The 72,089-nt window shown below is 35.6% G+C and overlaps 3 protein-coding genes and 1 pseudogene across 5 annotated transcripts in view; 2 read left to right on the top strand and 2 right to left on the bottom strand.

Moving 5' to 3' along the window:
• LOC110779110 (heavy metal-associated isoprenylated plant protein 35) overlaps positions 1 to 1,311 on the bottom strand; it is a 3,268-nt gene extending 1,957 nt beyond the window's left edge. Inside the window, exons 1-2 of the mRNA XM_021983641.2 lie at positions 516 to 1,311; positions 1 to 68 (exon numbers count right to left, since the gene is read on the bottom strand). The exon at positions 1 to 68 is cut by the window's left edge and continues 8 nt beyond it. Coding sequence (XP_021839333.1) covers positions 1 to 68; positions 516 to 731 — 284 coding nt within the window. The 5' untranslated portion in view covers positions 732 to 1,311. The remainder of the gene's footprint in view (positions 69 to 515) is intronic.
• A 589-nt stretch (positions 1,312 to 1,900) lies between these two features.
• Positions 1,901 to 2,013, top strand: LOC130468198 (uncharacterized; annotated as a pseudogene).
• A 39,771-nt stretch (positions 2,014 to 41,784) lies between these two features.
• Positions 41,785 to 52,671, top strand: LOC110792915 (probable ADP-ribosylation factor GTPase-activating protein AGD14). The gene is made up of 14 exons (XM_021997735.2): positions 41,785 to 42,030; positions 42,287 to 42,400; positions 44,166 to 44,227; positions 44,366 to 44,453; positions 44,552 to 44,613; positions 45,624 to 45,720; positions 45,998 to 46,444; positions 46,868 to 47,497; positions 47,582 to 47,683; positions 47,767 to 47,880; positions 47,990 to 48,097; positions 51,334 to 51,520; positions 51,687 to 51,732; positions 51,938 to 52,671. The coding sequence occupies exons 2-14, from the start codon at positions 42,305 to 42,307 to the stop codon at positions 52,041 to 52,043; spliced, it is 2,145 nt and encodes a 714-aa protein (XP_021853427.1). The 5' UTR covers positions 41,785 to 42,030; positions 42,287 to 42,304; the 3' UTR covers positions 52,044 to 52,671.
• Positions 52,672 to 53,410: 739 nt separating this feature from the next.
• On the bottom strand, positions 53,411 to 57,896 carry LOC110792913 (uncharacterized). Of its 3 annotated transcripts, none has more exons than XM_021997730.2 (13): positions 57,659 to 57,896; positions 56,366 to 56,718; positions 56,013 to 56,086; positions 55,731 to 55,890; positions 55,614 to 55,638; positions 55,443 to 55,532; positions 55,112 to 55,283; positions 54,935 to 55,008; positions 54,771 to 54,840; positions 54,606 to 54,677; positions 54,375 to 54,511; positions 54,014 to 54,087; positions 53,411 to 53,890 (listed from the first exon to the last, which is right to left on the bottom strand). In XM_021997730.2, exons 2-13 carry the CDS (start codon positions 56,625 to 56,627, stop codon positions 53,832 to 53,834), a joined length of 1,269 nt encoding a protein of 422 aa, XP_021853422.1. In that variant the 5' UTR covers positions 56,628 to 56,718; positions 57,659 to 57,896; the 3' UTR covers positions 53,411 to 53,831. The 3 variants fall into 3 exon arrangements, with proteins under 3 accessions (XP_021853422.1, XP_021853426.1, XP_021853423.1); XM_021997734.2 differs by lacking the exon at positions 57,659 to 57,896 and adding an exon at positions 57,054 to 57,292; XM_021997731.2 differs by lacking the exon at positions 57,659 to 57,896 and adding an exon at positions 56,900 to 57,047.
• Positions 57,897 to 72,089: the final 14,193 nt, after the last annotated feature.

Raw genomic sequence — 72,089 nt, 5'->3', positions numbered from 1 at the left:
TTTGAGATATGTTTCTCAACTTTCTTTGCACAACCATTGCAATGCATTGACACCTTCAAGACCACTGTCTACACAAAAACAAGCACAAACCGTAACTCAGTAAATAATTTGCCGAATGAGTTATAAGGGCAAGGGTAAACAAATAATGCGTATTATGTACGTAGTATATCACATTAACCTATTTATAATCAACCAATTCAAGTAATAACTTTTTCCTAGGATGGTATATAGATAAGATGATCATCTCATAAGTCATTCGATCATAAAGGACGATGATACAAACGTTTTAAAACTCGACCTTATAGTCGTTATGTAAAACACGGGAAGTGATTCTGGCACACTCACTATGAGAACAAAGAAAATTAATCGTATTCACATAAAAGTGTGACAAATTTTCCCACGAAACAATAATACGTCTCGATGAAATATGGTGAATATGTATAATGTAGAACTAGAGAGAGAGAGAGAGAGAGAGAGAGAGAGAGAGAGAGAGAGAGAGAGAGAGAGAGAGATACCTTAGGTTTCATGAGCAAAGCCAAGCTTTGTGAACCAGAAATGGCATCTTTAAGTGTCAAAACTTGTTTCTTTTGACCTTCAAAGAGAGGTTTCCTTTCTTGCTCAAGCTCTTCATCATCTTCATGAGCATCAACGGAATTCATACAGAAACATGTGTTTGTATCAAATGCAAGACAAAGTGAATCCAACATCCTACTTAACTTCATCTTCCCCATTTTAATTATTTCCAAAATTCTCAAAAAAATAAAAAGGCCCAAAAAAAATGAAGTTTTTAACCAAAAGAATCCTTACAAATGTGTATATATGGTGGAAGGGAACCTATATATGTAATATACAAGCTCTAAGCTAGCTTCCTAATAATAACTAATATAGATTAGCTAAAGCTTAAACAATACTTTAAATGTGGATTGAACTAATTAATTAAGTAGAAGTGATTAAAAGCTTAAGGTCAATACATTGGGGAGCTAAAAAAAATGAACTTTCACAAGACCCAATAAACTAATGAGGAAGTAAGGAAGCTAATTTGGTGAGCTAATAATATTAATACTAAATTATACACTATGATTTAATAATAAATCTTTTTGTTTTATTAAATTATAGTGATATATTTGTCATTTAGGTGAGTTTCTAAAGATGGGAGGAAACTAGAAAAGAAAGGAAGAAGATGATAAGCAGCTTTGAAAAGAAGGCACTATAGTTATAGATGTCAGATCTAGCAGCTGAATTTGGGAGAAATGAGCTTCACACTCTCATGTGACTATTTCCCCCTTTTTTATTTCAAAGATACCATGGATTATCATATGCATTAATAAGAGGCGCACTTTGATAAATTTGTAATTTATACTCGGTTCTGTTATTTATTATGTGGTCCAATAAGTTCAGATAATTTGCAATTAGGTTATATTATACTTCCTCTGTTTTTATTTACACGGTACGATTGAGTTTTGCGCACTATTCATATAAGCTCATTTGATTTCTTTTTGTGGTTTATATTCAATAAAAAAACATAGTCGTCTGGGGGTTTTATTAAATTCGTCTCAATAAATATTTTTTAATATGACACTTTTTTTAATTTTTTCTTATCCATAATTGAAGATATTAATGTTTGAAATCTTACATTGACAAATATGCCTAAATCATCGTGTCATTTAAAAAAGAACGGAGGATGTATATGTAATTTTTAATCAGATTATTTTACTCTCTTGAAATCAAGCCTAATAAGGTCATATGAGGTCAATTATATTTAATCGGGTACAATCAGTTCAAATAAGTGAATGTGTCATATGACGAAGAGAACGCACCCGAGTAATAAGTTTGTCATATTTCAAAAAGATGACACGTATAGAAGTCCGTAAGATATATACAAAGAACATATAGTTAAAGAGTACCCTCTCAAAAAACATCTGATAAAATTGGAACGATACAGAAAAGATTAACACAGCTCCTACGCAAAGATGACACGTATATAACTCTTTAAGAGAGTGGTGCTATCATTTTGGGGGGTAGAACACTTGAATTTAGACAGAGTGGTACAAACATAGTTACATTGAATAAGTCCATACACTATTTCTATAGTGTAAAGCTAGCTAAAAATTGAGTAGAGTAGAGTAACAAGTGTCAGAGACAGAAGAAACAGAGTACATGAGTTTAGGAACATGGGTTAGTTGGAGGAAGACATCTATAATAAAGTTAAAGACAACTATAGACTTGTTAATTCATCTTCTTGTTTATTAATTTTTGGAATCAATTTGAGAGAGAGATAGAGAATGTCTTGTCATGCCAACAATTTTGGCTCAGTTTGGAGTGATCAATCAAGATTGAAGATAAGTACTAACCTGATAAATACTTGTATATTTCTCCAGGGGCCAGAGTACTACTATATTGGTCAAACATGTCATGTACTCCATTGCATCTTATTCATAAGTCTAGTGTAGTAGTGTACTATTTACTATTTATGGTTACTGCAGATTGAAACCAAATCGATACTCCTTTCGTACGGAATTAGTTACAAAATGTTATATTGTCATAACCTCGTATATCAACATGTTACATGTTTATAATAATTAGGGACACTGTGTAGATGTTTGGTGAGAATAACAAGGTTAGATATGTGAAATTTCACATAAGGGTGTGTTCTTTTCATTTTATAACACTTAAATTTAGTGGACTTGATTAAACCTGAATAACTTGATAGAACTTTATTGTAACTTATTAAACTTGATCAAATCTTATTTCAAGATGGGAAACTAATAAGACATAATTAAAACTTAAATAACTAATAACTTAAAAACTTATTTGAATTTACTATTTAAATTTAATTATCATAAAGTGAAGAGAATTTATCCTAAGAGGTAGAATAAATAGTCACTTATCAGAACATGATAATCTACGAGAGTTACAACTTGGTGCTAAATGATATTTTCTACATCTAATTAACGTCCACTAAAATGGGAAGAAATTTCAAAGTTAGTGGATATATTTATGACTTGTATCTGCATGTAGCTAGCCACAATTCTAAAGAGTTATGGGCTGATCACTAATGGTCCACATGATTTAAAAAGTTGAAAATGTTGACAAAAGGTTATAATTTATAGAAAATTACTGATGTATGATTCGGAATTACATCTTTTCTTTCACAATTTTTGTACATGTGCTCTAAAATTCTTGAAGTTAGTTAATAACCCTCTAATTATATCATTTATGTGAAATCTACAACCTATTTAGAAGGTGGCTTTAGTCGACGGCAGTACTTTTAAGTTTTAGCAATTAAAAATTAAAAAATAGAAATTACAATTTAATAATATATTTTTATGTATATTAAAAAAATAGTTGTGACACAATTCTTTTGTCGCAAGTTGCGAGATTTGTCACTTTGCTTAAATTTATATGTAGTTTCACAAAATGATAAGTCTCACAAGTCACATCAATATATAGTTATATTACCGGTCCGTAAAACTCTTGTCAAAATATGGAATACTACTCCATAGTCCATACGTACTAGGAGCAAATAGTGATTCATAAAAATGCAATCTTTGTTTAGTTTATGTTACGGAGTAATAGTTTGAAAGAAGAAGTTTATCAAACACTAACTATCTAAATAATACTAAGTATATTGATTGTAACAAACATGTACTACATATACGTTGGTCACTATAACATCTATCGGTTAGTATAAATATAATCATAGCGCGCTATCACAACAACTAATATCTTACCAATAGTGATCAATAATCCCAATCTACAAGACTACAAGGTCTAGAACATGTCAACATGAGTGACGATTTAGAAGTTCATATTGAACATGAATTGGTCGTTAAGCTACAAGACTATTTCATGACCAACATGTAACATTCATGACATAGAACAAGAGATAATTAGTCAAAAGATTCCATTACGTATATAAAGTTCAACTAATAGTCCTAACTTTATAACATTTGAGCTACCCAATTTTATTTTCATTTTTTGCATAAATAAAATATATATCTTGAATGCATGCGTCATGCACGCATTATAAACTTACTACTAATTTAATTGATTTAATCTTAATTTATCAATAAATAATGGACGTCAAGTTTTTGTTGCTATGCTATGCTTAGCTTGTTGCTTGTACACGACCTTTTAGGAGCATGGCGAGGCAACACCAAACTTAGTAAGAAAGTAAAATCTTAATAAATTTTTAAAGAAAATTAGAAGATCTATTACTATATACTAAAAGAGACACCAGGAATGACACGTGTCAATTCCTGGTGTAAAATTTTCCCGCCTAAAAATGTTTTCCTAAAATATATATTTTATTTTATTCTCTACCCTTTTATAAACTATCTATGTATGGAAAAAAATATTAGATTATAATTTATGGCAATAATAGATACCACGTAATAATCATTTTGCTACATACTTTTTTTTTATAACATTTTAGTCAAATCGGTACATTAATAATGGAAATTATATTCACTTGATATGTTGGTCAAAGTAGCATATTACACATATATAATATGCATATTAGATAATATAAATATAAATGAGTATGTTTAATTTTTTTTTTTATATAATTATGCAGTAGTTTGGCTATATTTAGTTAAATATTTTGTAAAAAAAATTATCATAATCCGTGCGTGCACGGGATCTAATCTAGTTATTATTAAGAGGGAGTGTTTGGTCGGAGGTCTTCAGGAAGGGAAAGAAATTGTTGGATTTTCATTTCATTTGTTGTTGTTTGTTGGTGGTTTTTGTCATTTTCTTTACCCCTTTTTTTTTTTATTTACCCCCAAATTCCTCTATAATGATAATTTACCCCCAAAGTTTTCCATTCTCTTTTCCTTGACCACCCTCTTTTCATAATAAATAAAAATTTAAAAAATAAAAATAAAAAATACAAATATATACTCCGTGTAATAATAATAAATAATAATTTAAATATTTAGTTATTTTTCATAATAATATTTAATACTTGATTTTTATATTTATTATTATTATTATTATTATTATTATTATTATTATTATTTACTGCCTCCGTTTATAAATTTTTTACGGTTTATTTGCACAAATATTAAGATAAAAAGGGAGGAATGTGCAAAAATGCGGTGAGTGTAATAAACTATAGATAAATTAGGGAGTGTAAAAATGTGGGTGGATGTAAGAAAAAATGAATAAAATAAGAGAAAGTGAGTGGAAAGTGATAAATATTGTGGGGGTAAGAGCAGTAGGATAGAGTAATTAAAGTTTAATGTCCAAAAATAGAATAAAACATAAGTGTAAAGAACTTTCAGGAACAGATTTAAACGGAAAGCGTAAAGAACTTTAAGAAACCGAAGTAGTATTATTTACTCCCTCCGTCTCTTTTTGTTCTTTACGTTTTCCTTTTTGGGTATTTATAAATGTTCTTTACATTTCCTTTTATATTATCCCATAAGTGACTTAGTATTCTATCAAAATTTGTGTCCAATTATTATTTTAACCAATTAAATTCATTAGGTCACTTAATCTCTCACACTTTTCTATTGGGACATTAAATTTTTCTCATTTTTCAATATCAGAATTTTGATAAAAGTGAAAACATTATAAATAAACGTAATTTATCTTGTTTAAATAAAAAAATTGAGGAATCTCGATGCAAATTAATTAATCGTTAAAATGCGTGAAAAATATCAAATGTAAAGAACAAAAAGAGGCGGAGGGAGTATTATTTATTGTTTTCATTATTTATTTATTATTATTATTTTATTTATTATTTTTTATTATTTTTTTATTTATTCAATTCGGTTATTTGGGAGAAAGAGGGGAGAGGAATGGAGAAATCAAACACCATTCTTAAACAAAGGATTTTCATTTCATTTTCCTTGATTTCCTTTCTCATTCTCTTTCTCTTTACCCTTCTCAAACCAAACGGCCCCTAATATATCGCCATGTATATGGGCATGTAAAAATTTGTAATTTACAATTTAAAGCATAAATACAAAATTCTTCATTTAATTTACTACAGAAGATATAGTTTGAACACTTATTTATCGTTTTTTTTAATTTATCATATGGTAATGTTTTAACCACCATCTGATTCGATGTCTCAACATTTTTAGTGTCCGATGTTAGAGCCGAAATCTTAACTTTTAATAAACGTATATGAACTTAATTGAAATATAATGACTCCGCTGATTAAACTTAAATTAACTTACTTTCAATTTAGCTGGACTTATTTTTTGCTAAAATAAGCCAAAATAAGTGAAAATAAACAGAGCCTAAGTAAATAAATTGCCATAACTATATATCATGATTTGAATTGCAATTTAAGAAGTTTGCAAGTAAAAGTAAGGCCAATAATGTGAAATGTATATACTCCGTAATTAGATAGATTTGATAATGAATTTAAGTTATCACATTATTTCATGCCCATTTTTGGTTGAACCTGCCTTTATTTATCTCCTTGCATGTAATTGCTATACTTCAGTATAGAGTGAGTAGTACATAGTGCTTAATAAAGTAGTTTCAATACATGAATTATTATTATAGTAGGCCCTTATGCGTGAGCTCATATCATATTCTCTTCAATAATTGGATGAATGTTAATTATTTATTCATAAGTTTATTCACTACGTGTCTATTCTCTACAGGTTGCTCCATGTGCCTTCTTAAATTACAAAATTTTCGAGGGGGATCGATAAGTAAGCATCGCTTATGTAAAAATAAAATAAAATGTAAGCATCAAAATTTTGTGATTGATATGAAATAATATTGACAATGAAAGAAAATAGACATTAATCTATTTTACGAGTAATGAAACAATATTATATATTTGAACAAATTTATTCTACGACTATTCGACTGATAACTACTATATGGCGTTAATCTTTTAACCTATTAATAATAATTATAATTTTTATTTAAATATTAATTATGAAAAATCAGGATACACCAGATTCAAAAATATAAGTTAAGGTCAGATCAGATTATAAAAATTAGTTTAGATCAAATTAAATTAGGAAAAATAAGTTCAGATCAGGAGAAATAAGGTGAACTAAATAAAGTCCGAGTTAGTTAATTAAGTAGATAAGTAACTATGAAAATTTGACCGCATAAGTAGTATATGTAAAAAATAGACAAGATGAGTCATTTGGTTAAACATTATCCTGATTTTACTTAGAGGTGCGCCTATATATCATAATCATACTCAGTACTAATTTAAACGATAAGTCATTTGATAAATGTTATCCTGATTTAATTAAAGCGGTCAACATGTTATGAATTTGAACATGAATGGGCATCAATCATGCTATAAATGAATTTTCTTTCGTGTTAACCAAATTATATTGGTGGATGCCGGATGGTGGTTGAGTAACACAAAGTAGGCAAAATGAAAAGCACGTGTGATTCACAAGAGTTCTGAGGAATAAGGATGATAGAGCGGAGTAAATAATACTCCGTATGTTTTGGTTTTTAGTGACAGTGCCATAAATTTGTGGGGGTTTTAAGTTTTCCGAAAGGCGAAGTCCTCACCTCCAACCCTCCAAGTCCCTAACACCCGGTCACTAGAGCATCGTGGATCATCGACTCCGTCAATATATATTAAGTGGGTTTACTTAACTTCACTTAGTCTGAAAAAATTGCATAATTTTAGTTATTTTTTCATTAATTTGAATTAAAAATACTTAATTTAATTAATTTTTTCATTAATTTTGTAATAGTGACTCCACTTAGTACAATTTATGGATTTGTCATTGTCGTGGAATGTGGATGAGGTAAGTAGTATAGAGTATCCTGTATCTTAATTGACTAATTTTCAGAAGATTATTTTTTTCACAAGATTTAAACTCTGAATAGGCTATACATTTTCAATTTGGTTATTTACTCTTTATCAACTGAGTAATGGCTGAATGACGGGCTTTTAAGTCACAGGGCATAACTTTATAAGCTACACACGAAAATAAGGTTGATGATGTTAATATTTGTCCCAGGCCAGTTTGTGATTGGTTACATACAGCTATAAATTTAGGGTATGACAAAATATAAATAGTGGAATTTGCAGAAATACGTGACTAGTGCCATCCCAAGTACGAGTATTTGCCAGCCCCCAATGTTTGATTCTTGTTTCACCCTTGTTTTTTTTTTTTGCTTCTTTTTTAATGATTCTACACTGCTTAATTATTTGATCGATGTCTCACTATTAGTTTTAATCACAAAAGTATGTGCTCTTTTAATATTTTGATCAGGATGTATTTAATTTGTTTCAATTGTTGGTCCATATGTTGATTGATTGGGTTATTACTTATTAGAGTGTGCTTCATTATAATTTTAATTAATATAAGTATGGTGTTGTGGACTTAAAACGTACTACGAATGAAATTAGTTAAAACGACCATTATTTTGAAATGGGAGAACATATTTTCTATAACTTTATTGTCACACATTGCAAAATCCTTAACTATACCAATGAAAAATAAATTAGGATTAGTATCTCTTCCGTGTTTGACGATGAACAAATAATAATGTGTTATGATCGAATAGAGCTGCCAATTTTGGACAACAGTCACTCGGCCCCCTCACTCAGTCAGTAACATATCAGATCTAGTTAGTTCAAGTAGGGTACTAGGGGTGTCAATTCTCAATCCGACCCGTTGAACCCGATAGGCTTGTCCGGTCGTTTATAACCTGAACCGTTTAGAACACCGCGATCTAGAAACTGTAATCCGTTCCAATCCGATTATATTTTACCCGAATCCGACCCAACCCGCTAATATTGATACAATTAAGATCTGAATCCAATAACATAACGATTCGTGACAATCCAAATCCGTTTAATCCGAACCGAAGCGATCCGAAACCCGTTTATGATCCGATCTGTTTCAACCCGAATCCGTTCCAAACCGAGAAAAATCCGTTTACTCCCATTCGTTTGCAATATGTGACCCGTTTAATCCGAACTATGTTAAATTGTAACTCATTTAATCATAATCGTTTCAATCCGTGACTCGTTTATAATTCATAACCCGTTTAACCCGAACCTTTCACGACCCGTAACTTGAATTATTATTTGCGAAATCCTTAAATATATCAATGAAAAATAAATTAGGATTAGTTTCTCTTCCGTGTTTGACGGTGAACAAATAATAATGTGTTATGATCGAATAGAGCTGCCAATTTTGGACAACAATCACTCGGCCCCCTCACTCAGTCGGTAACATATCAGATCTAGTTAGTTCAAGTAGGGGACTAGGGGTTTCAATTCTCATTCCGACCCGTTAACCCGATAGGCTTGTCCGGTCGTTTATAACTTGAACCGTTTAGAACACCGCGATCTAGAAACTGTAATCCGATCCAATCCGATTATATTTAACCCGAATCCGACCCAACCCGTTAATATTGATACAATTAAGATCTGAATCCAATAACAGACTGATTCGTGACAATCCAAATCCGTTTAATCCGAACCGAAGCGATCCGAAACCCGTTTATGATCCGATTTGTTTCAACCCGAATCCGTTCCAACCCAAGAAAAATCCGTTTAATCCCATTCGTTTGCAATATGTGACCCGTTTAATCCGAACTATTTTAAATTGTAACTCATTTAATCAGAATCGTTTCAATCCGTGACTCGTTTATAATCCATAACCCGTTTAACCCGAACCGTTCACGACCCGTAACTTAAATTATTATTTGTTTCTTAGAATATCTTTTAGGGTACTTCTTAAAATCTTGTAATAGAAGGGAAAAAAATCTATAAAAGGTAAAAAAAATTGAAGTTGTATTGTCATAGAACATTTACTTTAATGAATCCTTCCTCGTGAATCCTTCAATAATAGAGGTGTATTACAATACAGTTATAGTCTTATAGAACTAGATAATTGTAAACTTATAATCTCATAACTTTACATAATTATATAGTTAGTAATATAGTGTTATATAATTAATCCGTAGACAAATTATAGATGTACATCCTTATATAGTTATATTCTTGCATTGTTTAGTTAGTACTATATATGATCATCAATACACCTGGACCAGTTATTAACTTATTAGAGTAATCATTAGTAAATTATAATCGTCAATTCGTTACCTAATTATAGAAATTATGTTATAGGCTTACAATATTATAAAACTACTATTACTGGACTTGTAAAAGTTATAGACTTACTAATTGACTCGATGTTCTATATCAGTTATAATTCCAATAGTGTTGTATTATTATATAGTTATAATGTGACAAAATTATATATGTGTAAACTTATAATCTTATTAAGTTATTTACTCTGTAATTATCGTCTTATAACGTTTTTTATTTTTGTAGTTACTAGTTTGTGCCCGTGCAATATCTATAAAAAGTACTCCGTATTAAAAAAACGCTTAAACGTTGTTGTTAATTAACTACAATGTTTATTGTGTGGAAATACTAAAACTTTTCTAAATATTGTATGTGTCTTAAGCAAAACATAAAACCCGAATTAAGAAGCTAAAAAGTATCCAAAATTATGTTCCGTGTACATAATGGTCTCAAAATCTTTGAAACTGCAAAATTGACTACAGAGTATATGAATACTTTAATTTTGTTGATATCTTCTCGTAAATAACGAAATTCGTCTTCCTATTTCACTTGAAAAGTTGCAGCGACCCAATTAATTAGGAGATTAAATTTGAAAGTGAATAATTGATAAATTGGTTTAAATTGTTGCCTTATTCTTTTATGTCCAATACTCTTATTATTCTTATTTCCATTTTAGTTTCTCAATTAATTATGCAGGTAGACTTTTGGTGATTTGTTTCCTTTTTTTTAATTGTCTAGATTTCCTTAAATAACCGTGCATGAGAGATGATGATTGAGATTTTGAGGCCCTCACATTTCTCATCACTCTACTTTAATAATATAGATATATTTATTCTTATATAGTTATAGTCTTATAAATAAGTTTTAGTTTGAGCGGATTATCATCATCAATCCATAATTTATTACTGTTAAAGTAATTACATGTAAACGTTATACTTTTTAAATCGTTACAAACTATACTCGTTAGTATTACTTTATTAGTTCGTAAACATATGCTTCTTTAATACGACGTAATAAACTGTATTCTTTATTAGTTCATCGTTATCGATTATTAACTAAGTTATATTACAACATACTCAAAAACTTATACTCCCTATGTACCTAAATGTTCTTCTCATTTCACTTTGACACATTTGCCAATGAGCATTTTATATCGTTAGTATCTCTAATTACGTATTAACAAAAAATATAAAATTTTCATATTATTAAAGTATTCATTGAGAGGAATCAAACAAGATCTCACATGACTATATTTCTTCTTATATATTGGTTGTAATTTAAAAGATTCTCTTTCATTGTAAATAGTGTCAAGATTCCACATGGGAAGAACATTAAGGAACAAAGGGAGTATTATTGATCTTGAATTCTTAATACTTTTAAAAGTTATTATCGTTTTGTCCCCTAATTAAGGCATCGATATTAGAATTATATAATTTGGAACTGAAATGATCCAACTACCTAGGATTCCAAGTCCCTACCGATTCCTATTCGAAAAGAGCCCGAACCGATATGAATGAATCCAATTTTAACCCGGATAAACATGTTTCAATCCGACCAGTTGTAGTCCGCTACCCGATTAATCTAATTCGATATGAGTCCGACCCGATATTAGCCCGACCAAATATGAACCTGAACTCGTCACAATCCATCAAAGTCCGTGAACAATCTGTCACGTTACAACCCAACCCGATTACAACCCGACCTATATACAACCCAGTCCGATATGAACTCGTGCATAAAAAATCTGACCCGATAAATTTTAAACACAATCCGATCCGACCCGTTAGCCAAATAAATTTGTTCCAACCCGATCCTTTTCAACCCAAATCTGATGAATCCGACCCAAATCCAATACATTAATCTGATTTGACACCCCTGTTCAAGTCATATTATGTAATATTGTAGTTAATAAGGTGTAAGTGTGTTCACACGAATCATGAGTATATAAAAAAAATCATATCAATCTAATTCATTACTCCCTCCGTTGCTTACTACTTGCAACACTTGCCTTCTTCAACCGCTTTTTAATACTTGTAACACTTTCTCTTTTGCGCGAGACCACTATTCTTTATTGTTTATTTCTCCTTTTTACTCCACTTGCACTAATTCTTTATTGGTTCTCTCTCACATAAATAATTAAAAATATATTAATTAATCCCACTCGCACATTAATTCACTCATATTTATGTAATACCCACAAAAATTTCTAAAACTACGCACAAATACAAGTGTTGTGAGTATTCGTAAACGGAGGAAATATATAATTATGGTCAAATAGGGTAAAGTTTTTGACAACCCTAATTCTGAAATTAGTGAAGTAGTCAATATGTTAATAACCATATTTAATTTGCTAGGAGGGACTGAATTTGATTACTTTTTCAAGTGACCACATTTGGGCCACAAAATTTAATATTTAAATCAATTGTGAGAATTTGCAAAAAAAAAAAAAAAGGGGCAAATGAATAGTTACGATCCACAAAGTATCAGGCCGGCCCATATGTCGCGGTATGAATAGCGAATGTATTGTCCAGTTGCCCATCCAAAACTCTCAGACTACAATATAATGGCTTCAAGATCGTTCTTTTCGGATCATCAATGTAAACATGCTCCTTCGTAATGCTCTATTTTACGTTCACTTTATTTTCACTCATTTCAGGTCTAATAATATTATGTTATATTTACTTTAATTTCATTTATTTCAGGAAAAATAAGTTCAGATAAGTTCAGGAAAAAGAATGGTTGGTGAAGTATAATTTAAAGTTTAGATAAGTTCTAATAAGTTTAGAAAAAATACGTGAAAATCAGGTGAATAGAATGCACCATAAGATAAGATAAAATAAGGGCCAATAATGTTAGAGTTATGGTGTATCTAGGGTTTTAGTATGTTTAGTAAACTAGAGCTGTGTTAGTTTAGGAATCTAGTAGAGTCCTAAACCTAATAGAGATATGTCATAGTTTCCTATATATACCAATGATGTAACCAAGTTATGATTAAGCCATTCAATCATATTATCGTCAATCAATATTATTATTCCTCTATAGTTTATCATGGTATCAGAGCCAGGCCCACAGGTGGGACCTTACTGTACTGTACTCTGGGCCAACTGAACGGGATCTATGTGAGGGGGAGTTATAAAGATACTCTGACTCATGAAACATCACATGTGACCCATATTAAAAATGGACCTCAGACGTGAGGGAAAGTGTTAAGATTTGACCCATGAAACATCACGTGTTGAGAGTCCCACATTGATAAAAGAGAAGAGAGTTAAACACTTAATAAGGCCAAGGGGCTACTCTTCTTATTGCCATATGGTTTTAAGATGGAACCTCCTTTGGACTTGTTAAGTGGACTCTCTCTTGATGACGGGTGCGGCCCAGACCTGTATTTGACATGGTATCAGAGTCAGCGTGACGCAAAGGTCACGGGTTCAAATATCATCCACCCCTCATTTCAAAGTGGAATATTTCGCGCTGGGTATGAGACGGCCTATGCTGCATCCACACTTCAAGCCCAAAGGGCTTTCAAGTGAGGGGGCGTGATAGAGTATAAAACTAATCTTGGGGCTTCAACCATCAGCTTAAGCTTTTGGTTGAGTTGGTCCTTTGACATGATAAACTATAGAGGAATAATAATATTGATTGACGATAATATGATTGAATGGCTTAATCATAACTTGGTTACATCATTGGTATATATAGGAAACTATGACATATCTCTATTAGGTTTAGGACTCTACTAGATTCCTAAACTAACACAGCTCTAGTTTCCTAACCATACTAGAACCCTAGTATTGATCTAAAGGAATTATCTTACTTCAATTGAAGTACAAAGGCTAAGAAAAAAATAATTAAACGAAACATGATAAATGAAAGTGAAAGACCTAGTCCAGTTGGCAGTATATGTTCACATGTTACGATCGGTCATGCATTTACCCATGGGGGATCCGCCCATTGAGCCAAAACTCTCATGTTTCGGGCCTAGGCCCTATGTTTTATGGGCACCGGCCCATCATGGAAGACGTTCCACCATGTGATACTTCCAACGACTAGCATGTTAATAAAAAGATTATAAAGGAATTAATATAATGTTTTGTTAAATGTTTTACATTATTCTATATATTCTCTCTGTATTGTCAACAAAAATGAGTTGAAATGAATTTACGTTACTACAATAGTTCGTTACCGAGTCTTCGGTTCACCGTTTTGTTTTCTGTTTTAGGTAATGCTGGAAGTGGCAAGAACAAGTAGTGGTGAGGATTTCACTTTAGTAAAATTCACCTAGTTTAATGTTTAAGTTGTAATAGTTCAAGTAAAGACTTTTAGTATGTTATGTAAATTACTTTATTTGAGGAATTAAAAGGAAAAATATAATATTGTGGTGATTTAAAGAAGAAATTACGATGTTTGCCTTGTAATTTCCAAGAGGGAGTTACAGCAGTAATGTTCCGACCAAATTAGGTTAATTCCGCTTCTTAATTACTTGAATTAGAGGTCGAGGTGTTACAATCACAAATTCACCTTAATTTATAGCTAGCAAACTGATAAAAAATATAGAATTTAGAGCGTTAAATATCCTCATAATTGACTTAAAAAAGCACTTAATTCGGAATTATAGTGTAACGCCACGACCTCTAATTCAATTATTAAAGCATAATTAGCAGCGGAATTAACCTAACTCGGTCGGGACATTACCTGCCGTAACTTCCCTTTGGAAATTACAAGGCAAACATCAATCGTAAGCTATTAATTACTCCGAAAATATAATAATCCTTTATAATACCAAAATAAAAGTACATAACTTACTAAAAGTTCTTAATTAAACTATTAAAACATTAAGCATAGACTAGGTGAATATAATAGAGTGAAATTCCTCGCCACTACTCGTTTCCATCGTTCCCCGCAGTACCTAAAACAGAAAACAAAAACGGTGAGCCAAAGACTCAGTAACGAACTATTCTAGCAACGTAAATTCATTTCAATTCATTCTGTTTAATAAGACAGGGAGAATAGAATATAGTAAAACATTTTATAAAGTCCTTTATTTAATTCATTCATAACTTTAGGGTGCACATGCTAGCCGTGGCAAGTATGACATGGTGGAACGTCTTCCACGATGGACCGCTGTCCATAAAACATGGGGCCTTGGCCCGAAAACATGAGAGCCTTGGCTCAATGGGCGGATGCCCCATGGGTACATGCATGACCGAGAATAGTAACATGTGAACATATACTGCCAAACGGACTAGGTCTTTCACTTTCATTTATCATGTTTAGTTTAATTTTACATTTTAGCCTTTTACTTCAGTTGAAGTAGCATAAATCCTTTAGATCATGAGATCATGATAAAACATCATTTAGATCCTGGGATCAAAAATATATCAATTCTTTCATGGCATTGCATAAACATCATTTCATTCATGGTTTCTTATAAAGATCATTTTATAAGAATTTCAATCAATCATATTATAATAAATAATTCAATCAAATCGCATTTCATTTCCCGCAATTCATAAAACATGTCAAAACATTCAGTTCATAAATCAATCATAACGTTGTAATTTCATAAACGCATTTATAAGGGAATTGCGGGTACTAGCAATAGCCGTTACCTCACTTTCACGCTTCTTTGCTAAGGATTTTCGTTGGTTCGTTCGTCCTGAGCTCCGAGTCCAATTTTTTTCAAATATTAAATCATTGTATTAGTATTGAATCGACAAATTATTATTTAAAATCAATATTTTATAAATAATGAATTCTATAAGTAAGGTTTTATAAATAAATATAATTTCATAATTTGATGAAAATATTATTAAACGAAATTTAATCGAAAAATATATTTATGTATTCCATAAATCGATTACATGGAAATATTATATAAATTTTATTTTTGTTAAATAAAGCTAGTAATTTATTTTATTAAAAGTTTAACATAAATCACACTCTCTTTCTTGAAAATAAGTAATAATATAAAAGAATATTAAAATACTTATATTTTTTTAACTTAACATATTAATAATGAAACTAAATTATCTATGATGAAATAATGTAGAAATTTTAAATACTATACTTTAGCATATATATTAATAAAACATGTACGTAGGTAACTAGGTAGGGTTTTCCAAACTAAGATAGTATACATCATCAAACTAAGTCAAAGATTCCAAAAACTAGGAAATGGGTAAATAAAGCTGATTTTAAAAAAAGATAAAATAAAATAGAATAAAGAGAGAATAAAAAGGTGGAAATTAATTGATCTTACCAAAGTTTCCAAAGGAAACTGATTTCCTTAGAAAAACAATAACAGGGCACGAAAAAGGGGGAGTCAAAAGGGAGGAGGAAGGAGAGGACCGTAGCTCGGCCCGGTGGTGAGGCGGTACGCCGGCCAGACAGACGCCGGAAGGTGGCGCTGCTGGCCGCTGGCTGCTGGGCGCGAAGGAGAACAGGGCAGGAGGGCGAGAGGAAGGAATGACGGGGTGCGGTGGTGGGTGAAAAGGAGAAGGAGAAAGGGAAGCTCGTCGATGATGGAGGGGCGGCGGTTTCAGGTGGTGGTGGTGCAGTAGGGTGGTCGAAGGTGGTGCTGCTCGTGGTGGTTACAGGTGGTGGTGGTGGTTTGAGAAAAGACAAGGGAGGTGAGTTAATATCATTATTTTTAATGGGGAGTATGAAATTGAAATTGGAATTGCAATTGGAGTTGATTGTTATTGATGATTTGGGTTTGATTTCTTTCTCATTTTCTGCCTAGTTGGGAGAGGTAGTTATAGTGTGAATTGGTGTTCTTTGTTCGTAAGGCGTAATTTCAATTGAGATTGTTTATGTTGACAGATGTGAAAAAAAGTCTGGGATTTTTGATGACTAAGGGAAGCTATACAAGATACGTGGATGTAATTGAAGAATAGTTGAGACATCTGTAAATGAACTTTGACTTTCATGGAAAAGGCTGCGTGAAGAAAAAGGGGGAAAGAAAACTGATTTTTTTTTTTTTTTTATAATAAATTCACAATTTTGGCAAAATTCAGAAATTGTTTGTAATTTTCAGAAATTGCTAAAAATAGAAATGTTTAAGTAAAAATAATTCTTATAAATAAATTTATCGTTTACGAAAATAAATAATTTTCGTTTATAAATTTATCGTTTAAAATAAATCGTAAAAACGATTAAAATAACGAAATTCGATTATTCATAATTTAATTAAAACGAAATCAAGTTAATAAATATTTTTAATTTTAATAAATCGAATTTAAAATTTTGGGGTATTACATATAGGTTGCTAAGCGAATTGAACAACATATTTTTGGATGATGTTACTGTCAAACTTAAGCATATTTCATCATACCTGCTTTGAGCTCGATTTAGCAAATTCGGGAGACAAAATTACTGTTGTCACGGAAGAAATATGGAGTAAATTAACCAAATTAAGAAATGTATGCATTCTTAATTTGGACTGAATTTACAACTTCGAGACAAAAATTGATTCAATCAATATGCAAAGATCAAAGCAAATTTATCAATGAAAATTAGAGAAATTAAAAATTAGAAATCTAATTCAATCAAATTAGCAAGTAATACCTGCGTCTGAGATCAACTTCTCAAATCCATGAAGAATTCAGCGCCGTATAATTCAATATTGCAAAAAATCGACTGAATTTGTAACTTAATATTGACAAAAGTATCAAATTTGAGACCAAATTTATGAAATTATGAAGCAAAATGAAGAATAAGAAAATTTAAAATAAAGAGTGAGTATTTTGCAGAAATTTGAGCAAAATTCACAGATAGTTGAGTTTATTTTCAAGAAAAATCGACAAAAAAACAATTAAAGGAACAAAATAGAAAGAAACCGAAAGAAGAATGCAAAATATCTCAAAATCTCTACAATGTTCGCGAAATTACGACGTAAGTTGCGTTTTTTCAAGTGTATTTCAAGGAAATTCGTTGAGGAGAGAGAACTTGTGAGAGAAAATTCATTTAATCTAACAGGAGGGAGAGAGGAAACCACATCCAGTTCAATCAGGAGGGAGAGAGGGATCCACATCTAAATTCATTCAATTCGCGAGATATGATCTCAGTTGTCCATTTTGCTTTAATCATATCTAATGGCTATCAGAGGTTCTCATTATATAGGACCAGGTTCTGGTGAGAACCTCCCTTAAGATAAGAACCTCCTTATAATGAGACCCTCTGAGAATCGTAGGATTTAGATAGAATGGACGGATGAGATTTAATCTCACAAAATATTATTTTCGCCCAAACACGTCTTTCTCTCTCTAGTCACTACTTCCCAAAATATCTCAGAGTTTCTCTATCTTCCTCAGAAAAGTAATGTGCGATTTCTTGCTCTTCGAAAGCCTTTGTTCATCAAATTCTAGAAAATCGCTTCGATTTTGAACTCAAGTATTACTCGATTCAATTTCACTCGATTTTGCGCAAAATCTAATTCGGCGACGCTAAATTTTTCACTTAGATCTGCATAATTGATCTCAAACTCAGATATTACTTGCAATTTCTTTAGTTTTTAGCTAAATATGTTTATATTATTCAACAATTAGCTGCGAAGGATGGTCTTGTCTGATTTATTTTAGTGAATTTTATAGCACGATTTTGTGCTAATTTTGGAGCTCGATTTTGTGCTAATATTGAGAGATGGAGCTGAACGATTTTTGAGTCGTTTGAGAATTTTCACGCTTGATTTTAGCTTGACTTTATTGAATTTTGAACAAATTCGGTCGAAATCAATTTCTAGGTATAAGGCTTAATCGAGTTTTATGTGTTTTATGCCTCAACGAGTTTTAGATAATTTTATTCATCTTTAATTATTTAAAACTGTTACTTATAAATTCTGCTGAAGTTGAACAATAATTGTTTCTGCAGTTCTATCATTGTTTAAAAATGGATAGAAATCTAGTAGAAGTAAATTAATTAGACTCCTAACATTTATATTGATATTGATATGTTAGGTGTGATCAAGCTTTATGAAGTAAACGAAATCTCTATGAAAGTAAACAAAAACTTTATGAAAGTAAACAATTCTCAAAAAGTAAATCGATAACAAACTACTGCCTGTGTTGCCTTGTGTTTCTTGGTGGATAGTTCATCTGTTCTTGTGGTGGGCCTAATTTCGTTTCGACTAGAGTTCTTCTGCAACCTGTTTTAGGTGCTTTGTTAGGTTTGATTTCAAGGTATGCATTCGATTTGGTTTTGGCTGAGATATCTGAAAAATTCGGGTTAAAATCAGTTCATGTAGGAGTTGTCAAGGTCATTTAAGAGCATGCGTCATCATCAAGGTTCTCTAACTTCAATTTGGCTTAGAATGGTCAGTTTATTTCAGACTTGGGTTCAGTTTTGGGTGGTTATTTCAGTCCAAAATCGAGTCTTGATACTAGGGATTCGGTTCAGTTTTTCCAGGTATGGTACTAACCAGTGTTAGCTGTATGATTTGCATCAAAGACAGTCTCAATTGCTTTGACTTGGTCTGCTTGCATTAGATTTTAGAGTCTGACGCTCCCAGACTAACTAGTAAATATTAATGTTAGTTCAAATGCAGTTGAGGTTAAAGTTGAACTAAATAGTAAAATTGTTGTAGTAAAGTTGTGGTATTTTTTGGTGTTTTTGGGTGGTTTTTGGGTAGCTGTGAGCTGAGATAGGTGTTGGCTTGGACTTAAAGTGTTTGGCATGTTCTATGGTTGGATTGTGCGTGGTTGGGTGTTAATGTGGCTGCCTGCAATGATGTGACTGTTTTATATGGTTGTTGTTAGAGTGTCAGCAGTGTTATGTGTGCATTGTTGCTGCAAGGGGATGTGATGATGGTTTGGTTTGGAATGCTCGATTTTGTTCAATACGTGTCAATCCCAGTTGACTGATGAGGTTATCTTGCCTGCAGTTTGTTTAAGGTAGGGACTGCAACTCTTTTGGTTTTCTTTTCTCTTATGTAAGAAATAGATCGTAGCTTGGTAAAAGTAAATTAAATATGATCAAAAGTAAATACATTGGTGAAGATGAATGTGAATTCTTATGAGCCTTTGCTATAAATGTCATCATATTTTGCATCTTTGTGATTAATTAAGATGGTGTCTTAGACCCAATTAAACCAAAAGATAGAGTAACTAAATTGTGCAAGAGTAAACTAAATCTCTCTAAAAGTAAACTGAATCTCTCTAAAAGTGAACTAAATAATGATGGAACTTTGATTGTTATTTTTTCCTCAAGTATTAAGTCGAAACCTATTAGCTCAAATGGGAGAGCAGTGTGCTATGGCACATGGGTGTAGGTTCAACTCCTACATAGGTTGGTAATTTACATGCATTAAAAGACTCAAAAGTAAGTTATAGAAACTTAAAAAGTGAATAAGAAAATATTAAAAGTAAATCAAAATACCTTAAAGTAAATCATAATAACTAAAAAGTAAACGTATCTCTGAATAATTGAATTACATGTACTATTATTATACACATTTTAACAAAATACAATAATACGATCAGTGAAAATATGAGTCTAAGAGAGAGAAAGTCTAGAGTGAGAGAGAGAAATAAAACCTATGAGATACCTAAGCATTTTTTAACAAAACCAAAACCTAGCATAAACTTTTCCGCCTCCTGCCTTCTTCTCCATTCGTCCCCTTTGCTCCATCAAAATCTTGTTAGATCTCTTCATCTCCTCAGAGATGGCTATACTTCGCGTATTTTCCACACTAATTATTACCCTACTCTCTATTTATTTAGCTTTTCCCAAATTAATTTCCTTTCAAAAAATTATACACCCTTAGATCTGGTGCGGTGGATTTTGATCGTCTTTGATGAGCCGATTTTTTGGGTTTTCGAAAAAATTAATGATGATCCTTTGAATTACTGGATTTTTTGTTTAAATCTCAATTTTTTTGAGATTTTCTGGGCCAATAACGAAGCGGGGTGGCCTCGATGGTTGCGAGCTGAGGTTTTTGCGTGTTGGATTATTCAAAGTGCTCCGCTAATTACCTCAGGAAAGTCTTTAATATTGCCTTTAATTGGTCGATTTTATCTATGCTCTTGTCGTTTGTGTGTTATCTGCTTCTTTGCTAAAGTTTTGTGCCTCTGGTATAAGAATCGTCTACAACAAGTTTCCTTGAGTAATTATGACTTGTGGTTTTCTGGGATTGTTGGTGACCTTGGCCCCCAAGTTTCGATTATTTGTGCCTTAATTGCCTTGCTAATTCTATTTGCATGCCTAAATTATTTAATTAAGTTGGTTGAGCACACTTTATGTTATCTCTTGTCTAATTTGAGTTCTATGTACTGTCGTTTAATCTTTTGTTCAAAATGTTGGTTTGTTGTGGTGTTTACCATTTTTACCCCCACCATTGTGTTGTCTAGGTGTTTGGTTGTTTATCTCCTGCATTCCCCTCTGGGCTATAAATACTTGTTCAGTTTGCTCATTTATGATCACTCCAGTCCCTTCCTTCTCACTCTTAGTTCTTCTCATCTCATAAACTCTGAATTATCCCCCAAATACTATTTGTCTCTCAATCACTCCTGCTTATTAATGTCTGAAAAACCTTCTGATATTAACTATGCCTCGATTCTCTCGAAGAACATTGCTACAATTTCCTCTAAACCTCAACATTCCAACATTCCTGATAGTCCAAGTCATACCCCTGCTCCAGAATCCGAACCAATGGGAAGTCACTGTTTTGTTAATGCTCCCCCTACCCCACCTCAGGACTCTCCACACCCTCTTGCTTCAGAGGTTCACAGTAACCCTCTCGCTGTAATCTCTCTTCCTGCCCCTGAGTTGGTTAATTCTGAAGTGCATGATATGGAGACTAGTTGTTTCTATGGTAAACCCTGGGGGGAGTATGTTCCTCAAGCTGCTGTCATTGCTAGGTTATCTAAGGAGTGGTCTTCTTATGCTGGTCAGGTAAAATTTAGGTATTTGGGGAATGGGTGGTTTCTTATTCAATTCTCTAATCCTGATGATAAGCTTGCTGTTTGGAATGGTAGACCTTGGTTTGTCCAAGGCCTAAACTTTGTCCTCCTCCCCTGGGTTGCTGGGTTCCAAGCCCAATTCTCCCGTATTACTCGTGTGGATCAATGGGTCAAAATCCCTTTTTTTCCTACGGAGTATTGGGCCTGGCAACACCTCACTCAAATAGTAAGTTGAGTGGGTCAACCTATTAAACTCGACCGTTATACTCGTGAAAATGTTGAAAAAGGGCAGTTCGCTCGTGTTTGTCTCAACCTGGACATTTCCAAACCTGTCCCGCGTTCTATTTCTCTTAACTTTGGGACCCACACCCATGATTTCTTCCTCTCTTATGAGGGTGTATGGGAAGTGTGTCTTCTTTGTGGTGACCCGAAACATACTATGAGTGCTTGTCCTAAGAAACCACCCCCATGTCTTGGATTAGTTGTGGCCAAAATGGATTCTACTTCTCTGTCAGCCCCCACTACCCCTGATTCTACTGCTTCTGTTGAATGGTGTACTGTTGTCCCTAAGAGAAGAGCCAAGCCTCGAGTTTTTGTTAAAGGCAACAGGTCTAGATTTCACCCTTATGTGCCTCCGGTCTCTTCCAAGCAAAATGTCTCAAAGGCAGTGGTGGTAGGTGGTGACCCTCTACCAGTTGAAAACCCCTTCCGGACACTGAATGACTTCATGGTGTCAAATGGTGATACTGTGACTCTTAATCCTCCAGCTGTTAGTAACTGTCTTGCTGAAATGGTTAATGATATTGAGGATGTTATCCCCCCTCCTCCTTATTCTAAGTCAAATTCAACTAAGTATGAGGACCCTCTTAACATAATTGATGAGGATATGGATAATATTGATGATCATATAGAATTCTTCAACTCTGGGATGTTTGAGAAACCTGTGGATATGCAGAAAAGAAGGAAGAGAGATTCCATCAGCATCTCTCCTCCTTCCTCCCCCTCTACTTAAGTGATGTTAGTCCTGCACTGCTTTTTTGTGAGCCGTCATGCATATCTCAACCTTGACCCAGCCTTTTGCTACTGCCTATGCGCGTCTCTGAAGTCTTTCATGAATCATTGGTGGTGTTCTATGAGAAATGTTATCTTTCAAGCATATTTGATTCAGTATTTTACGTATATCTCTTGTTATGTTTTGGCTTCTGATCCTAGGTTTTGTACTTTAGCTGCTTTTTCTAATTCTGAAATTAGTGATTGTAATACTGGGTTGCAGTGCAGGAACTTTAATGAAGATGCTTATTTTGCTTTTGATTACTGTTGGCCCCTGACTTATGATGAGCTCATATACTCTGATTTGTGTTGTTGTTTTGTCCCGAATTGTGTTCCTGCCAATGTATATGGAACAGTTCTCCGTTTGTTGCTCCTTTGCTTAACTAGGAACCCATCCCTTGGGAGGCTAGTTACAAGGTTGAAGATCGTTCTTGTGAGACATTCCGTACATGAGCCTTTACCCTATGATGTTCCCATGTTTTCTTTTTATCTTGGGTCTGAGGGAAATGTCCCTTTCCCCCCTATGGGAAATGTTGATGGTTTATTGCACTTCATCTTGATGTACACTGCTTGCTTCGTGCTTGTGCTTTTGACTTGTCTTCTGTCGTATTCAGGTTCCCTTTGGAGTTATAATTTGGATCATGGTGCTGCAGCACGACCTTGCCTTAAGTGCGATTTCTATAATCTCTTGCTCGACTTAGAAAGGAGCAATATATATTTAAATGTTAATTTAAAATTAACTCTTTGTAATTATGTTCATTCTTATTTTAGAGATTTATTTTCATGTATTTTGATCATAAGATCGAACATTTGGACACTTTTTGATTATAAAGACTTAAGTCTCTTTTGGAACCGGATTTCAAATTCCGCTCAAGAATCGCCTAAGAACGAAAGTTCTTATCGAAACCGGATTTTAACATCCGCTTATTTTTTGTCTAGAGTCCTTTTCCTCACAGGAACTCTTTTTATGATAATTATCAGAATTTATTTACCCTTGGGGGTATTACTGGTACAATTTCTAACTCAAATCAGTTTTAAATGAGAATCTGCTCTTGGAATATTCAAGGGGGTAAACGCGATCAGGCAATAGCCGAACTCCTCCTTATCAAACATAAATTCAGACCAGACATTCTGTTCGTTTTAGAAACAATGACTAACAACCAAAATAGCAGAAATGTTATCAAAACCTTAAAGTTTCAACATAAACTCATAATTGATCCCTTAAATCACTCTGGTGGCATCTGGGTTTTATGGAATGATGACAACATTAAAATTACAAACTATATCCTTACTAATAGATGTGCTCATCTAACAGTCTTTCATAAACCAACCAATCTTACATCTCTTGTGTCTGGGATTTATTGTCCAACATAGGAAAACGAAAAGAATGTTTTTTGGGAATCTCTAAAAACATTTTATGATAACATAACAATGCCATGGCTTCTTATTGGAGATTTTAATGAACTCCTTTCTCCAGATGATAAAATTGGAGGCAACCCAGTCTCCCAACGACAGTGTCAACGTTTCCCTGATTTAATGCTGCACCTTAATGCTATAGATATAAACTGTATACAAAAATCATTCTCTTGGAAGTCAAACAAAGATGATTTTTTACTTCAACGTCTAGATAGAGCTATTGTTGACCAACATTTTGCGAACCTGTACCCCCAAGCTATCATCTCATATGGAATTTTTTCCATCTCCGACCATGCCCCAGTATTCTTTGAAACCAAATCTCCTAATCTCCATCAAAACAAACTCTTTAGATTTCAAAATCTCTGGACTTTAGATGGGGATTCGCACTCTATTGTCTACAAGCTCTGGAAAACTAGAAAACAAGGATCTCGTTTCTTCAGAATCAAAGAAAAATTAGCGGCAATTAAAAACTCGCTCCGAGAATGGTCAAGGAAGAAGTATGGTAATAATAATTTCAAACTCCAAGTGAATAACGACAAAATAAAAGATCTAGAAATCAAACTAATCCAACAGCCTTACAACCCTATTTACAAAAATCACATTCAACGTATGATTAAGCAACGTGAAAAGCTTTTACTTTTTGGGCAAAGTAGTTGGAAAAAATTCTACAGAAAACAGTGGCTCACTCAAGGTGATAGAAACTCTACTTTCTTCCACCTTAAGACAAAATCAATCATAGCAAGAAATACAATATTCCGTCTACAAAATGATGTTGGTTTGTGGGAATCTGACCCAAGCACTGTCTCAGACATGCTTGTAACTTCGTTTAAACATCGATTTAAATCACCATATTCCCCCCATAGATCTGTTAGGTTATGATACATATGACATTACATAGATCATGCGGAAACAACCATTAACCCAGGAAACATATTATTTACACATAATCATTTAGCATAGTTTAGATGCATACTCTTTGTTGCGTGCCTTCCCTAGCTGCGCCCGAACCGAACAAGAACAAGTCTTTTAGGACTCCAAGTGTCGTCCCTCCGTAGAAAGTCCACAGCACGTCCGGATCCGCCTTAAGATTGACCAACTAGAATCGCCCTTAAGGTACTCAGAAAATTCGGCACTTTTGGGGCAAGATGGGTGTTTGAATTTTCTCTCAAAAAACTCACTTTTGAATACTTTGAAACTTGTGTATAAATTATGACCCCTAGGCCTTTATTTATAGAGTTATGGAAAAGGAATCGTAATCCTAGTAGGATGCGAATTAATTGGAATTAGAATTCTACATGAACTCTACTTAATCAATTTATCCAATAGGAATAGACATTTAATCATACACTGACTCTTGCAGATTCAGGAATCTCGCATGAGCTCAAACTCACACACACACGGCAGCCACAAGGGCTGCCCACGCATGCGAGCAGCAGCCCACGCAGCGCGGCCCACGCATGCGTGGCCTTGTGCGCGCTGGGCTGTGGCGTGCGTGCTTGCTGGGCGATGGCCTGGCTTCGTGCTGGGCCTTCGTCCGGCAGGCCTCGTCCGATGCTAATTCGTACGATACGCTTCCGATTAAAATTCCATTTCCGGAATCTATTTCCGATACGAACAATATTCAATATTTCCGATTCCGGAATTAATTTCCGTTTCGAACAAATATTTAATATTTCCGTTTCCGGAATTATTTTCCGATTCCGGTAATATTTCCGATTCTGACAATATTTCCGTTTCCGGCAATATTTCCGATTCTGGTAATATTTCCATTTCCAACAATATTTTCCGATACGTACCATGTTTCCGTTTCCGGCAACATCTATGACTTGGATAATATTCATATTTCCGATACGATCCATATTTCCGTTTCCGGCAATATCATCGTTTCCGGAGTATTCATTTCTTGCCTGTGACGATCTTAGCTCCCACTGAAACCAAGATCCGTCGGTTCCGAATATTCATAGATGGAGTATTTAATGCCATTAAATACTTGATCCGTTTACGTACTATTTGTGTGACCCTACGGGTTCAGTCAAGAGTAAGCTGTGGATTAATATCATTAATTCCACTTGAACTGAAGCGGCCTCTAGCTAGGCATTCAGCTCACTTGATCTCACTGAATTATTAACTTGTTAATTAATACTGAACCGCATTTATTAGACTTAACATAGAATGCATACTTGGACCAAGGGCATTATTTCCTTCAGTCTCCCACTTGTCCTTAGGGACAAGTGTGCATTTCCTAATTCCTTTGTCGCTCGATGCTTGCTCTTGAACATAAGGTAAGAGTTGTCATCCTTATTATGTCCAGAGGTGTTCCTCGGTTTCAGAGTTCAACTGATCAAATAAACAGATAATCATAGCCTATGATTCATCCGAGCACGGCCATGCATTTCACAGTTTCTAGCTCTCCGAGTGGCCTTGTACAACTTTTAAGCATCTCATCCCGATTTATGGGAGGACAATCCCAATCTTGCGATCTTGAGATTAGACTTCGTTTGATAGGTGATTACCTGAGCGTTGCCTTTATAGCCTCCTTTTACGGTGCGACGGTTGGTCAACGTCAAAGCAACCAGTTCTCAAACAAGTAATCTCAAATCACTCAGGTATTGAGGATTTAGTGTCTAATAATTTAATGAAATTTACTTATGACAGACTTTCATCTCTTACAGTAAAGTTTCATAGGTCTTGTCCGATACTAGTCTTCCCAAAGTAAGTATCTATGCAAATGATTATGACATTGCCATGTCCACATAGTTCAAGAAACAGAACTACTAGTCATCTTGCATTCTAATCGTCTAACGTTTTCTATGCGTCCAATTTTATAGAAAACTCCGACTAGGGACCATTTTCAACCTTTGACATTCAAGTTCACTTGATAGACATTTCTTAGTCACAGGACTGGTCCTGACAGTCTATCTTGAATATATCGTCAAGTTGAAGGGACTCATCATTTAATAAACCACAAATTAAATGGAAAAATGAATTCCTTTCATTTATTGTGAATGATTAACCAATAATGTTTTACAAAGATTTAAACTCTAAAACTTTAAAACATTAAACAGAGACATCAAAGCCATTCTCCAATATGCTTGATTCCCATAGCTGCAGTGTGCGAGTTGTGCTTCGCTTGCGGCAGAGGTTTAGTTAATGGATCTGATATGTTGTCATCAGTTCCAATTTTGCTTATCTCGACTTCTTTTCTTTCAACGAACTCTCGTAGAAGGTGAAATCTACGAAGTACATGCTTGACTCTCTGGTGGTGTCTAGGCTCTTTTGCCTGTGCAATAGCTCCGTTATTATCACAATACAGGGCTATTGGTCCTTTAATGGAGGGGACTACACCAAGTTCACCTATGAACTTCCTTAGCCATATAGCTTCCTTTGCTGCTTCATGTGCAGCAATGTACTCCGCTTCAGTTGTAGAATCCGCAATGGTGCTTTGCTTAGCACTTTTCCAGCTTACTGCTCCTCCGTTGAGGCAGAAGACAAACCCAGACTGTGATCTGAAATCATCTTTGTCGGTTTGGAAACTTGCGTCCGTATAGCCTTTAACAATTAATTCATCATAGACCAGGAAGTCATCTTTGTGCCTTTTCAGGTACTTCAGAATATTCTTGGCAGCAGTCCAATGCGCCTCTCCTGGGTCTGACTGGTATCTGCTCGTAGCACTGAGTGCGTACGCAACATCCGGGCGTGTACATATCATAGCATACATTATTGAACCAATCAATGATGCATATGGAATCCCATTCATTCGTCTACGCTCATCAAGTGTTTTTGGGCACTGAGTCTTGTTTAGAGTCATTCCATGAGACATGGGTAGGTAGCCTCGCTTGGAGTCCGCCATCTTGAACCTATCAAGCACCTTATTGATATAAGTGCTTTGACTAAGTCCAATCATCTTTTTAGATCTATCTCTGTAAATCTTGATGCCCAATATGTACTGTGCTTCTCCTAGATCCTTCATCGAAAAACATTTCCCAAGCCAAATCTTGACAGAGTTCAACATAGGAATGTCATTTCCGATAAGCAATATGTCGTCGACATATAATACTAGGAAAGCAATTTTGCTCCCACTGACCTTCTTGTATACACAAGATTCGTCCGCGTTTTTGATGAAACCAAAGTCACTGACTGCTTCATCAAAACGTATATTCCAGCTCCTGGATGCCTGCTTCAATCCGTAGATTGACTTCTTTAGCTTGCATACCTTTTTAGCATTCTTTGGATCCTCAAAACCTTCAGGCTGTGTCATAAACACAGTTTCTGTTAAAACGCCGTTTAAGAAAGCAGTTTTGACATCCATCTGCCATATTTCGTAATCGTAATATGCAGCGATTGCTAACATTATTCGAATAGACTTTAGCATTGCAACTGGTGAAAAGGTTTCATCGTAATCCACACCGTGGACTTGCCTGTAACCTTTCGCAACCAATCTAGCTTTGAAAACTTCAAGTTTCCCATCCTTGTCCTTTTTCAGTTTGAAAACCCATTTGCTTCCAATGGCTTGGTAGCCATCTGGCAAATCGACCAAATCCCATACTTGGTTTTCAGACATGGAGTCTAATTCAGATTGCATGGCTTCTTGCCATTGCTTGGAGCTAGGGCTCGTCATAGCTTGCTTGTAAGTCGCAGGTTCATCACTTTCAAGTAATAGAACGTCATAGCTCTCGTTCGTCAAAATACCTAAGTACCTTTCCGGTTGAGATCTATATCTTTGCGATCTACGCGGGGTAACATTTCTAGATTGACCATGATTCTCACCAGATTCTTCTAAAGATCTCTGAGTTTCATCCTGAATGTCATCTTGAGCATTCTCTAGAGTTTGTTGTTCGACTCGAATTTCTTCGAGGTCTACTTTTCTCCCACTTGTCATTTTGGAAATATGATCCTTCTCCAAAAAGACACCATCTCGAGCAACAAACACTTTGTTCTCAGATGTATTGTAGAAGTAATACCCCTTTGTTTCCTTTGGATAGCCCACAAGGATACATTTGTCAGATTTTGGATGAAGTTTGTCTGAAATTAATCGTTTGACGTAAACTTCACATCCCCAAATCTTAAGAAAAGACACATTTGGAGGCTTTCCAAACCATAATTCGTATGGAGTCTTTTCGACAGCTTTAGACGGAGCTCTATTTATAGTGAGTGCAGCTGTATTTAGTGCATGTCCCCAAAATTCTAATGGAAGTTCGGCCTGACCCATCATTGACCTGACCATGTCTAGCAAGGTTCTGTTCCTCCGTTCTGACACACCGTTCCATTGTGGTGTTCCAGGAGGAGTCAATTCTGATAGAATTCCACATTCTTTCAGATGGTCATCAAATTCATAGCTCAGATATTCACCGCCTCTATCAGACCGCAGTGCCTTGATCTTCTTGCCTAATTGATTCTCTACTTCACTCTGAAATTCCTTGAATTTGTCAAAGGATTCAGACTTATGCTTCATTAGGTAGACATAACCATACCTACTGAAGTCATCAGTGAAAGTGATAAAGTAGCTGAAACCACCTCTAGCATTTGTACTCATTGGTCCACATACATCTGTATGGATTAAACCCAATAGTTCATTTGCTCTTTCTCCAACTTTAGAGAAAGGTTGCTTTGTCATTTTGCCAAGTAAACATGATTCGCATTTACCATAATCCTCTAAGTCAAATGGTTCTAGAATTCCTTCCCTTTGAAGTCTTTCTAAGCGTTTCAAGTTTATATGGCCTAATCGACAATGCCACAGATAGGTGAGATCTGAATCATCCTTTTTGGCCTTTTTGGTATTTATGTTATATACTTGTTTGTCGTGATCTAATAAATAAAGTCCATTGACTAATCTAGCAGATCCATAAAACATCTCTTTAAAATAAAACGAACAACTATTGTCTTTTATTATAAAGGAAAATCCCTTAGCATCTAAGCAAGAAACTGAAATGATGTTTTTAGTAAGACTTGGAACATGGAAACATTCTTCCAGTTCCAAAACTAGCCCGGAGGGCAACGACAAATAGTATGTTCCTACAGCTAATGCAGCAATCCGTGCTCCATTTCCCACTCGTAGGTCGACTTCACCCTTGCTTAACTTTCTACTTCTTCTTAGTCCCTGTGGATTGGAACATAAGTGTGAGCCACAACCTGTATCTAATACCCAAGAAGTTGAATTAGCAAGTATACAGTCTATAACGAAAATACCTGAAGATGGAACGACTGTTCCGTTCTTCTGATCTTCCTTTAGCTTCAAGCAATCTCTCTTCCAATGCCCCTTCTTCTTGCAGTAGAAGCATTCGGATTCAGAAGTGGGTTGACTGACCTTCCTCTTTGCAGATTTGGCGCCAGTTTGCTTAGTTGGGCTGGCCTTGTTGCCACCTTTCTTAGCATTCCTCTTCTTTCCAGATTTCTTGAACTTGCCCCCACGCACCATAAGCACATCCTGCTTATCACTTTTGAGCGTCTTTTCAGCGGTCTTCAGCATACCGTGAAGCTCAGTGAGCGTTTTGTCCAGACTATTCATACTGTAGTTCAGTTTGAACTGATCATACCCGCTATGAAGAGAATGGAGGATGGTGTCTATAGCCATTTCCTGAGAAAATTGCTGATCCAGCCGACTCATATTCTCAATGAGTCCAATCATTTTGAGAACATGTGGACTTACGGGCTCGCCTTTCTTAAGCTTGGTCTCAAGAATTTGCCTATGAGTCTCGAATCTTTCGACTCGAGCCAGATCTTGGAACATGTTCTTCAACTCACTGATGATTGTGAAAGCATCTGAGTTGATGAACGTTTTCTGCAGATCCGCACTCATGGTGGCGAGCATTAGACATTTCACATCCTTGTTGGCATCAATCCAACGATTGAGGGCTGCCTGAGTGATCCCGTCGCCTGGAGCTTCGGGCATCGCCTCATCTAGGACATACTCCTTTTCTTCCTGCATAAGAACTATTTGCAAGTTCCTTTGCCAGTCAAGGAAGTTTTTCCCGTTCAACTTCTCCTTTTCGAGAATTGATCGAATGTTGAATGAATTGTTGTTTGCCATATTAAAAACTACAATTGAAAAGAATAAACAAATAAATAACCATTCACAGTTTCTCTTAATAAACTTAAATTCTAGCATTCATGCATAATTCAATGTTTATTAAGCATTTTATTCAAGTTATGTGTTCCGGCAGGTGTGAATAAAATGATTCCAAGATCCTAAAATCATTGAAGAACTAAGCACAGTTTGTCGACTTAATCCTAGAACATCTTAGGTAAGCAAAAGCCTTTTGCTAATAGTCTAGAAACTATTCTTGGTTGATAGGTACGTCTAAGAACTTATTAGGTAAACCTATCGAATTTGCCACGACATAAAAGGACTCCTTACTTATATCGTTGAGTTTCACCAAAACTAACATGTACTCACAATTATTTGTGTACCTTGCCCCTTTAGGACCAATAAGTAACACCTCGCTGAGCGAAAACTATTACTAGATTGATGTAAAGGATATCCAAGCAAGTGTATATTTTGGCATGGCACCTTTTAACTCAATTTTTAAGTTTGGAACTTAAGGCTCTTACTATGTTGGTTAGATTTTAAGTGAACTAAAATCCTTAATCATGCAACATAATCAAGCTTTTGATCTCATGCATTTTAAGACATATTTAAAGCAATAAATAACTTAAAACATGCATAAGATATTTGTGATCTAGTATGGCCCGACTTCATCTTGAAGCTTTGACTTCAAAGTCCGTCTTGAAAATCTCCGTGGGAGGCACCATTTTCTTCAAATAGGATAAGTTATAACTAATTACAACTATTTGATGGTACGCAGACCATATTTGAATTGAAAAACAACTTTGGTACTTTAGACCAATTACATTCAAATTAATGGTACGCAGACCATATTTTCTATCCTATTTGGCCATACTAGTCACTTCATAACCTGCAAAACAGTACATATACAATATATACCATTCACCCATTCATTATCATGAATGGCCCACATAGCTGGTTAGTAAAACACATTATGCATCACGTAAACATTTGCAGCAATTAATCAAGGTCACCAATAATCTACCAATTATTCAGTCCTTATTAATTCTAATCGAGTTGTTTTAACCTTAAGGATTTGTAGACCTAATCAAGAGTTTATGACTAAAAAGTGCTCCCACTCAAACCAATAAATTCATATGCTTTACTAATTTTAAACATAAAATTGTATTTCTAGTCTAACCGGAAACATACAAATTTAATTAAAATTTAAAGCTCATATAAATTTATAATTGAATCCAAAAATTTAATTTAATTTCAGTCGCATTTAAATTAATTCATGATTTTAATTTTAGTAAAATAATTAGAATAAATTCCATTTATTATAATTATAATATTCAAAATTAAAATCCAAGAAATTAATTCAAATTATTAATTTTAAAATTAATTAAAATTACGTGAACTGAAATTTTCAAATTAAACATTCAAAACGATCTAATCGAAACGCAAACACCCTACGCGTTGCACGCCCATGGGCTGTACGCACACAGCCATTGCTGGCCATGTGCGCGCAGCCCATGCGCTCGTTGCATAGCTGCTGCTGTCCCATACGCAAGCCTCCGCACAGCGCCCCATCGCACGCGAGCTATCGCTCGCAGTGCGCGCGCGAGATCGCTCGCTGGGCGCGCTGGCTCGCTCGCTGGCGCGCGAGATCGCTCGCTGGCGCGCGAGATCGCTCGCTGGCGCGCGAGATCGCTCGCTGGTGCGCGCGAGCCATCGCTCGCTGGCGCGCGCGAGTGATGCTGGGCGCAGCGCTCGTGGCACGCGAGCTTGCGCTCGCTGCGCACGAGGCTGCGCGCTGTTGTGCGAGGCAGCGCGCGCTGTGGCGCAGCTCGCTTGCTGCCCACACGCGACTGCCTTGGCTCGCCCCTCGCCCATGCCCATACGTTCATTGCTCGTGGCACACGACACAAGGCAGGGCTGCTGCCTTGCGCTCGTGCACTACGCCCTTGCTCATTGCATTCGTGCCGCACGGGCGACGAGCTCCCTTGCTCGTCGTCGCATGCCCGCATTATACAACACCCCTTAAGGGTAACACGAAGCGTCCATTGCTTCGTGCGTGCAAGTTATTTGAACGAATCGCATAAAAATTTAAAATTTATATTTAAAATTAATGACAAATTAATAAATATTATTAATTTCATAATTTTAGGGCGAAAAAATCGAAAATTTATTATCCAATTGATTTCCGATTGTTATGGATTCAAGTCTAGGTCATAAAAATTTAAAATTTATCGTAAATTTACAATTTTTATGGTGGTTTTTAATCATAGGTTTCTAATTAAATTACAATTAATTATGAAAATCAAATTAATTCTAAATTATTCTAATTTTCAACAAATTAATCATAATTACAAATTAGATTGCATAATTAACAAGACTAGGCATTCAAACTTGTTAAACATATGCAGTAGGTCAATCAAAAATTCAAGATTTATCAACAGGAATCGCAAATATTTAATTTAACATCTTAAATTTACGAAATTTTGCATCCGAAAAACTAAAACCTTCGAAAAGTCATAGTTAGGCTTCGAATTTGAGAATTCTGGGTTCGGCAGAAAAATACTATTTTTGTCAAAATTTTAGAATGCCTTTTACATGCGGAATTGACACAAAAATCACTCAATTCGGATGAGTAATGAAGAAACTGCCGAAAAACTGCGTACGTATAATTAAATAAACGCAATTTGCAACTAATTAACAATTACGAAAATTAATCACCCCTTTTAATTCTTGCAAATTTGTAATATTTAACCATGTTCATGCAATTTAGATTATGAAAATAATAAGGGGCTCGTGATACCACTGTTAGGTTATGATACATATGACATTACATAGATCATGCGGAAACAACCATTAACCCAGGAAACATATTATTTACACATAATCATTTAGCATAGTTTAGATGCATACTCTTTGTTGCGTGCCTTCCCTAGCTGCGCCCGAACCGAACAAGAACAAGTCTTTTAGGACTCCAAGTGTCGTCCCTCCGTAGAAAGTCCACAGCACGTCCGGATCCGCCTTAAGATTGACCAACTAGAATCGCCCTTAAGGTACTCAGAAAATTCGGCACTTTTGGGGCAAGATGGGTGTTTGAATTTTCTCTCAAAAAACTCACTTTTGAATACTTTGAAACTTGTGTATAAATTATGACCCCTAGGCCTTTATTTATAGAGTTATGGAAAAGGAATCGTAATCCTAGTAGGATGCGAATTAATTGGAATTAGAATTCTACATGAATTCTACTTAATCAATTTATCCAATAGGAATAGACATTTAATCATACACTGACTCTTGCAGATTCAGGAATCTCGCATGAGCTCAAACTCACACACACACGGCAGCCACAAGGGCTGCCCACGCATGCGAGCAGCAGCCCACGCAGCGCGGCCCACGCATGCGTGGCCTTGTGCGCGCTGGGCTGTGGCGTGCGTGCTTGCTGGGCGATGGCCTGGCTTCGTGCTGGGCCTTCGTCCGGCAGGCCTCGTCCGATGCTAATTCGTACGATACGCTTCCGATTAAAATTCCATTTCCGGAATCTATTTCCGATACGAACAATATTCAATATTTCCGATTCCGGAATTAATTTCCGTTTCGAACAAATATTTAATATTTCCGTTTCCGGAATTATTTTCCGATTCCGGTAATATTTCCGATTCTGACAATATTTCCGTTTCCGGCAATATTTCCGATTCTGGTAATATTTCCATTTCCAACAATATTTTCCGATACGTACCATGTTTCCGTTTCCGGCAACATCTATGACTTGGATAATATTCATATTTCCGATACGATCCATATTTCCGTTTCCGGCAATATCATCGTTTCCGGAGTATTCATTTCTTGCCTGTGACGATCTTAGCTCCCACTGAAACCAAGATCCGTCGGTTCCGAATATTCATAGATGGAGTATTTAATGCCATTAAATACTTGATCCGTTTACGTACTATTTGTGTGACCCTACGGGTTCAGTCAAGAGTAAGCTGTGGATTAATATCATTAATTCCACTTGAACTGAAGCGGCCTCTAGCTAGGCATTCAGCTCACTTGATCTCACTGAATTATTAACTTGTTAATTAATACTGAACCGCATTTATTAGACTTAACATAGAATGCATACTTGGACCAAGGGCATTATTTCCTTCAAGATCAATTGACCTCTCCTTCCTGCCGGCTTTTGTTTCCGCTCAGGAACAACAAAATCTTGTTCTTCCTTTTTCTGAAGAGGAAATCAAGGATGCGTTCTTCGACATGAATCCTGATAAATCACCAGGTTCAGATGGTTTTGGCCCGAAATTCTTTCAAGCTTACTGGCCTATTGTTGGGAAAGAAATTACCTCTGCAGTACAAGGTTTCTTCTTCCATGGGAAAATCCCAAGATTTCTCAATCATACAATCATTTCCCTTATTCCCAAGAATGATAACCCAGAAAATCCTAATCATTTCAGACCTATTAGTTTGTGTAATACCATTTACAAAGCTATAGCCAAACTGATGGTAACTAGGCTAAGCCCGGTTCTTCAAAACCATATAAGCCCTTTTCAAAACGCGTTCACCCCAGAAAGATCCATTCATGATAACTTACTTATTGTGCAAGAAATTCTTAATACGTTCCAAAAATCCAAGTCCAAAATTGGTTGGTGTGCACTCAAACTCGATATGGAAAAAGCCTATGATAGGGTTGAATGGGACTTTCTCTGGGAAACTTTAAAAGCTTTCGGGTTCCCACTCCAATGGATTCAATGGGTTAAAGCATGTGTCACTACAGTCTCATATTCCTTGAAAATTAATGGTGCTACTACAGAGCACTTCTCCCCGTCACGGGGTATACGTCAGGGGGACCCTCTCTCACCCTATCTCTTCATTCTGTGTATGGAGGTCTTCATCGTTATGCTTAATTTGAAAACCACCAATCCGGCAAATGGGGTGGGAATCAAAGTTCCCCCGGCACACCAAAAATTCCCTGCCTCCTTTTTGCGGATGATAGTCTCCTTTTCTGCAAAGCCACGAACTCTGCATGCCAAAACCTAAGGAATACTATTAATGAGTTTTGCGATCTTTCGGGCCAACTTGTTAATTTTCATAAATCAGCGATTGTTTATTCTAAACTGGTTCCTAATCAAAGAAAAGACAACTTAGCAAATATCTTTTCTATGACAAAGTCCATGTCTTTAGGAAGATATCTTGGAGTCTATTTCTCTGCATACAAACCCACTAGACAAGATTTTGCTAATATCCTGCAAAAAAATGAAAGCAGGATTAACTCTTGGCATGCAAATTATCTCTCCAAAGCAGGGAGAGCTATTCTAGTCCAAAGTAATTTAGAAGCTCTTCCAGCTTATGTTTGCTCCTCCTTTCTGCTACCTCACAAGACCTGTAAACAACTAGACTCAATCCATAGAAACTTCTTTTGGAAACAAACTGCCCAAACTAACTCTACGCCTCTGATTTCTTGGGCCACTGTGTGCAAACCCAAATCTCTAGGTGGTTTAGGTTTGCGTCGTACAATGCCTCTAAACAAGGCCTTTATAGCTAAATTAGGTTGGAAAATTCTTCAAAATAATAACAGTCTTTGGACTACAATTATTAGGAAGAAATATCTATCTAGCACTTCCTTTTTCGAATGCAAACCAAGCCAACAACACTCTCAGATTTGGCGCGATATCTTGAAACAACGAGAGATACTAAGGAAGGGAATCCGATGGAAAATTGGAAATGGAAATTCTATCAATTTCTGGCTCGACAATTGGGCTTTTTCAACTGATCTCCTTTCTTTTCTTAACAAAAATATTAGTCAAGTTGATTCAAGTCTTGTCGTTTCGAACTTTATCCTTCGCTCAAAAGAATGGGACATTCCCAAGCTCCTCACTGTCATCCCCCTTTACTTGGTTAAAAAAATCCAGGGAATTCCTATCCCTATTTCCAGCATAAGGGATATCCCAATCTGGGGACCCACGACATCAGGAGATTTCTCAGTTAAATCAGCAACCTGGTTAGCCCATGATATCCCGGACAATCATTCCCAATGGGAGTATCGTTGGATCTGGAAACTTGATCTACCACCAAAAATTCAGATTTTCCTCTGGCAGATTTGTCATAATAGTATTCCTACTAGAGATACTCTTTTTAAAAGGAACATTCTTCCTTTCAATGTTTGTCCACTCTGTGACACCTACGTTGAAAATATTAATCACCTTTTTATCCAGTGTCCAAATGCAAAGCAGGTCTGGACACTTGACCACACTAAAGGGTGGTTAGATTTCTCTAACCCTAACCACGACTTTTTTGATACAATCCGCTATCTAAAAAGCTACCCAACAACTCTTTGTAAATTTCTTTTCACCATCTGGGCACTATGGAAAGAAAGAAATGACTGCATTTTTAATAATAATATTTTTAATGCCTTCCGAGTCTTCTTTAAAGCAAGTATAGCCTTCAAAGAATGGCAGTTTCGCACTAATTTTGATCTGCATCAACTTAAGGGTACCCCTCTCACTTCACACACCCGCACAACTTTTACTCACAATCCTCCTATCCTAGTTCGTTGGTACCCTCCTCCTCACGGTACTTTCAAGCTCAACTTTGACGGATCCTGCAAAACTTCTTCAGCAGCTGCTGGTTTCATTATTCGCGACAACAACGGCGCCCCAATCAGCATTCATACTTACAATCTAGGCATTACACAAGCTTTTATGGCAGAAGCTTGTGCGCTTCACAAAGGGCTTCAAGAAGCTAAAAAGCTTAACATTAAGAATCTCAACATTGAAGGAGACAACCTGATGGTCATCAACGCAGTAAAAGGAATTTGGAGAATCCCGTGGAAGCTTCATTTCGTCATTCAAGATATACAAGACATTCTCAATTTCTTCGATTATTGGGATATAAAGCATATCTACCGAGAAGCCAATCGAGCAGCAGATTGGATAGCAAATGTTGGTCACTTAATTAGCAACACTATGTGTATTGATTCGTGTAATAGTCCCCATTTACGTTCCATTTTAGATAGTGATTATTTAGGAGAATCCCTCGTGCGGAGGGGCTCCTAATGTACTATTCTTCTTACCTTATCAAAAAAAAAAAAAATGTACTATTATTATACATTAAACTAAAGAAAAGAGTTTTGAAGTTTAAAGTGGCAAATGTTCAGGGAAAGATTCATTAACTTTCGTCTCTCGATCTACAATATGAGATAACTATAATAAATAAATATATGGTTTTCAGAGGTCAGTGTAAAGTTTTTCACTAAGAAGTAAATAAAACAATTCAAAAAGTAAATAAAAGTAGAAAGTTATTTATAGGTTGGTTATTTACTGGTGTAAAATAGTCGTATTGTCTTGTTTAACTTAATTATATTTTTTTACTTTTTTATGTTATTTTTCTTTTTTGCGTTTTGTTCTTATATTTTGGCGTTTTTACCTTCCTCTACGTGCACAGAGGAAGTATTTTCGGATATCAGATATGTGTGGGCAAATGCATATCATAGTAAAAGATAAAATAAGAAAAATGATAAAAAAGAAATTAAATGGTACTTTTTTAAACAAAAATGGTAATTTTTTTTAACTGAATGGTACTTTTTTTTACAGAATGGTACTTTTTTAACATAAATGGTACTTCCTTTTTTGTCTTTTAGCTATTTGTCTTTTAGCTGATATGTGTGTTACCACACATATCTGATATCCGAAAAAACAACCTCACGTGCACACGCCTACACAATCCGCACGTTGGATAATTTTTACCGATATAAAGTTAACTTTAAGAATTTTGGTTAACTTCTAGTCAGGTAATAAAAATTGTGATTTTCTTTCTCCTCCCTGACAGCCACCACTCCTATTTTCCCTCTCCTCTCCCGGCTTCGCCCAGGTAGTTGTCGACGGTCGGCTCCTTTTCTCAGCGCCTCTCTTCACCCTCCTCCCTCGCCGCCCCTCTTTTTTCCACCCTCGCCGCAATCCTCTTATCTCGTCCTTCACTTCGGCGTTCTTTATCCTTCTCTCACCTTTTCTCTAGGGTGTCGTCGACTTCAACGAGAACTACAGCTTTCGTCTTCATCAATTTTATATACATATAATTTAATATATGTATTCCTGTTCAATTTAATATACATATAATTTTCCCTTGATTCGAATTCAAACACTATAAAGTGTTGTAGTTTTTATCGAATAGAATATCCACTAATTTCACCTTGGTTCCTCCATTAATCATCTCAATTTTTTTCGCAAGTTTATATTGTAGTTTTAGCCTCCTTTTCCTTTAATTTTGAAATTTCTGTATTTTGTATGCATAAATGCTGCTCACGAGGTTGTTTTGCGAGATTCGGATGTGGATACTCAAGTCACGAGGACCATTCTTCCTCAATGACCAAATAATTTCATTTTACTTGAGCTATATGTTCTCTTCCAGCAAAACTGATGATATCATGTTTGTTAGACCATCCATATATCTGTGTTTCTTGCAAATTGCGTGGCCGTGGATGATGATGATAAGTTTGTGGAAGAGTTTGTTCAGTCTTACAAGCTGTCAAGCAAGAGACTGGTTCAATTTGTTATACACTTATACATGACACTGATATTGGTGTTAGCGAAAGTGGAAGCATCTTGGTTTATGATAGGACAAAGAATTCATTTATGCATTATGATAGCATGGAGGGAGTCAATAACTTTCATGCCATGAAGCTGTACGATGCCATCAAGGAATACATTGGGTTCAGGTGCTGGTGCTGGTGCTGATGAATTGAAGTTTCATCATCCTCAGTAAAGAAACAAAAGAACAAGAAGAAGAAATTTGTGCAATCTCTATCCAAATCTAAACCCAAACCCGAATCAGTTACCACCACACCTGTTCTGCCCATATTCGTGGAATGCAAAACCCCTCAACAAACATATGGATATGATTGTGGTCTCTATGTTTTGGCCATAGCTAGGGAAGTCTGTCAATGGTGGTCACATGGAAATAACAAGACTGACATGGTTTCAGCAATACAGAAGCATGTTGATCATTATGTGGAGGTGAAAATGCCAAGCGAGGTGCTAGAGATCATACTCCTTCTGTATTTATTTAAAGATACACTTGCCTTTTTCGGCCGTATATTACGGAGTAATAAACAATGGATGAAAATTACTCCGATCTACATATATTTTACATATAGTTCGTGCAAAATCTTTTATTTTTAATTTATACTCCCTCCGTATTTTGGTAGGAGACACAACTACTATTTTCGATCGTATTTTTGTAAGAGTCGTAATCAGGGCCGGCCCTGGGGCAGGGCATAAGGGGCTGTCGCCCTGGGCCCCAGGGAAAAAGCCCAATATCAGTTAATCTAATCTAAGTGTGTATGTATAATATTTCATGCCCATTTGTTTACATTAGGAGACGCAGCCCAGTTGTTTGTGTGCAAATGATTTCGGTATGCCCACCCAAGTTCGATCCCTACTAGGCTTTATTTTTTTTTTCTCATTTGCTAACACCACAAAGTAAAGCCATATACAATCCTTATAATCATAATATTTTCTTCTTCTTCTGTTAATCTAATCACACTCTTTGTTTTACTTTGGAGTTTAGAAAAAAATAATTGATTTTTAGTTTATTGTACTTCAAAAATTATTACCGACTTGCTGAATGGTCTGTTACTAAATCATTGTAGTTTTCAATTTTAAGTTTCATTATCCTTTAGTTATTCAAAACATTTATTTCATCCAATTTTGAAATTTGAAGAGGTCAAGTTGTTGTAGACTTTGTCTTATGTTACCTTAAATGTTTGAAATATTAGAATATAATTCATGTTTAATGGCACAAGTTCGAAAATATTCAAGCCTTTATATTTCGTAATTAGAGTAAATTTTTCTTGGCGAGTTTAATTAGAATAGAGTAGTATTAAGTCTTAAAAAGTGAAATGTCAATTATTTACATACATTTTTTCAATCATAAAGTACAACACGTTTATGAGATTTTTTTTTTTCACGTATCATTAAAAGGGCCTCAATTTTTTTTTCCGCCCATAGGCCACAAAAAAGTCAGGACCGGCCCTGGTCGTAATTCTATCTTTGAACACCATTCTCCAATTATATATTCTTTACTTTAATGTGAGCCCACTTAAATTAATAAATAATTCTATATTTTTTAACTTTTACACCCTAGTAATTTTTTATATTTTTTTATTGTCAACTATCCTACTCGCAAATTCAACATTTTTCCTTCATACTTGTGCTAGTTAACCTATTACTCCTAAATAGATAGGGAAATACTAATTTCATTTTACTCGCGAAAAAAAAAGAAAAAGAAAAACAGTTAAATTTCGCTGTACAAGTCGTAGTCAAATTAAAATCAACAACAATAACAGCAGTTAATTCACATACACCCAGAAAAACCTTCAACTACTTGCATTTAACTAATTAATTAATTAACAAATTCTAATTCTTCATCGTTTTCTCTCTCCTCTGCAAAAAATAATTTCCCAATTCATCAAAATATAATTATTTTTCACTTTCCACCATATTTCTCTGCGACAACTAATCATCACTGTCGGCATCAACTTCACCAGCTTCCTTTTTTTTCTCTCTCCTTCCATTGAAACTACTCCTTCAACCTTTACTTCAACGATTCAGGTCTGTTTTTTTCAATTTCTGTACTCGGTTTTGTTAGGTTAACAAATTACTTCTGGTTGAATCCAATTGACTTGCTTTTCAGATCTAAGGTTTAGGTTTTTGATATGATTTTGTACTTCAATTTGTGTTTGATCATTTTTCTGTAGCAATTTGTTCTGATTTCTAATGCTTAATTTTGGTTTTGAATGTATTTTGTGATTTTGATGGTGGTTTTAGTGTGAGTTTTGAATTTGATGTCGAGTTTTGACTATTGTAGTGATTGAATTGGAAAGAAATGGCGAGTCGAAAAGAAGATGAGAAGAATGAGAAAATTATACGAGGTCTTCTTAAGCAACCTGGAAATCGCAAGTGTATTAATTGCAATACTATGGTACGCTTGATTCTGGTTGCAATTGATTGTAGTTTTGTTCATTTGGCTTGTTGTTAGCGCTGTTGTAATTACTTAAGCTGCAGAAGAGGTTGTAGCTTTTACATTTTTCTGATTAATTAGGGAGTATTAGTTTTGGCTGCTTATTCTTAACTATCGGAGGGATTGGGAATTGGCATTGGGGGTTGTAGCTTGTGCATGCGAAAGTTTAAATTATCACTATTCTGGAAGAATTACTTTCGGAAGTGTTCGTTATGCTTGGATTAAGTGTCTTTTACCGGTTATGTGCTTATATTTAGGAGTTGCTAGTTATGGCTTAGTTGCATTGGTATTAGAAACTAGGTGTTGTATTCTTTTCGTCGTTATGTTTGACAAAAAGTTGGTTAACTGGATGGATGGCGGTGAATGGAGTGAATAAAAAGGATTTTGCATTTGTGCTCCCTATGAAATTTGTGTTTTTGGCTTAAACATTAGGTACCTTGTTTATCGTTTTCAATTCTTAACATGATTGGACAGTCACTCAATGTTTCAAACTCAATGAAGTTTGTGCTTCATAATTTAGGTTGTGGTACATTCGTGTTGACCTTGTCGAAATAAGTACACAACAAACTATACACATGTGGTGAAGAGTTTAGGAAGTTTTGTGTAACTAGAAAACATCTGTTTTTAATTTTTATTTAGCTTAGCTTCCTTAGTTTACGACCGAGTAGTAGTTGCTGGCTTGCTGTGATATGATTATTTACCTCTACTGATAAATGCTTTAGGTTGAACCAACCTATATATGCTTTGATGAGGTCTTTTTGTAATCCAAGCTTATAGCCTTGTACACAACCCCTCTATTGAGTATCGTTCAATTTAGTTTATTGGAGTTGTTACTGACTTACTGTCACTGTGGTCAACTGTTTGATCCGTGGTGTACTGACCTCAGTTAGACCAGCTACTTATGGAAATAACACAAATAAATGTCGTCATCCTTTGCATGTCTTATAAAACCGAGGTCTTTCCATTTTGAGAGTGATTCTGGTGCTTCCATATGATATGTTCATTTTCTTAATACTTATGTACTTACGTTAGTTATAATTTTTACATGATTCTTTGAAGGTTTTATCATTTGGTAGATCCGTCTTGTTGGTTTGGACATAAGGGAGTGTCTCAGGGTGACAGGAGTGTAATTTAATCGGCGGTTTGTTTTGTCGCAACTTCACATGTTTTGCTTCTGATGTTCTCATTTATCTGTCTGTTTCCGAGCAATACCTCAGGAGCACCCATGGATGTGTTATTGAGTTATGATTGTAGAGCTGTCGTGCTTTTTTTTGGTTTGTTTCACCGTGTGTTATTAGGTACGGAGTAATATATGTTGTGGAATGCATAAACATTAAATTTTTAGCTACTTCTCTAAAGGTTTTGACGCTGAAGTAGATCTTGGTGCATGTAAAAAAACCTCCAAAGAATGTCTCATCATGAACCAAAATTAAGATTTAATCGTACAAATTAGATACTTCTTGTCCCAAACAAAGCAGATTTGGAGATATATCTCTTCAAGTTCTATCCATTGGGGGTATTGTTATGTCCTACCCCCCCCCCCCCCCCCCCCCCCCCCAATTCTTACTTAATTCTCATCCAATTTTAGTGGGTTATTTCTAAAAACCGGCTGTATTGGAACTGTGGCTGTAATCTGCTGCTTCTGATTATGTAAAAACTACATCGTTGTTTTTCCATTTAAGGAGTGGATGTCTTATACATGTACTGATTTCTATTTTCCCACCAGGGTCCCCAATATGTGTGCATCACTTTCTCGACATTTGTTTGCACTACATGTGGCGGTATTCAGTAAGTGCTCCTATTTGTTTGTATCCTTGTTCATCAATTGTGCTTGCTCTAGCTTCTGCATATAATTTTATTCTGGGTTGAGTCAAGATGTGCGAAAAGGGTGAATTAGTTATTATTCCCAATGTTAATTATTTTCAGCCGTGAATTCTCGCACCGTGTAAAGTCAGTATCAATGGCCAAATTTACACCACAAGAAATTGCTTCTCTTCAGGCTGGAGGAAATGAGGTTAATATACATAAACTCTTGTCAATTTTCATGTTGTTCTCTCGTTGGTCATATGATGTTTCTCATAATGTCTTTTATACTACCTGTTCTACTCACAGCGGGCAAAGGAAATACACTTCAGAGATTGGGACTCTCAGCGGGAACCTGTTCCTGATAGCAAGTGAGTTCTTATTGATTTTCTTGAACTCATATATGTGTGCTTTAAGATCACTGCCTTGTATTTTTGATGGGGTGGGTGTGGGCCAAGAAATATTCGTCATTTTATTTCCGTGGGTTGGCAGTTGACACAATACCTCTAAGCATGAGCTCCAATTTCTAATATCTGCAGTGTCCACAGAGCTGCCTCTTTCTGTCTTTCATACCTTATGAGTTATGAACCATTTTTGAAATAAAGGAATTTCCCCTGTTCTAAAGAAAACCTCCTTCACTCCTTTGGACTCAGATTAGCTAAAGTTCAGCTGGGTTCTAAACATTTTGTGATTGAGTCGAGTTCGAACTAGATATTATAGTTTTGTGTTCTAAATGAGTTGAACTCAATATCAATTGAATTCAGCTGGTGAGCTTGTGAATATAATAAAACTTATATATGTACAATTCATTTTTTTTAGTAAAATTGCTACATATCCTTACCCCAAAGCTTTAACTTCTCATATAATTATAAATATAATATAATTCTTAGCATATCCTACTTGAGTCGAACAATATCCTAGAGCCAAGGAGCAACAACAAAATTACCTAATTGTGTTTATTGTGTAAACTTTGTTTATCACGGTGAGCTTAAAAACATTGAACTTAAAAGCTATCCTTCCAGACAATCTCGAGTTAGCCTATGCTAGTTTGAGCTTGACCCTATCGATCTTGGTGGATTTAAGTTAAATAAAGCCAAGTCATGCTGGAGTCCGCCTTTGCTCGTGGGCAGCATTATGTCCTAGTTATTTTGGTTTGTCTGACTATATTGTCATTTTTCTTTAATAAAGGCATATTCACAGTTTCACACTATCATCTTTCTCTAATTACTAATGCTAATACATGATTGTTTAGATCCAATGCATTTCAACACGACTTGGACTTAATCTTCGGGACAGGAATACTACATGCTGAAAATAAGACACTTTTCTCTATGATATTCTGTATTTTGGTCACATCTTAATTGTCGTTGCTTCCTTGCAGCAATGTGTACAAACTTCGAGACTTTATCAAGCATGTGTATGTGGACAGGAGATATAGTGGTGAAAAGGGCAGCGACAGACCTCCACGTGGAAAACTGGTTAGATGCTCTGAAATGTTGTCGAGCATATTTGTTCAGTTTGGTTGACCGGGTAGGACTAGGACTTTGTCTATCTTGATGTTTTGGCGTCTTGCTGGTGAGATTTGCATTAGTTTGGTGTTGTTTGAAGATACTGAGTAAAAAACTAAAAAGATTGGATTAGGTCATGTGTTGTGTCTTAGAATACAAGTAAAATATTAATTTCTGCAATGTGTTGTTTTTTTTACTTATGGAGGGGTATTTCCTATGTCTAAAACTTGTTTTGTATATTTCTTAGGGTGACAAAGAAGAAGCTAATGAAAATAGGAAATCAGATGCATCTCAAAGTGGCTCTCGAAGTCCACCATACGATGACAGATATGAACGTCGTTATAATGACAGGTCAAGCCCTGGTTATGATGCGAGAAGAAGTCCAGGATACGATCAAGATAACCAGAGGCACAGTGACTATGGGAGAAGTCCTGTCCGTTCTGGGATTGTCAATAATTGGCGACGGGAAGATAGGTTTTCCAATGGGAGGAAATCTGATGACCGTCATAGTTCTGATGGGGAAAGTAAACCTGAAATTGGGTCGCCAGATAGCCAAAAGGATTCAAGTGTGCCCAGCCTTCCTGCTGTGCGGCCTGTTGGGGAGATACTGGGGGAGAATGTCGTACCTCTTCGCATTAGTGAGCCTCCAAGAGCCAATAGCGGCAGGGTTGCTGATGGCTCTAAAATTACCCAGGTGATGATACAATGGAATTAAGCTCATGTCTTTGAACTATTTAAAGTTTGTGTTCTCGTTTGTTGATAGTTCTCTATACTCTGTTACCTTATTGAGAGGCTGGGAGCGTATTGTTTATGTCTTAATGAGTTTCACACACACAAAAAAAATTAGTTTCATATGGTTGAGGACATTGTTTGGGTTAAACACAATTATCTTCCTACCTTGTTTCTTTCTTACAACGTTATAATCTACTTCATTTTGACATAGGTATTGAATCTTGATGTCTAAACAAATACCCGTATATTTCAAGGATGTTTTATGGTGCCTACGTCACTAGACGCGCACTTTCATCTTTTACATGCCATATTCTATGAGTACCCAAATTCGTTTCTGTTGCTCCAGCCAACATATTCTGAACACCTTTTAAAATCTGTTTTGCAGAGAACAGCCTCTTCTAGTAGTTTGGCATCCAGCAATGGAAATCCTATGGAGACTAAAAGGGAAACATCATTGATAGATTTTGATGCTGAACCAGAACCCCCTGTGACTGCTGGTTTACCACAAGCTCAGCAACCAACTGCTGGTCAATCAGTTGTCCAGTCAACAAGTACTCAAAGTGATGACAATTGGGCTTTTTTTGACAGTGCTCCGGTAGGTATGGTGTCTCAAGCACCTCAAAGTATGAATCCACTGGAATCTGTACTAGGGTTGTCAGTTCCAGTTCCTGGCCATTCATCTGGATCAATTGGCAGCGATGCTGCTTCTATGCCTTCAAATGGCATGTTCCCATCATCAACAAGTGGTGATTTGCTATTTGCTTCTGTGGGTAGTACATTAACATCTGCATTTCCTGGCTCTGCTCCTGCATCCTCACCATTGACCGCTTTGTCATCTTCCCCATCTGGAGGTGCTGTGGTTGCTTCTAGCCTGCCGCCGATGTTGCCGGCAAATGGTGGTACTTATCAGCAGTATGGAATACAGCATCAGCAACAGGTTTCCTCCCATTTTGCTGGTAGTCAGCCTGCTGCTCAACAGTTGGCTTCAGCTTTTCCTAGTGGTTCTAGCAGTCAGGTGAGTAACATTAAATATAATTTCTAACCTTCTCACTGTAAAAATGCTGAGGTCATGTTTTTGACGCATGCCTTAATTACGCAGGGTGTGGCAGGCAATTCTGTTGCACAACCATCACAAGCCGTTGCAACCCTTCCGTCACCAACAGTTGAAGTAATATCCAGTGACAGACAAGAGATTCCTGCGGTATTTTGATGTTCTTGCTTTTGCCGTCCATTTAATGCTCAGTAGACAGATTATATCACAATGCTTTCTTGAAAACTATGCAGAATCTCTTCACTGCTACATACTCGTATGCGCCTTATCAAGCTCCTGTTTGGCGACCTGGTGCCGGTGGTATGTATCCTGGCATGCAATTTCCGATGCAGTACAACCCTGCAATGGTATGTCAGTGAATCATGCCATATATCTGAACTCCTTTGAAATGTTTACTAATCAATTTTTTTTTTCCATGTGCATAAAATATGCTAATTTGTTATGTGCATTTTGCAGTCAATGCCAACATTTCCACAACCAACATTTCCGCAGCCTACATTTCCTCAGCAAGCCAAATCATTTAACCCCTTTGATGCTGAAGGATCATCTGGGCAACCTGCAGCGGTAGGTCTTTGATCTATATATTTATTTCAGATAGTGTTGTTTTGTACTTCGTGTTTCTTAAACCCAGCAATCCATCTCAGATTCTAAATTTTGTCGAGAATTTTAAAATCAGCAAATACTGGTATGATGGTATTAAATGCTAGTTGTATCTATTATTCCGAATAAGGTTCATAGAGTTAGTAAAAAGAAAAGGACAAAGGAATGAAGCTATACTTGGTGCATTTAATGTGACAACTATCACTGATCCAAATGAAAAAGATAAGAAGAATATTATTTACCCCTAAGGTGTGTGTTGCTGCCTTGTACAAGCTGATTTAAGATTGTAGTTATACACTGGAGTACACTGGAGGATCAAAAGAAGATCCAGTGGGGAATGGTGCAACTTAAAAAAAAATCTGTCCAAACTTCAAAAAAACTTCATATAACTAACTTCATATAAAACAACATTCTGCATTTTGGGAAAGTGGAACAACATCTAATGATAGCTGACGGCCTGACGTGGTTAGGGAGTTATTAGTTAGGACTTAGGAGACATGAAAATTGTGGAGCAGGGGTCAGGGATTTTAATACACCTACAAACATTATTCTATTATTTTTTCCTTTTACTTTTATTCAGTGACTATGTTTCCTTATCAGTTCCCCCCCCCCCCCCCCTAATCCTTCATTGCCAATTTTTGTCCAAATTACTTTTCCCGTTCCACCTTAATGTTCAATTGGACTGCAATTTGAATAATGCTTCAATTTGACTAGGGAAAAACAAATTCCTTCAATTAGTCATCAGCGTAATAATACTCTGTAGTCATTTAGTTTGGTTTTGGTATGATTTTATGATTTATGTATTTCTTGAATGGCCTACTCACTATCAGCATGACAGCATGGCCAAGCAGTCACATATCTGGTAAAATAACCAATGTCTTTGCTTTTGAAGCGTGTCTTTAGTGCTACTGCTAATTCTCCCTAAAGCTGATGTTCACACAAAAGCCCCAAGCTTATAACTTATGAGGAGTAGTTTCCTTCCAAATGAAATTTACAACCGGAAAAGATGGAAATCAAGGGGATCAATTCAAGCAACTTAGAAAAGATTTACATGTAAAAGATCTGGAATCCACCTTTGCCTTTAGTTGAAAATACAGATCCTCTGGTAGCTCCTCTAACTCCCTACCATCTGGTGGTCTTCGAAAATGTTAGTTCCAAGCATTATCAATTTTATCACAATATATTCCAGACATAGGGCACCGTGGAGTGCAAATTAGATACTACAACCACCCCTTTCCTTGAACCTTACTAGAGGAACGAAAGAAGTGAACACCTGAACTTCCAAGGACAACCATGTGTCACTCACAGAGCAGCCTGTGCATCCCTCCAGTTGGATTTTTATCCCTGATGAGTGATGACTCAATGCCAAAGGGACTTAGAATCACAAGAAAAAGCCACAACCATTTTCCTACTAGTGCGATATTGTTCGACACTTCGACCCCCCTTTCCCAAAATCTAGACCCCTTTGTTTTCAGGCGACACGCCAAATCCCAACTCACATGATCCTTCCTCTTGTCGTTAGACCCGGACCACAGAACATTCCTCATCATTCTCTCAATCCTTATTTGCAACTTGAATCAGAATTTGGAATAGAGAGATATAATAGGGAGGATACTGATAAACATGATTGAATCAAAGTTATCCTCCTCCCAAGCAAAAAGCAGGCCTCCTTCCACCCGCAAATCTCCTTGAAATCTTCAAAATAACGGGTTTGCAAAAAGAGTCTGAACGTGGATTGCCTCCAATAGATAAGCCCTTGCTAAATTACAATTACAGAGGCCGATTGGCAAGCCTGAAACCACCTAATGAGTTTGTAACAACGACACTTTTGAAATTGTCCAAGTTAGCTGTCAAAAACTAGTAATGGTCTGGAAATGGGAAACCTGTACCTGTTTTCTCCCGGCTTAAAGCCTTATAATCTTACCCTACATCACCCCTCTCTCCATTACTATTTATGATTTATGACCAGTTTTCTTAATAGTTCTCTATTTGATAGATTAGGTGAGGAAAGGGATGTCTCAACTTTTTATTATGTCTTTTGGTGAAATCGTTTATATTCTAACTTACAAGGGATTTAAAAAATGTGATGATTATGTCCAGATGAGGGAGAAAATTACGAGAGGGTTTTAAGCACCTTCATGGATTTTTGACATTGCACTTATGTTTCTTATTTTCTGACTGTGGAGTACTTTCATAAGTTAAAAAACATTTAGCAAAATTACCCTCACAAGAACATGAAATTTCAGTTACTTTATCATAGAAGTTAACATTAATTTTGATAAATTTGGAAAATTTCGGGTGAAGCAGATGAGCCTTAATTAGAGGAAAAACCTATAGAGATTTTGTGCCCTTGCGGTTGTAGTTCTTGCAAAAATCATGCAACTTCACATCCCTATGTTGATAAAAATCAGTGCTACACGAAATCTTCTCACACTACATAGTGGAATTGTGTTTTCTTGGTTCCCCACTATTGACAAGTGTCCCCATCCTATTTGAAATTGTTGGTCAGCAGGGTACTAGGGTGGGAAGTGGGGGGTAATCTAATATTTAACATTTTAAAGTTATATGGAGTAACTCTTGCACTATGAATACTCCGTAACATTTACAGTATAAATGATGACTTCAAAAATATTCTTTTCGTATGGGGCCTCAAGAAAAAGTTCTACCTGTCATATGCCTGAGATACCATGCTTACATGGTAATATGGTACTATAGAATTGTTGACGTTTGGTTGTATGTTTATCTTAAAGGCTGGAGTGCTGGAACAAGCTTGACCCTTTTGCCTCTTAGTCGACCGTTTTGTCAATTGACTGATCTGTCTGTAGTGTTGACCTATCTTTGAGGTTTCAGTTCTGTTGAGTATGATTAAGCTTTTCTCATATACGAAGTATATACCGGGGTTCGGTTAGACAATTACTCTTCACAGATTTCTAGTGCCATAAAATTTGGTCCTGGCTGAGTTGGTTTGTTGCCGTAAATTAGTAAACATACTTGAAACTGATCTGTGGCCATGTGGAGCTGCTGGAATTTTTTGTTTCTGCACAGATTGTTTGAAATTATTTTGTTTACACGGCAAAAGCCCCAAAAGCAGATGGAAATTAAAGAAGGAAACAGCTAGTCTTAGTATAAATATTAAACTTGAACTGGATGATGTAATTTACTAATGAATTTGTTTACCCTATACCAATTCTGTGATGCAGTTCCCTTCTATGTCATCTTTGAATGCTGCTCTGCCCAACGCAGCGGCTCCTGGAGACGTAGCGCATCCTTCCAACCTTGGTACTGCTTCACCTTTTGGATCAGCCATGCCAGGTGGTAATTTGATTCCACCTCAGATGTCAACAGTGCCTCCTGTTGCACCATCTTTCGGATCAGCCATTGCAGGCGGTAATGCTATTCAACTTCTAGTCTTCTGCCTTTTTCCTTATTGTCCGATGATTTGATTTTTAATATAGAACAGGATAACTTTACTTTTGCTATAATGGGTTGGTGTGCATACAGTGAAGCCCAATGTGCTTATTTTGGTTTCTGACACTTACTCCAATATTGCCAGGATCATACATGGGACAGCAGTTACCCACTAACATGGCATCACACAGGTGAATACTTACATCAGACCATAGAAAAATGTTTGTTAGTATTTACGTTGTTACCTGAGTGATGAAAGTATGCGAACTAAAATGACATCAATGTTTCAGTGTTGACCGACACTTTCGTTTTGGTTTGTCTGTAGCTATGATATGAAACTAGCGTTAATTTGCAGCCTATAAAACTTTTCACATAGCATTCATTGAAATTATGCAGGCCTCAAGGATTTGGTAGCTTTGGTAATGAAAGGCCTGCTTTTGGCCCAATGAATCCGGCAGCTGCCATGCCAAACCCTTCCCTTGGTGGGAACCCATTCGGCTAGAAAGCAAAACACGTCTGCTGCACCCCTAAACAATTCTTTTGTGGGAATGTTATATCTTTCTTAAGCGCATATACATCGATACTCCGCCCCAAATAGGAAGTTTAAAGGTCTCGGGGCATTGGTTGATTGGCCTTGTTCCCCATGTAAAAATAGTTTGCACCTGTAGAATACATCCAGAGAAAATGAAGACCTGTGGAGTAATCTTGTGGTTTAGAAGAGGAATGAAAGTCTAAGGTAACGTCAGATGTTGCAGTTTTGGTGTCTCATTCATATAGGTACGGATCAGCATTTGGCAATTATTCTGAGCTTCTCCCTTCTCAAGTTGTATCAATTCTTTTGAAAAAAATTCGTGTTGTAACTAGTGTGGAATCTACTGCCGCTATTTTGGTGAGCGGCATCCATTTGTGAAAATTTATTTTAGTGGCCTTGTTACGAGTTAAGTCGTCTTTTGTATCCCTTCTTTTTCATTGTTTTACACAATGTGAATATAGATGTTTTTATTTTAATAACTGCCTTGTTTTGTGACACTTTTGGGAGTATTCCATTTGAGTTCCATACTGAAGCATCCAACTTTCTCAAAGTTGAATCTTGTGTGAAATAAATAATTACTATATTCTTGTTCTTTATCTTTTAGCCACTCCCTTTCTAAAATTCTTTCATTCTTTACTTGAAGTGTTGAATTTTGATTGAATATTGTAGTATGCTCGTATCTCTTTAATGAACTGCTCGTCACTCAAGTTCAAAGATATCTGAGTTGGTGGTAGGACTGCCCTGACCCATGCTTATAAGTCAATACTCTATCATCCCCATAATGATAGGTGAATTCCTCTAACATACTCGCCTCATACTCTGTATGTACACGTGGAACTACTCCCTCTGTCTCGGAATACTCGTAACGTTTTGGCTGGACACGCTTGTCACTGCACAACTTTGACTATTAATATTTTTAATTATAATATTATAAAAACTTATAAAATATTAATATTTTGAAAATATATATCAAGATGAAGCCAACAATATATTACAGAGTATTTGCTAACATTTGTTTTCATATACTATAAATAAAATAGGGTCAAAGTGAATTATGTGAATAGTGCAAAAAGTCAAACCGTTGCGAGTATTCCGGAACGGAGGGAGTATACACTACAGTATAGTTTGGAAGAATTTGATTGTGTTTGTATCTAGTTATGGATTTTCTCTGTTTCTTTGGAGTTTTGACACATTACATGACTACATGTGTCTAATTAGAAGAACTTGATTGTGTTTATTGATGAATGTTTATCAAGTTATGGACTTCCTCTGTTTATTTCGGTTTTGGACAGACTTACATGTGTTGCCATTCCAGTTAAAAAGGAAATCATTGAATGTTAAAGAGAACAAAGGAGACCAATATTAAATATTTATAGGTAACATACTAACACTATTTATACTCACTACATTTTCTTTCCTACCTACGGAGTACATATCATTATATCGAAACGGATGGAGTATTTAAAAGTAAATAGATATAGAACTATATACAAATGAATATTACGATTTCACAAAATTTTCAGGAAGCTCTCGTCTCTTGGTCACACTAATGTAATTTAACTGAGGAGGATTACAAATAATAAGTGTATAATGTAGATCTGTATATCAGTATGTAATGCCAATTGGGAGCAGAAAAGGACAAAGTGATCCAGAATTCTGAAATTTGTCTTTTGTTATCTTGTCATTGTCAAACAAGACAGCTGCTTTAGATGGTGCAGATCTTGAGAAGAAGAAAGAATTATTTGACTGCTTTTTTTATCAGCCAAATTCACCTGCTTGTCTGCTCTTTAGTATCACTGGAGCCACCAGCATCCATACTGCATCAAATTATTATTATTATTATTATTATTATTATTATTATTAGATTTATCTTTTAATTTTCAATTTTTTAAGAACACAAAGAGAAAAGATGGACAAAGATGAAGAATTCTGTCACTTACTGTAGACACAGGCTGCTAACCATTCATTCACTACTCTAACCCAGGTGCTTGTCCAACCTACATCAATTGTCCACCTGCCAAAAAAAAAAAAAAAATCAACCTCTTTTGAATTTCAACAATATTTTGTCCAAGTGGTAAACATGGATGATATTAGGTGAGACACGTAATAAGTCATTCTCTTAGATAAAAGTCATACACCGATGTACGTAGTATCTGATATGGTTTTTGAATAGTTCTGTAAGACTGTAACATAATGTGAAAAAGGCTTCTTCGATCGATATAAGTCAACTTTCAAGGTCTAAAACTCTAAACTATTACAGATTTTCATTTTATTTGTAAGATGCAAAATAGAAAAACTTACTTCTTCATTGCATGATGTGTATTCCAACCGATGAGCAACATTGCGAAATACATAGCTCCAGTCGCAAAAACGAAATGGAAGAACCCATAACCATATGCAACATCGTTGTCGTCTGCTTGCTTCTCGGTTTTCTTGAACTGCATTATGTTCATTTTGTTTTGTAGTTTTTACTTTTTAGTTAACAGCTATTCATTCTTAGGTAGTTAAAGGAAAATGTGAGAAGATATTGACCTGAAAACACTGGGAATCAATGCCTGTTGAAAAGGTTGCAACCACTATGGTGAGTAGTGCAACAACAAAGCTCTGCATCAACAACAAGATTTGTCAGTTTCCAAAGCTCAACAAGATTCTGAAAAACTGTTATTTAGAGAGGTCAAGTGGTTCCTGAGAAATTACAATGATGGTTAGCCAGTCAGTCCGAACTGAAGCTTCCGCCTTCCTGTTGCATTTAGTTCCTGGAGGCTCACTGTAAAAACACAGAAACGCGACTGAACGTAAGAAGATGGTTTTTAAAACAGAAGGTTGATCATGAGAACTAATTTAAAGAAAGTAGGGCTTGCCTTCTGATGGCACACCAGCATAGAAACACAATGTAAAGTCCCATTAACCCAGGAGTCAGATATCCAGCACTAATCTGTAGAATTCAGGAAAATAAGCAATGGCAATCTGTAGAATACATAAGAATATAAGATAGTGCTGCATTGTTGAATAAGCAACTTGTTATCGCGAGTACTTACTCTGGGTTGCATAGATACGCTTGTCATCAACTGCAGAAGTACGAGAGTCCAAGTGATGAAAAAAATGTTTTGGAGACATGATGCTTCTGGTGCATACCAAATGTACATCAAGATTATCCCTACTATGCTCACAACATACGCGGTTGTTGCAGTTAACATCATATGGACACGGCTGCAGAAGCAACCTTACATTAACAACACATTCTTTTATGCACATTCACTTTGTAATGAAGCAGGATATACAAGGTTATTCATTCAATCTCTATGTAAGCTTAAAGATTTACATAATGCAGTCATATCAGGAAAAAAATATGATAAAAAAAAGGCGTACCATCTTTCTGCGATCTTCTCTGACTGGCAAGAATCATTCAGCCAGAAAATGAAACTAATCACACTTACAAGCTGGATTAAGAGAAAGATCCTGTAAGAAAATTGTAACAAAAATGTAAGGTAAAATCCATATTTCAAACACAAATTTGTTCAACAAGCACAAGAAATTTACCCAGCACCAAAATGCGCGATTTCCCCTGCCAAAAGAATAAAGAATTGTAAGCTCTTAGGCCAAAAGAAGCATATAACCGAAAATATGGAAGTTGAAAAGTTTTTGCTGAATACTGACCATACATCAGAACAATTGGGGTTGGAAGAAGAAATGGAAGAACCATGAACCCAAAAAACATGCTAGCTTTCGCGGACCACCATCCTGAATGCCATGTATCTCTACGGTCCTGCACTTTAGAGGTTCCGACAGTGGAAAGGAACATCGCGAAGAAAAACAACTAATTTGCTGTTAAGGACTACTTAACTTTTTATGATGTTTATCTAAGAAGAATGATTGAATGAACTTATAAACATGCTCAAATTCTAAAATAAATGTGACAAAGGGCGCGATTTAGGATACGAAACATCCCATGCTCACACGCAGTACTCCTTCCGTTCCCAAGCAGTCTACACCATCCTTGCATCCTCTCAGTCCTGTATCCATATGTAAGTACAAATGATTAGAAGTTCGTGGTATAAATTTGAAGCATCACATATGTAGACTTGTGTTTTTTTCACGTTATTCTTATTGCTTATTACTTATTTTTGTTAAAATCAGACCTGGCCAAACCAGAAAAAGCAAAAAACACTCGCAGAAAACAATCTGACCCAAGTTCGATTCACAACTAAAATCAGTTCTAAGGGGTAATAAGAAGCAAATTGTGCAACTGACAAAATTCAACTTTGCTATGTTTAATCAGAAGAAAGACTTACTTGCCATCTCTTTCATTGCACCTTTGCCATAATCTCGAAGAACCCATGCTAGAAAGTTAGTGATGAGGAAAATGAACCCATAAACATATCTAGCCATCCATGGATTACAGCCATAACGAAATTGGGCGAACCAAGAACCGTCTTTTATTATTCCTGGATACTTTTCCTTCATGGTGGTGGGCCTGCTGGCCGCGGTGGTGGTACTAGTGCTGTTGCTGGTGCTGGTGCTGGTGGCCATACCACTCTCCATATCACCCTCCATATTAATTGCAAAAGCTCTTTTACATCAGATGTTTCATTGAGGAAAGAAATTAAAGGTTGAATAGATTCCACCACAACTCCCTTCTCTTGATCTAAAAATTAGTCATAAAAGAAAATATTTCAGGTTTATCAACAATCAAACCAAAAATAAACATGGAAACCCCTTACAAACATGGAGATTTAAGACTAACAACATAACCATTATTTCATTAAACAAGTATCACAAGACGAAAATAGAGATTATTTGTATGATCTTATTCTTGAACCCCTTACCTATAAGAACATGTCATGCAAAATATCTTCAACATGATCTTACACAAAACTTTGATGTATAACAAAAATTCAAAACAAACACTTGGAATGTAAAATTAGTTTCCTAGTACAAAAAGCCTTCATTCTACACCACCATTTTCAAGTAGTTGCTTACTCTATAAGGCAAATCCAATTCCTTCCTAAAAATAGATGAGAAACTTCCAAGGAACAACTACTAAAAATAATTACTTCATGGGTTTTGCTAATCTTCGAGGATTAACATAAAATAATTCCCTTTTTATTCAAATCAACAAGTGTTGGCAATTTTCATAACAGAAGACAAAAACAGTAAAAAAAAATCTTCCTAATTTTCATGAAAATGCAATAAATATTCACCAAAAAAATTTAGGAAAAAATAAATTTGATTCCTTTTATGTCATTTCTATCAACATTGTCACAAAAAAGAATGGAATAAAAAAGGACAGATGGCAAGACACTATAACTTACCCAAAATACAGTAAAACCCAAATCACACAAGAAAGGTATCAGAATATCAGATCATATTAACACTAATTAACACCATAATACTCACTTAATACGTAATTAAACATAATTAATGCTTAAAAATAAAAAGCTCCGAAAAACAGAGTAACCTCATTTTATACCCTACATTGCAATCAAGCAAAAAAATAAACTACCCAGATACGAAAATGTGCTAATTAACATGACAATGAAGTAAATTTGCGAAGTTTAATGGAGAAAATAAGAATTGGGTATTACCAGAGATCAGGAGTTGTAATGCAGGAGGAGAGAGATTGAGTCATAAACAGAGATCTAAGCAGTAAATAATTAAAAAAAGTGTATTCAAGAAAGAACCATTTTTCAACTAATTATGAATTATCTCTCTCTCTTTCACTTTTAATGGATTAAGACAATTTGTTAATTTGGTGAAAAGAGAGAGAGAGAAATCAAGGAAGTAATTATTTTTTTTCCACACTTTTACATGAATCATGATTTTGTTTATGCAAACTCTATTTATATATAGGGTATCATTTAAATTAAAAAAAAAATGAATTTCTTTTATTTTAATGGGTGTCTTTTTCTGATTTTTCTTTGATGGGTTTATTTATTTTTATTTTTTTTTCCCGCCGTAAGCATCAAACTAAAGTTTTGAGGCTATGGAGGGTGAATGTGATTGCACGAAACGGCATCGTTTTGAAGTTGGAGTGACGAATTTCCATACATTTTAATTTTTTTAGGTTGGGTCGTTATTTAAATTTGGGGGGCACTTGTCTTTTAATCTAAAGAGAAGATGTCCACTAAAAAGAGAATGAAACGTACCAAATTAAAGAAGGCATTTTTGTGTTCTCCTTGTGGCCATTTTCTTATCTTAAACCCTTGCCTTTTACTTGTATATTATGCTGAAGAGTTGTGATAAGTTTGGAATAGTTTGACATACCAAATTATTTGGATGGAGGTCCCCTAACTAACAAGATGAGCAATGCACTTGCTTTTGAACTTGTGGATTGGAATTTCGGTTTGGGATGGTGGACATGTATTGTGATCAGATCGTGTGAGTATGTTGTTGGAATTTATCGAGAATTTAATTTGTGGAATGGAATTTCAGTTTGGAATTGTTGAGGTGTATTGTGATCGAATCGACTACGTTGCTGGAATTTATTGTCCTCCGTATGCTATTCCAACGTAGTAATAATTTTGTAATACATGGGATTCCATTTTGACCACTTATGTTTTAATAGGGTTTGAGCATCAAAATTATATGTATTTCGATCCGTGCTATAGTAAGTTTGCAACACGCACCCGTATATGTTGAGATAAATATATCAAGCAAGATTTTTACTTGACTCATACTTTAAATCATAGTCTCTTAGGGGTGTGGAGTTCGAATATTACGAAATAAGGGTGCTCGGCTTCTTAAGGTTGAGAGTTTCGTACCTTTTTCCCTTCACGAATCAAAAAACTAAAATGATTAAGATTTGGTTTGGATCTTTTTCTACTACCGTAAAAAAAATCAAGATAAACAAGGGGTACATGAACACAACTCGCAACTAAAATATCTACGAGTAATCGAGTATCAACTCACTTGTACGTTATAGATGTTAGCTAAATAAGTAATTGGAACGACTTAACTGGATGTTGCGTAATACGAACTGAAACGATTGTCGTGCCGTGGCCGGACCACTGCTCTAAAAGACAATTCCGCGCTACCTCCGATGCAGTAGAACGCTTGCGGTTGCCCTCCAGGGTTTACACGACACCGAGAATTATGTGCACTCACAATCCCCGATTGGAGACCAGAATATTTGCCCAGAAAGAGAGGAATTTGAGAGAGAGATTGATTGTAAGTTTCTATATCTTTTCTGGAAATAAACGATGAATTTATAATGAGGCTTTGGGAAACTGTAACAGCAAAAAACGGCTAGTGGAGAAGTTACGGGAGTAATGGAGAACTGCAACAGTCATAAAACGGCTAGTGGGGAGTAATGACGTGATTAATGAAGCAGTTTCCAAAGTTAGTGGGTTGATTAAGTCTTCTGACTTAATCAAACCGCCCTTGACCAAAAAGAATAACCCGACCCACAAAACCCACCCCACGCCCGCGAACCGCAAGTACCAAGTACCAAGTACCAAGTACCATGGCCCACGGCCCAAGGCCCACGGCCCACGCCCGAGCCCGGCCCGGAGCGCGCGCGCGTGTGTGTGTTGTGACCACCCATGCCACTCACATGCTTTCTTAAACAAATGTTTCCCTCAAACCCCCAAATATAAACATTGAATATGGTTTGTGTTTTTCCCATGTGGGACTTTTCATATTCCCACATTTTCCCACTCATTTTCTTTTGTTTTCTCACTAGGATTTCCAACAATCCCCCACAGGTCCGAAGATGAGAAGAAAAAGAAGAAGTAAAAGAATTGAATTTCTGGGCAAAACAAACAATTGAATAGGTGTCAATGTCTTGCGACTTGAATTGACACTTAGTGACATTCAAGCTAGAATCTCTTTCCTACCAAGTGACTTTCGTATTGAACTTAATAGGGGGTTAGAAACTCATTACTCAAAGCACACAATTGAACATGTATGATATTCTGAATCTCCGCCAATAAAAGTGACGCATTATACTGGCCATACGTCCATAACCTGGATGCTCATAGGTGCTCTAGAGAATAGCCCATGCAATTCTCATAGGAAGCGGCCTCACTTCCACACCTAAGTAGGTGAATCCCATCAAGTGTGAGCTACATCACACCACCAAAAATATGGATATGGGTTCATTAAGAGCCGTATGCTCAACCTCGTTCAATAATAGCAAGCACATCATAAACATCTAAGGGATGGACAGAAAATAAAATTTGTGCTTCTGAATTATTACATAATGTTCCCCTTTGAACTCATGGTGAGTAGGAGTTCATTACCTTACAATTCATCCAATGGGCCTCAAGCCCATCCCCTCCGACGTTTCCAAAACTAGTTTCTTACATAGGCCTTTCGTTAACGGATCCGCGATGTTCTTTTCGGACTTGACATAGTCCAGTGATATCACTCCACTTGACAGCAATTCTTTGACAGCCTTGTGCCTCAAACGAATGTGTCTTTTCTTTCCATTGTAGGCTTGGTTGTTTGCCACGGCAATAGCAGATTGTGAATCACAATGAAGTGCAACTGAAGGAGCTGGCTTCCCCCACAGTGGAATATCTGCAAGCACGTTCCTCAACCATTCTGCCTCATGACCTGCCAATTCAAGAGCAATAAACTCATATTCCATAGTAGACATAGCAGTACAAGATTGCTTACAGGATTTCCAAGAGACAGCTCCACCCCCTAGGGTGAAGACATAACCACTAGTGGAGTTGACTTCATCATTTTCGGATACCCAGTTGGCATCACAATAACCCTCCAATGCTCCTGGAAATTTGGAGTAGTGCAATCCCCAATCCATGGTACCCCTTAGGTACCTAAGCAATCGCCTTAACGCACCCCAATGCTCATTGCTTGGGTTATGGGTGTACCTGCTCAATCTACTTACAGAATAGGCAATGTCAGGTCTAGTATAGTTCATGAGAAACATGACACTACCAATAATTTTAGCATACTCAGATTGACAAACAGGATCACCTTTGTTTTTCTTTAAATGAATGCTTATATCATAAGGGGTCTTGATTGGATCGACATAAAATGAATCAAACTTTTTAAGAAGATTTTCAACATAGTGAGCTTGGCTGAGACAAATGCCATTTGGAGTTCTAATAATTTTCACTCCCAAAATCACATCTGCCTCACCCATATCTTTCATTTCAAATTTTGAACTCAAAAATTCTTTTGTTTCATTCACTCGATCCAAATCAGTACCAAAAATTAGCATGTCATCCACATAAAGACAAATAATCACACAACCAGAAGAATCATGTTTATAATAAACGCAAGAATCACCTTCATTTACATGATAGCCATTACTAGTCATCGTCTTGTCAAACTTGTCATGCCATTGCTTAGGCGCTTGCTTAAGCCCATACAATGACTTGACCGGTTTACAAACTTTGTTTTCTTGACCTGGAACAACAAAACCTTCAGGTTGAACCATATAAATCTCTTCATCTAAATCACCATTCAAAAATGCAGTTTTCACATCCATTTGATGCACAACAAGATCATGAATGCATGCAAGAGCAATTAAGGTTCTAATGGTTGCAATCTTAGTTACATGAGAGTATGTATCAAAATAATCAATGCCATGTTTTTGAGTAAAACCCCTTACCACAATCCTGGCCTTATATTTATCAATAGACCCACATGATTTCAACTTTTTCCTAAAAATCCACTTACAGGTGATGGGTTTACAACCTCTAGGAAGATCAACCAATTCCCAAGTATTATTACTTAGGATTGACTGAAGCTCGCTATCAATGGCCTCTTTCCAGAAAACTGCATCAACCGACCTCATTGCCTCTTCATAGGTTCTAGGGTCGTCTTCTAGGATAAATACATACACAAAATCATCAGTAATCAAGAAAGGTTCAGTTAGGAAAGCAGTAACAAAATCATCACCATAACTTGTTTCCTTTCTTGCCCTTTTGCTTCTCCTTGGTTCTAAATCAGACTCATTATTAGTAGTGGAACAAGGAGCAATGGGTAAAGCATTAGAGGTGCTAGAGGATGGTACATCATTACTAATGCAAGAGATCTTTAAAGGAAAAGTGTTTTCAAAAAACTCAGCATCTCTTGCTTCAATAATGTTACCACTTGCATAAGAGTTGTTAGCACCTTTAACTAAAAAACGATAAGCAGAACTTTGATAAGAATAACCAATAAAGATAGAATCAACCGTTTTGGGACCAATCTTGTCCCTTTTGAAACTAGTTAAGGCAACCTTTGCTAAGCACCCCCACACTTTCAAGTATTTCAGGCTTGGTGCTCGACCTTTCCATAGCTCATATGGGGTCTTGTCCAGCTTCTTGTGAGGCACCCTGTTCAAAACATGACAAGCAGAAAGAATAGCTTCCCCCCACATATTATCAGGAAGCCCAGAACTAATAAGCATTGAATTCATCATATTTTTTAAAGTTCTATTTTTCCTTTCAGCAATCCCGTTTTGTTCGGGTGTGTAAGGAGCTGTTGTTTCGTGAACTATACCATTCTGTTCACAAAACGCCTTAAGAGTGTTAGGGTCATACTCACCCCCCCTATCACTCCAAAGTCTCTTGATTTTCCTGTCTAGCTGGTTTTCAACTTCAGCCTTGTACTTGAGGAACATCTCCTCAGCCTCATCCTTAGACCTGAGAAGATAAACCATGGTGAATCTAGAGCAGTCATCAACAAAAGTAATGTAATATCTTTTACCGCCCCTACTTTCATAGTTTTTAAAATCCCCCAAGTCACTATGAACAAGTTCTAGTACTTCTGCCTGTCTATCTATTGATTTAAAGGGTTTCTTTGCAAATTTTGCTTCAACACATACTTCACATTTTGCAAAATCAGTTTTAGAAAAGCTTGGAATCATGTTCATTTGTTTGAGTCTTTTAATTGAAGCAATATTAACATGACCCAATCTAGCATGCCATGAATCAATAGACTCAGTAATATAAGCAGAAGAAGTACTAGCTTTCTTATTCATAATTTCAATGGAAACATCAAGAGTAAACAACCCCCCATTACAAAAACCCTTTCTCACAAATTCCCCATTGTGAGTAATAACTAGCCTATCAGAATCAAAGGACAACTTCAAACCAGCTTTCATAAGTTAACTACCGGAAATTAAATTCCTACGCATTTCTGGAACATGAAAAACATTAGTTAAAGTGAGTGTTTCTCCAGAAGTGAGAGTGAGAACGATCTTCCCTTTGCCTTGAACAGTTGCAGAAGCAGAGTTACCCATGAATACATTTTCACCATCAGTCTTCTCGTAGGAAGTGAACATTTCTTTGTTGGTGCAAATGTGCCTGGTTGCTCCTGTATCAACTATCCACTCAGCAACATCACCTGCCAGATTAGCTTCTGAAACAACAACAATAAAATTGTTAGGATCAGCAACTGCTTCAACAAGGTGAGCTTGATTCTGATCTGGCTTCTTCTTGACCCTGCAATCCCTGGACTTGTGACCAGCCTTCCCACATTCAAAACAGTTACCCTTAAACTTATACTTCTGAATTTTCCCTTGAGGCTTGAACTGACTGCCCTTCCCCTTAAACTTATCAGAATAGAAATTGCCCCTAGGTTCAACCAGATTAGCTTTAGCAGACCCAGAAAATACGGATTGACCCTTATCCTTAATACGGTTCTCCTCCTCAATTTTTAGGTGACCTACGAGTTCCTCTAGGGTAAGGTCTTTCTTCTTATGCATTAACTGGTTTCTAAAGTCTTTCCATGAGGGTGGCAGTTTCTCAATTAAAACAATAGCAAGAGTTATATCACATATACTCAAACCCTCGGCAGCCATAGCAATACAGATATTCTCATATGCATGAATCTGATCAATAATAGGTTTATCATCTTCAACTTGAAAACCTAACCATTTACTAACACAATAACGTTTCGTACCGGCATCATCAGTTCCATACTTTTTCTCTAAACCATCCCAAATATCCCTAGCATGATTATAGCCCATGTAAATGTCAAGCAAAACATTCGACATATGATGCAACAGCATTCCCTTACAGGTTCTATCATCCTTAGCAAACTTAACCTCAAAATCATGCAATTCATCATCATTAACAGGTTTCACAACATCAGAAATAACATACGCAACATCAATTTGCTCCAAATAAAATCTCATCCTAACAGCCCAACGTTTATAGTTTTTCCCACCAAGAGGTTCCAATTTCGACATGTCAGGAATAAGAAATTTCGACATATTCATAGCCATAACAGAATAATTTGTCTTTTAGATTATTAGCTAAATAAGTAATTGGAACGACTTAACTGGATGTTGCGTAATACGAACTGAAACGATTGTCGTGCCAAGTGCCAAGTGCCAAGTGCCAAGTGCCAAGTACCAAGGCCCAAGGCCCACGGTACTCGCCCGAGCCCGGCCCGGCGCGCGCGCGCGTGTGTATTGTGACCACCCATGCCACTCACATGCTTTCTTAAACAAATGTTTCCCTCAAACCCCCAAATATAAACATTGAATATGGTTTGTGTTTTTCCCATGTGGGACTTTTCATATTCCCACATTTTCCCACTCATTTTCTTTTGTTTTCTCACTAGGATTTCCAACAATAGAGAATGCTATCTTCCCGTACGGACAATCAAGCCCAATTAGGGGGAATTTGGAGCTTTTAGTAAATAAAAATAATAGAGGGTATTTTGGGAAATCTACTATTAGTCATACTAGATATTCCACCTTTTTTTTTCCTTTTCTCTTTGAGATTAGCCTGCAATAGTAGATAGACTATGCACTTTAATATAATGGATTAATAACTAAATAACCAATGTTAAGAAATTAGCTAGTCAATATACTCTTTTTTCTGCTCCCTCACAAAGTGCTATAACAAAATTCATACGGATCAGATCTAGATGCATGTTGAATCTATACTCGACAAACTTCAATTTTTTAAAATGATAGTGTGCCCTGAACTGGAACTCAAATTTCGATTCCAATTCTCATTTTTAGGAACCTGATTCTGATTTTGATTTTCAAAAACCTATTTTAGCAGATTTTATTTCCTGAAAATTTGAGAGGATACCTTGATCTTCTCACCCCTAATACGCAATATTAACATAAATTGTCCAATACTCCGTACTATTAGTATTAGCTCAAAGTTTACATAACTAATTAACTAGTTACTCCCTCCATCTCTTTTTGTTCTTTGCGTTTGGTATTTTGCACGCGTTTTAACGACAAATTAATGTGCATTGAGATTCCTTTATTTTTTTTATTTAAACAATACAAATTACATTTATTTACAATGTTTTCACTATAATCAAAATTATGATATTGAGAAATTGAGAAAAATTTAATGTCTCAAACTCTCAATGGAAAAGTGTGAGAGATTAAATGACTCAATAAATTTAATTGGCTAAAATAACCATTTGACACAAATTTTGATAGAATATTAAAGCATTTATGTAATAATATAAAAAGAAATGTAAAGAATATTTCGGAACACCCTATAAAGAACAAAAAGAGACGGACGAAGTATACCCATTTTACTGGTTATTTCGAGGAAAGTAATTTAGTTGACGCTTAGCTTGTACTTCTTCCGTTCCACAATAGATGCATCATTTCTCATTTGCGTACTATTCATCAATCAACTTTGACAACATTTCTTTCACTGTTGTGTAAGAAAAAACATAATCAAGTGAGATCTTGTTAAATTCATATTAATGCAAGGATTCCAAATATCAATTTTTTATAATTTTTACTTATACGCATTAAGAGATATTAATGTTCAAATAAGCGCGTTGGCATACGTGTAATGAGAAATGATGCATCTTTTGTGGAATAGAGGAAATCCGAGTAATGAAAAACATACGTAGTTGTCCGTGGTGGTAAATGGTTAAATAAAATAAACCTCTAATTTATAGTTGTAAGTTGTACTACCTCCGTTCCTTAATGTTCTTTACGCTTTGGAATATGTGTCCAAAGTATAAAAACTTTGGCCGTGGATTCTCACTGTTATATACATCAAAATGTTATCATGTAAGATATTGTTAGATTGGTCTCGTTATGTACTTTAAAAATATTAAATTTTTATAATTTTTTCACATACGGAAATGGATATATAAGTCGTTAAATATTGCATTGGAGTCCGTGCAAATAGTAAGCGTAAAGAACATTAAGGAACAGAGGTAGTACTATATTTTTGGAGTTTATCTGGTGATTGAACTGTATTATTAAATGTGGCATGATAAGTTGATAACGCACTAAAGCATATGACTTCACTGTAATTCCGACGAGGATTCTCAACTTTCAGATCATAATTCAATTGAAAGATCGATATGCACTATTATTGATAATCGACGTGCTTTCAATATCACAATAATTCTTGATTTTAGATCCCAAATCAAGCATGCATGTGTACATCATTTGCTTTTTTTCATTTTTATTTATTAGCTACGTAATTGTTTTAATTTAGGGGAATTTTTCTCTATATTTCATACTCTGTAGTTTAATTTCGTATATAGCTAATACGAGTACGTACACCATATATCATAGGTGTGTGTATATTTTTTTTATAAATGTATTTCATAGGTAAAAAGAAAGACTCTATTGAACCATCACATATCTCAGATTAAGTTAGCTCAGTTATACAGGTCAACTCTTGTACTACGTGTTTAATCTATCGCTCCATAGATAAGACCCAAGAAATATGAGACGTAATAGTACTCTAAAATCGTTAAATAAAAGTTGAAAACATGAAATTAAAGTAAGTGGACAATTAAGTCGAAAGAAATGAAGAAACAGAGGACAAGATGTCGTTGCTTTTATAAACTAATCAAGATTAGTGAAAGAAAGCATAATAATTAATTGGTTCAGGAGTTTTTGCATCTTTACCACTTTTCGTCATTGAGTTGGGCTCTGTGATAATCATTAAAGTTAATTGGTTTCCTATTTTTAAGGCCTTTGTTTAGTTAGGGTGTTGTACTTTTCCCAAATGAAATCTGAATTTATCTAAATTAATTGGAATATGTTAAACTTGATTGACTAAATAGGATCTAGTTGAAACTTATTGAATCTGATTTGACATGATTATAAGAGAGTAGATTTAAGGGATTAAAATTTGTAGAACTTGGAACTCAAGGTACGTTCTATTCAGTCAATTTTCACTTACTCCTCTTTCTGAACTTATCAAATTTATTTTAATTTTAAATCGTACTTGGTTAATCTTTATTTTTCCTGAAATTATTTTCCTGAAGTAATTGAATATAAGGTGAACAGAACCGAGCCTTATAGGTCCCGATTGAAACTTATTGACCTTATAGGGTTTTATTACAATTTATCTGAACTTATTACACCTGAAACGTTTTTTAATCAGACTATGTAAGGTGAAAAGAACACATCCTTAATACATAATACTAGCTTGTAAGAGCTAATTTTAACACTTTTATAATCAATTCCTTTATCTATCCCAGGGAGAAACATTAGAGACATACTGTAAATTATTTCATATACCTGGGAGCATTTACTTAGAGATATTCTTGGGTGTAAAAGAATATACTCCATCCGTCCCTTAATACTTGATCCGTTTTGGCTTTTTGCACTATTTACATAATTTACTTTGATCCTATTTTATTTCTAGTTTATGAAAACGAATGTTAGTATATAATATATTGTTGGCTCATCTTAATATATACTTCCTCTATTCTTTTTTAAATGACACAATTATTTAGGTACGTTTGCCAATGCACGATTTCAAACGTTAATATCTTTTATTATGGATAAGAAAAAATTATAAAAAGTTGATATTTAAAAAATATTTATTGAGACGAATCTAATAAGATCTCACACGACTATGTTTTTTCTTATGTATAAATCACAAAAAGTAAGTCAAAGGAATATGTGTGAATAGTGTCGAAAGTACAATTGTGTCATGTAAATAAGAATGGAGGAAGTATTTTCAAAATATTAATATTTTTATAAATTTTTATAATATGTAGTTAAAGAAATTAGTGGTCAAAGTTGCGCATTAACAAGCGTGTCTGGTCAAAACAGGTCAAGTATTAAGGGACAGAGGGAGTAGTACTCTTATAATTTCAAATGCACTAGGGTCTACGTATCCCCGAGTTTGGAGAAAATTATCATTTGGTCTGGAGTACTAGTATATGTACTCCGTACTAATATATGTCGTATGAGATGGGAGGATTTAGAAGTTGAAAGTTTCACACTTTAAACCATATTTCTGACGATGTAGGTTGTCTGTTTTGTATCAGAAGGTATGTCAATTACAAGAACTTTTGACCTTAGCTTAGATGAATCTGACTAATCAGGACCGGACCAGGGTCCACCTAGCTTAACTGTTGTACGCAATAATCTCAACATGTTTCACATTACATCTTTTATCCAAGTCGGAGTAGTAAATGTTACCATTATTGGAATTGAATTACTTTGTATATAAAAGTTTAAAACTATTAAAATGCATGCTAAACATAGCAAAGCTAGGATAATGATAGAATGGTACGTTAGCCCAACTTCACCTCCACATAGCTAGTAGAATGAAGTCAAACTACTTAGCTAACAATATATGAGTATGTATCATCGGATGCCAACTAATTGCACTAGGTACTTGAATCTTGTCTACATTAGTTGCCCTTTATAACCCCCTCTTTTACGAAAAAGTATGATTCAATCAATCATCACAAAAGTTGGATTGGGATTTTGAAGAAGCTAATCTCTAGTTAGGGATGGAAATTCGGGTTAATGGATCGGGTTTGGATTTGTTTTTGGATTCATTTTGGGTTGTGAAAAAAATGTCATAAATAATGTAAACTTGATATTACTATAACATATGACAAATGGGTGCAACCGGGTCGAATTTAATTTATTTAGGTTCGGTTCAGATCGAGTTCAAGTTTCTCTCAATAACTTCATATCTGATTCGAGCTACTGGGTTGAGTCGGGATTGCCAACTCTAGAGCTCTATCCTATTTCAGCTAAATATAGCTAATTCCTTTACCAACCAACTCCATATTTACTTTAAATATAAACTATATCACAATGATTTGGTTGCAAAATAGTAAGAAAACTTTAAAAATGTCAAACCCCCAATTTGTAACGTGTTGCCAAATTAGCAAAGTTACTAATTATCCTGTAAACACTCCGATCGAAAGTTATGATTGCAAAATATGAGATGCCATTTATGATTGCCCACAACCTACGCATGCCACTATATCACTAGATCGATGGATACTTGGATACATAATTGGTTTACTTGACTTTATGTGCATGCTATTTTTGGTACAACTACACAACATGCTCCATAAGACAATAGCTAGGAGTTTAGGACGGCTCTAATTAATATTTTGGGCAAATTGTTTTTTACATTTAAAAAAATTGACAAATTATTTTTTATCACTAAAAAATAAAATAAAAATTTATTTTTACTACCTCTTAATCGGAAAGAAGGAGGGAAACGTTATGCGGACCCATTTCAACGATTATATTTTTTATTTCATTCTCTTCTTCTACGATCTTAATTTATGTATATAAACTACCATTTTCTCTTACTTCCTATTAGTTCATATAACATTTTCGTCCATCTTGTAGTTTTTTTTTTTGACGAGGAAGAACAATATCATTAATAATCAGTCATACGACATCTATAATGATAAAATATATCTACATACCTGTGAGGGGGTCGAAAAAACACGACGGGGCGCCTCCAAAAGAGTATACGACCCACACAACCTTTTTCCCTCTGGACGTGGCAAGCAATATTAAGTAAAACAGGGACTAACTGTGGGAATTAGCCTCTTTTTACTAGTCTGTAGGAGTCGCCATTCAGTTTTCAACGACATTGAGGAAAACTGACAAAATCCGTTTGTCGTGATATGCATGGAGTGCAAACATATTTGACTCACAACGGCTATAGGTTCCCTTGTGATCCCTGATGTGAAGATCGCTCAACGTACATCCAGCGGAGTAGAGATTGAGAGTTCGGGGGACGTTTACTAATACGGGGAGTGCCCATCATTAGCCCACGCGGCGGTCCTTACTAGTTCAATGCGATGATGAAAGGGACATGCGGTATGCTACATTACTAATCTTCGTTGATTTTAATGCACAGATAATTAACTACACAACGTCAAAAGAGTGATTTAGGCTGATTTAAGGAGCCTACCAATATCAGATTTGTCCAGAGATTATCAATAAAGGCGTGATTAATAAAACAAATTATGTGAACAGATTTATATGGTGGTAAAAGCGATAAAAAGTAGGTTTCATGTTATAGTATAGCGTAGGCTATACTGCGGTTCTCAGGAACACTAACCACTTGACTTTGCTAGCTTTCCTTTTAGTTTTCGAACCTCCTGGTGACTGACTGACTGCGGGACGGGATTCTTCCAGAGTTTTGAGTGTTTAGGCTAGGTATTGGGACAGAGCTTCGGCAGTACTGGGACTTAGATGGTTAATCGTACGGGCAGAGTCTGCTTAACGGTGTGTTAATATGGCAGACTGTCGAAAATGCGGGACAGAGAGATAATGGCTAAGCTTCTCAATACTCAAGCTTAGGGTTTTTTGAGGGGATTGTGTGTCTCTTTTTCGGGGTTTCAGAGGCCTCTATTTATAGTGTAACAGGACGAAATAAGATAAGATTGAAGAAATGAGAGTTTTTTGAAAAGCACATAGCAGCGTTGTAAATTTCTAGCGCTTTGATCAGGAGCGTTGGAAATTTTCAGCGCTTAACAATGCAGCGCCAGATCTGTATTTTACAGCTGGATTAGACTTTATTTTTGTGTGAATAAGTGAGAACCAAATAGCAGACCCAGAAAATTATGGCGTTTGTATTGGTGTGCTGGAATAATTGTGGTGCGTGCCTGCCAAGCGCTGGAATTTTCCAGCGCTGGTGTTTTACTTCCACTTTTTCCAGATTTATTCGGTTTTATCCGAATCTCACTCACGGCTTAATCTTCTAAGAATATTAGTTGGCGTGTAACTCTCTATTCATTATCCAATGATTAATTGTAGTTCAATGTAATCACTTGAATATTTAACTTATACGATTCTGGACAACAGTTAAGCATAGCAGTTACTATAAATGAAAATATGGTTTCGGGATTGTCAGTCAGTCAAAGGTTGTTCGTCGCACTTAGAAAAGCTTAGTCAAGTAGTGTTTGGTTTCATCATCGAACACACCGCTTCAGGACTAGGGAAAAATTTAAGCGTCTACAATTAGCCCCCACTTTGATTGAGTCTTGGTAAGACGATACTCAAAGTATTGGTAGACAAAGTGAGTCTGCAATCTGAACATGAATTGTTCCGATCAACGAGTTGATGATAAACCCTAAACCTGTATGAATCCAAATTTCCTTCCCAATGATTGAAACCCTAAAAATAAAATTCCCCTCCATGAATCAGAATCAAGAACCTAGAAAAATCTAAGAAAACCCAAATAAATTGCGAACAACCCAAGAATAAACGGGAACAAAATCAATGGAAAAGAGACAAAAAAAACATGAAGAGAAATTGAGAAAACAATGAAAAACCAAGAAGGGTCGGAAATAATCTAATTTTCGAAGAAATAAGACTATTTCCGGCCTAAACATCCAGAAAACTGAAACCCTAGAGGATGAGAGAGAAGAGAGAAAAAGGAGAGAGAAACGTACGAAATTCATCTTGTAGTTAAGGGGTGATAAAAGACTATTTTTTATTTTATTTTTAGGTGGTAAAAAGCAATTTAACATAGATTGTTTGGAGTCTACATGCTCCATAATATAAAATGGCTCTAATATTGCTCAGTTTTTTTTTTTTACCATCATTGCTCAGTTTTTTTTACCATCATTTGCAATTGCCTGATACTAAAATTTTAGTTTTCACTCAACCATGGTAGAGACATACTACATGTGAAGTATATTAGAACATGTTTATCAAACACCAAGATTTAGACTTCAGCCCAATATATAAAATATAATATTTTATATTATATCTCTCCCTAACACCAACACCAAATCTAACATCAACAATATTCAACAAAATTTATCAAACACCACCTCTAAAATGTCATTTTGTAATCTAAACACCATCTCTAAAATGTCAAT

This window comes from Spinacia oleracea, chromosome 2, assembly GCF_020520425.1.
Source record: "Spinacia oleracea cultivar Varoflay chromosome 2, BTI_SOV_V1, whole genome shotgun sequence".
Taxonomy (NCBI): Eukaryota; Viridiplantae; Streptophyta; class Magnoliopsida; order Caryophyllales; family Amaranthaceae; genus Spinacia; species Spinacia oleracea.
Note: the sequence above shows the minus strand (reverse complement) of the source record. Positions and strands in the feature narration are given on the sequence as shown.

What these genes read in the sequence shown, in the direction of transcription:
- LOC110792913 (XM_021997730.2), bottom strand. Translation starts at nt 56,627, where the DNA reads ATGGAGGGTGATATGGAGAGTGGTATGGCCACCAGCACCAGCACCAGC. An exon ending in TTGATTCCCAGTGTTTTCAG is followed by an intron (nt 54,512 to 54,605) that starts GTCAATATCTTC and finishes AACATAATGCAG; the next exon opens with TTCAAGAAAACCGAGAAGCA. An exon ending in GTTAGCAGCCTGTGTCTACA is followed by an intron (nt 53,891 to 54,013) that starts GTAAGTGACAGA and finishes AATTTGATGCAG; the next exon opens with TATGGATGCTGGTGGCTCCA.
- LOC110792915 (XM_021997735.2), top strand. Translation starts at nt 42,305, where the DNA reads ATGGCGAGTCGAAAAGAAGATGAGAAGAATGAGAAAATTATACGAGGT. An exon ending in CATCTGGGCAACCTGCAGCG is followed by an intron (nt 48,098 to 51,333) that starts GTAGGTCTTTGA and finishes TCTGTGATGCAG; the next exon opens with TTCCCTTCTATGTCATCTTT. An exon ending in ACTAACATGGCATCACACAG is followed by an intron (nt 51,733 to 51,937) that starts GTGAATACTTAC and finishes GAAATTATGCAG; the next exon opens with GCCTCAAGGATTTGGTAGCT.